A 72,089-nucleotide genomic window follows, 5' to 3' on the forward strand; every position below is an offset into this window, starting at 1 on the left:
ATCAGCTGTCCGGTACTGCCGCCACCATTGCGGGTAAGGGAACCCAGCAGTGTAGCCTTACAGCTTCATGCGAGGAACCCTACTTCGCATGCGCGATGCCCTGCTCCTCTCTCCTACTGGCCAGGTAGAGGAGGAGGGAAGAGGAGGGAGCCCCGCGGTGACATCATGGGCCACGGCACGGACTCCCGGAAGTGGGAACAGGATACCTGTCAAAGACAGGTATCCTGTCCCCCCTCCCCCCTGAAAGGTGCCAAATGGGGCACTAGAGGGGGAGAGGAGACAAATGAGTGGAAGTTCCACTTTTGGGTGGAACTCCCTTTTAAGTGGTTTAAGCTTCAGTTTACTATGGGTGCAAAGTTCAGCCTTGTCTCTGTTAATGAACAGGAAGTGGGCATCGGAGGCGCTGGCATCTCAGTTTATAAAAGCTGTCAGAAAAATGAGGCCCTGTCAAAGGCCTTGTTTCCAAAATAAGATTTGACCTTGGTTCTTCATGCATTTCTGCCATTGATTGATCAGCCATTGATTCTGCCAAATCCCAAGTTTCTGCTGAAGGTGCTTTCTTCCTTTGATCTTCCAGCCTATTCTTTGGAGGTAGCTCAACTGGAAGACGAAGAGCTTTCCAATCTAATTCTAAGGCCTCTTTTAAACTGGCGTAGTCCGCCACTGGATCCACCAGCTCAGCGGAAGATTTCTCGGCTGATCGCCACTGAGCAGGCGGATTACAGGTCCGAGTCCTCTTTGCTGATGCAGAGCAGAGATGAACACAGCCTGCTGTCCAATATGGGCTGTTGGATGGAAACAGACCACCTGTTCCTTTCCATCTAACTGTCATCCAATCTGATCCGCTGGACGAATGGGGAATGGATCCCCATCCGTCTGTTTTTAGTGGACAGGATCGGATGTTGGCAGGTGTCAACGGACATATGTCCGCTGACATCCGCCGTTTCATAGAGAGCAATGGATGGTCTGATCAGGTCTGCATGTAAGTTTTTTGGCAAGTGGTTAAACAAGTTCACCTACTACAAGTTCCTCTCCTCTTTAGCACCTTCTTCACCTCCTCCCATTCTCTGCTACAGGACTACAGGACTACAGGACTACATTCTCTGCCACAGGACTTCTCCACAGCCTTTCCCAGTCTTTGGAAGTCCTTACCTAATGTGTGTGGCTTTCTCCTACTCTGTCTACCTTAAGAGTTGGTTCACACTGAGGCAGCACGACTTGCAGCGCGACTGCCTCAGACGACTTGAACACGACTGCAATGGCGTCTTGCAAAACGACTTCTATATAGAAGTCAATGCAAGTCGCCTCAAGTCGCCCCCAAAGTAGTACAGGAACCTTTTTCTAAGTCGGAGCGACTTGCGTCGATCCGATTAGAACGGTTCCATTGTACAGAATGGACGCTACTTGTCAGGCAGCTAAGTCGCCTGACAAGTCGTCCTAGTGTGAATCGGCTCTTAGGTGATTCCAAAAAAATGAATCTCTTCAGGAAAGCCTATCCACCTAAAAACTGAACTTTTTACTTTCCTCATCAATTTATCCCCACACAGTTATTACCTTTTTGTGTCACTTGCCCCTCCCTTTTGGATTGTAAGCCAAGAGCAGAGCCCTCCTAACCCTTCTGTATGAATTTTATTGTAACTGTACTGTTTCTCTTTATATTGTAAAGTGCTGTGCAAACTGTTCAAACTATATAAATAACTTTAACCACTTCCGGACCGCCCACCATCGTTATACGTCAGTACTTTGAAGGAGGATATCGTTGTTATGGCAGCAGCTAGCTGCCATAACTCTGGTATCCTCTTCTTCAGTGGGCGGCCCACTACAAGATAAAAGTGGTCCCTGCAGTGGATTCGCTGTTAGATTACTTTTATCGGCAGCAGTAGAGGGCCCCTCCCCTGCCGCCGCGATCCGGTGCCCTCCGCCGCTTACCGGAGCCGTTGGCAGCGGCGGAGATAAGTGAGGGGAAGATGGCCCCTACCTGTCTCCATATCTGTCAGGGTGATAACCGTAGGACGGGTAATTCTGCCAGTATTCCTCATGGTGGCGCCCTTCTGCCTATTTAAGCCTGCTGCTGGTTCATGCTGGTTGCTGGATTATCATCAGCTTCCTGTTTTCCTTGTTCCTGTGTTCCTTGTTCCTGTTGTGATATCTGCTTCCTGTTACTACTCGGCTTGCCTGACTGCTCCAGACTATTCTTCGGGCGGAACTATTCTTCGGCTCCGCATTTGTACCTTGATCGTCCTCCTGTGTTTGACCCCTGGCTCGGCTACCTTCTCTGTTCCTGATTATCCTGCTGTACCTCACCTTGGACTGATTCCTGTGCTGAATGACCATTGGCCTGGCTCTGACTCCGCTCCTGGTTGCTCCACGGCTCCATACCTGGAATCCCTCCTTGCACGGTTGCCCTTCAACCTTACCAGCGCACCCCAGCAGCTCCCTGCTATCTGCTACTCAGCAACAGCGATCTGGCAACCTGTGCACCATTGGGCACCGTACTCCTTGTCTCACTCCCAGGGTTACGCTGCACTTAGCCGCAAGGGGCGCCCCCTCTGCAATTCGGCCTCACATCCAGGACTCTGACAGTATAATCCAGCCATGACTGAGGCCGGCAGAGGTGCGTCCCCAATAGAGACTTTATGCCAACAGGCCGCTACCCTTACACGAGTGGTCCAAGTTCTTCAGGAAAGATACCTTCAATTAGAAGGAAAACTCCAACATTTTATGCTACCATCTGCCTTTTTGGATCCTGGTTCCTCCTCCACCAATCTCCCCGCTACGGCCTCTTCGGTACTGACTTTGCCCCCAGAACCGCGGGTACCTACCCCTGAACGTTTCTCTGGAGACCGGCAGAAATTCAGATCCTTCAAGAATGCCTGCCTGTTATATCTGGCTCTGCAACCCCGTACCTTTTCCACTGAGACTGTCAAAGTTGGCTTTCTTATCTCCCTGCTGACCAATGAACCCCAGGCATGGGCCCACAGGTTATGGGAACAGAAGGACCCAGCTACTAGTTTAGTGGAAACGTTCTTTACGGCCCTGTCGCAATTGCATGATGACCCCCAGCGTACAGCCACCGCTGAGGCCGCTCTGCATTCTCTTCAACAGAAACGGCGCCCGGTGGAAGACTATGCTGTGGACTTCCGCCGGTGGTCTGCCAATACAGACTGGAATGAGGCTGCGTTGAAATACCAGTTTCGCCTGGGGCTTTCTGAATCCCTTAAGGACGAGTTGGCCAGGGTCGGCATCCCTGCTACCCTCGAGGGGCTCATTCAACTATCCATCCAGTTGGATAGACGCCTTCGGGAGCACCAGGCTGAACGTTCTCAGACTCCCAAGGTGCAGGTACCAGAGATCGGCGCTATGCCTGTTGGTTTGGTGCGATCCGCACTGACTCCTGAGGAAAAGCAGCGTCGGCGTCAAGCCAATCTCTGTCTCTATTGTGGCCGAAACGGACATTTCCTGAGCAACTGCCCCATAAGGCCCAGCAAGGTACCCAAGAACTCTCCAGTGTACTTCCAGATGTCCGGAACTTCCACTTCTCACCTTATCCTTTCCATCACGCTACAGTTGGCCGACAAGGGGGTTCAGCTTCAGGCCATAGTCGACTCCGGGGCATGCAGTTGTTTCTTGGACTTGGACTTAGCACTAAAGCTCGGTCTGGCCCTACTTCCCAAGAACCGTAGATTGGAAGTTCTCCTGGCTGATGGCACCCTGCCTAGTTCCGGTCCTGTGACACAAGAGACCACTCCTCTTTTGGTTACTACTCCTGATGGTCATCAGGAATTCATACGTTTAGACATTCTAAGCTCACCTATGTTCCCCGTCATCTTGGGTACCCCATGGCTCCAAGCCCACAACCCCCAGATCAACTGGATCAGGAAAGAAATTTCATTCACTTCACCTTATTGCCTACAGCACTGTCTTGCCCCTGAAACCAGTAATGTAGCCAGTTGCCTGTCAGTTCAACCTGTACCTGTCAACAACCAGAGTATTCCACCGGCCTACCAGGAGTTTGCAGATGTCTTTGGCAAGAAAAAGGCTGATGTCCTGCCACCACACCGGTCATACGATTGTCCAATTGAATTACTCCCAGGAGCCGAAATCCCATTCGGTCGCATATTCCCCCTCTCGGAGGTGGAACTAGGAACATTGCGACAATACATTGATGAAAACCTGGAGAAAGGCTTCATCCGTTCCTCCTCTTCTCCTGCTGGAGCCGGAATCTTTTTTGTCGAAAAAAGGGACAAATCCCTAAGACCATGTGTGGATTACAGGGAGCTCAATAAAATCACTATAAAAAACCGTTACCCTCTTCCTCTAGTTCCGGAACTTTTCCAGAGACTCCGTACTGCCCGAATATTTACTAAGCTTGACCTTTGAGGAGCCTACAATCTCGTTCGCATTCGAGAGGGTGACGAATGGAAGACAGCATTTAGAACTCGCTTTGGACATTTCGAGTACTTAGTGATGCCATTTGGATTGTGCAACGCCCCGGCCACATTCCAACATTTTGTAAACGATATCTTTCGAGAATTTCTGGATTACTTCGTCATCATCTACCTGGATGATATCCTGATATTTTCAACCACCCTGGAGCTCCATCGTACACATGTAAGGACAGTTCTGCACACTCTACGTAAGCACAAACTCTATGTAAAAGCAGAGAAGTGTGATTTCGAAAAAGAGTCAATACAATTCCTGGGGCTAATTATCTCAACTGGTGGTGTTGCCATGGACCCGCAAAAGGTACAGGCAATCTTGGACTGGCCAACTCCATCGGATAAAAAGGGAGTACAAAGATTTGTGGGGTTTGCAAACTTTTATAGGAGGTTTATAAAGAACTTTTCCTCCATCATCTCACCAATCACCCAAGTTACCCGTTTACATACTCGGTTCCTGTGGTCTTCAGAAGCCCAATCAGCTTTTGATAAGCTCAAATCCCTCTTTACCTCCGCACCTATCCTGCAACATCCTGATCCGGCCCTCCCTTACATCTTAGAGGTTGACGCCTCTGAAGTTGCCACAGGAGCAGTCTTATCCCAACGTCAGGGTTCTAAGTCGTTACTCCATCCTGTGGCCTTCTCCTCGCGGAAGATGAGTCCGTCTGAAAGGAATTATGATGTGGGAGATCGAGAGCTCTTGGCTATTAAAACTGCCCTGGAGGAATGGCGGTACCTCCTTGAAGGTGCTCAGCATCCCATCATGATATTCACGGATCACAGAAACCTGGAGTTTCTTCGCACGGCTAAACGATTGAGACCCCGACAAGCTCGATGGGCCTTGTTTTTTGCCAGATTCAATTTTCATATATCCTTCCGCCCGGGGTCTAAGAACGGGAAGGCCGATGCCTTGTCCCGGATGTTTCCTGACACCCCCGAAGAAATTACTCCTAGCACTATATTGTCTCCACAGAATTTTCTCATGATTCAGACCGACCTGAGTTCCTCACTGAAACAAGCTTCCTCCCAATGCTCTGAACCAGAAGCACTGTCTTTAAGAAACCAGGAAGGTTTTCTTTGGTATCAGAACAACATTTTTGTTCCGCAGCAAGCCAGAGCCCAGGTCCTAAAGACTTTACATGACCACCAACTTGCTGGTCACTTCGGGGTACGAAGGACTTTGGAGCTTGTTCAACGATCTTTTTGGTGGCCCACTCTAAAGCCTGACTGCAGGGAATATGTCAGTTCCTGCACCATTTGCCAACGTAACAAGGGGTCTAACGTCAGATCTTGGGGTCTACTATGCCCATTGCCTGTGCCGGAGCAACCATGGAAAGAAATATCTATGGATTTCATAGTAGAGTTACCACCCTCGGAGAAATTTACAACCATCTTGGTAGTCGTTGACCGCCTGTCCAAGATGGCGCATTTCTTGCCCATGATGGGTACACCATCTGCTGCTGACATGGCGAAGATCTTCATAAAGGAGATAGTCAGACTTCACGGCCTACCGAGCAACATTGTGTCCGACAGAGGGGTGCAATTCACCTCTAAGTTCTGGAAGGAGCTCTGCAAAACGCTTTCCATTAGAGTGTGCCTATCTTCAGCTTACCATCCTCAGAGCAACGGCCAAACCGAAAGAACTAATCAAACTTTAGAACAGTACTTACGTTCCTTCTGCTCCTTCTCCCAGGACGACTGGTCCTTGCTACTCCCGTGTGCGGAGTTTGCATACAACAACTCAATCCATGCTTCCACCAATCAGTCACCTTTCTGGGCCAACTACGGTTTCCATCCCTCATTCTTGCCTAATGTTATACCAGAGACCTCAGTCCCCGCAGTCCAGGACAGGATAAACGCCATTCAGGCTAATTACCTAACTCTCCAGGCAACTATGCAGAAGGCCCAAGAGAATTATAAGAAACATTATGACAAGGGGAGGAGAGATCCCGTCTTTAAGGTTGGAGATAGAGTGTGGCTTTCCTCAACAAATCTTAAGCTTCCTTGCCCCTCCCGGAAGTTAGGACCAAGGTTTATCGGTCCATTCACAATTAAGAAGGAAATTAACCCAGTGGCATTTGAATTGTCTTTACCAAGTTCCTATAAAATCCACCCAGTATTCCATGTTTCTTTATTAAAATCTGTTGTCTCCAGTTCTTTTCCAGGGAGAGAAGAAGCTCCGCCCCCTCCAATCTTGGTGGACAATGAAACAGAATACGAAGTAGAAGCCATTCTGGACTGCCGTCGGAGAGGTAGGACTGTTCAATTTCTTGTTAAATGGAAAGGTTACTCTGTAGAAGATAATTCTTGGGAACCAGCAGATAACATTCATGCCCCTAGACTGTTGCAGAGGTTTCAAGCCCGATACCCTGAAAAATGGGCCAGATTGGGCATCCGGAGGCTGCCCCTAGGGGGGGGCACTGTCAGGGTGATAACCGTAGGACGGGTAATTCTGCCAGTATTCCTCATGGTGGCGCCCTTCTGCCTATTTAAGCCTGCTGCTGGTTCATGCTGGTTGCTGGATTATCATCAGTTTCCTGTTTTCCTTGTTCCTGTGTTCCTTGTTCCTGTTGTGATATCTGCTTCCTGTTACTACTCGGCTTGCCTGACTGCTCCAGTATTCCGCCTGCATTGACCCCGGCTTGTACCTGACTATTCTTCGGCTCCGCATTTGTACCTTGATCGTCCTCCTGTGTTTGACCCCCGGCTCGGCTACCTTCTCTGTTCCTGATTATCCTGCTGTACCTCACCTTGGACTGATTCCTGTGCTGAATGACCATTGGCCTGGCTCTGACTCCGCTCCTGGTTGCTCCACGGCTCCATACCTGGATTCCCTCCTTGCACGGTTGCCCTTCAACCTTACCAGCGCACCCCAGCAGCTCCCTGCTATCTGCTACTCAGCAACAGCGATCTGGCAACCCGTGCACCTTTGGGCACCGTACTCCCTGTCTCACTCCCAGGGTTACGCTGCACTTAGCCGCAAGGGGCGCCCCCTCTGCAATTCGGCCTCACATCCAGGACTCTGACAATATCACTGCAGGACAGAAGCGACGTCAAAACACCCCTAAGTGAAATGATCCAAATTTGGTCCAATTAGCCATTTTCCCTCCCCGGTGTCATGTAACTTGTTAGTGTTACAAGGTCTCAGCTGTGAATGGGGAGCAGGTGTGTCAAATTTGGTGTTATCGCTCTCAATCCCTCATACTGGTCACTGGAATTTCAACATGGCACCTCATGGCAAAGAACTCTCTGAGAATTAATTTTTTAATTAATTGTTGTTCTACATAAAGATGGCCTAGGCTATAAGAAGATTGCCACCCTGAAACTGAGCTGCAACACAGTGGCCAAGACCATACAGCTTTTTAACGGGACAGGTTTCACTCAGAACAGGCCTCACCATGGTCGACTAAAGAAGTTGAGTGCACATGTTCAGCTTCATTTCCAGAGGTTGTTTTGGGAAATAGACGTATGAGTGCTGCTAGCATTGCTTCAGAGGTTGAAGGGTGGGGGGGCAGCCTGTCAGTGCTCAGACCATACGCCGCACACTGCATCAAATTGGTCTGCATGGCTGTTGTCCCAGATGAAAGCCTCTTCTAAAGATGATGCACGAGAAAGACAGCAAACAGTTTGCTGAAGACAAGCAGACTAAGGATATAGATTACTGGAACCATGTCCTGTGGTCTGATGGGACCAAGATAAACTTATTTGGTTCAGATGGTGTCAAGTGTGTGTGGCGGCAACCAGGTGAGGAGTACAAGGATAAGTGTGTCTTGCATGGTGGTGGGAGTGTCATGGTCTGGGGCTGCATGAGTGCTGCCAGCACTGGGGAGCTACAGTTCATTGAGGGAAACATGAATCCCAACATGTACTGTGACATACTGAAACAGAGCATGAGCCCCTCCCTTCGGAGACTGGGCCGCAGGGCAGTATTCCAACATGATAACGACCCCAAACACACCTCCAAGACCACCACTCCCTTGCTAAAGAAGCTGAGGGTAAAGATGATGAACTGGCCAAGCATGTCTCCAGACCTAAACCATATTGAGCATCTGTGGGGCATCCTCAAATGGAAGGTGGAGGGAGTGCAAGGTCTCTAACATCCACCAGTTCCGTGATGTTGTCATGGAGGAGTGGAAGAGGACTCCAGTGGCAACCTGTGAAGCTCTGGTGAACTCCATACCCAAGAGGTTTAAGGCAGTGCTGGAAAATAATGGTGGCCACACAAAATATTGACACTTTGGGCCCAATTTGGACATTTTCACTTAGGGGTGTACTCACTTTTGTTGCCAGCGGTTTAGACATTAATGGCTGTGTGTTGAGTTATTTTGAGGGGACAGCAAATTTACACTGTTATACAAGCTGTACACTCACTACTTTACGTTATAGCAAAGTGTCATTTCTTCAGTGTTGTCACATGAAAAGATATAGTAAAATATTTACAAAAATGTGAGGGGTGTAATATATATACAGTGGCTTGCGAAAGTATTCGGCCCCCTTGAACTTTTCAACCTTTTGCCACATTTCAGGCTTCAAACATAAAGATATAAAATTTTAATTTTTTGTGAAGAATCACCAACAAGTGGGACACAATTGTGAAGTGGAACGAAATCTATTGGATAATTTAAACTTTTTTAGCAATTAAAAAACTGAAAAGTGGTGCGTGCAAAATTATTCGGCCCCTTTACTTTCAGTGCAGCAAACTCACTCCAGAAGTTCAGTGAGGATCTCTGAATGATCCAATGTTGTCCTAAATGACTGATGGTGATAAATAGAATCCACCTGTGTGTAATCAAGTCTCTGTATAAATGCACCTGCTCTGTGATAGTCTCAGGGTTCTGTTGAAAGCGCAGAGAGCATCATGAAGACCAAGGAACACACCAGGCAGGTCCGTAATACTGTTGTGGAGAAGTTTAAAGCCGGATTTGGATACAAAAAGATTTCCCAAGCTTTAAACATCCCAAGGAGCACTGTGCAAGTGATCATTTTGAAATGGAAGGAGTATCAGACCACTGCAAATCTACCAAGACCTGGCTGTCCCTCTAAACTTTCAGCTCAGACAAGGAGAAGACTGATCAGAGATACAGCCAAGAGGCCCATGATCACTCTGGATGAACTGCAGAGAACTACAGCTGAGGTGGGAGAGTCTGTCCATAGGACAACAATCAGTCGTACACTGCACAAATCTGGCCTTTATGGAAGAGTGGCAAGAAGAAAGCCATTTCTCAAAGATATCCATAAAAAGTCTCGTCTAAAGTTTGCCACAAGCCACCTGGGAGACACACAAACATGTGGAAGAAGGTGCTCTGGTCCGATGAAACCAAAATCGAACTTTTTGGCCACAATGCAAAACGATATGTTTGGCGTAAAAGCAACACAGCTCATCACACTCAACACACCATCCCCACTGTCAAACATGGTGGTGGCAGCATCATGGTTTGGGCCTGCTTTTCTTCAGCAGGGACAGGGAAGATGGTTAAAATTGAGGGGAAGATGGATGCAGCCAAATACAGGACCATTCTGGATAAAAACCTGTTGGAGTCTGCAAAAGACCTGAAACTGGGACGGAGATTTATCTTCCAACAAGACAATGATCCCAAACATACAGCAAAATCTACAAAGGAATGGTTCACAAATAAACGTATCCAGGTGTTAGAATGGCCAAGTCAAAGTCCAGACCTGAATCCAATCGAGAATCTGTGGAAAGAGCTGAAAACTGCTGTTCACAAACGCTCTCCATCCAACCTCACTGAGCTCGAGCTGTTTTGCAAGGAAGAATGGGCAAGAATTTCAGTCTCTCGATGTGCAAAACTGATAGAGACATACCCCAAGCGACTTGCAGCTGTAATCGCAGCAAAAGGTGGCTCTACAAAGTATTAACGCAAGGGGGCCGAATAATTTTGCACGCCCCACTTTTCATTTTTTTATTAGTTAAAAAAGTTTCAAAAATCCAAAAGTTTTCGTTCCACTTCACAATTGTGTCCCACTTGTTGGTGATTCTTCACAAAAAATAAAAATTTTATATCTTTATGTTTGAAGCCTGAAATGTGGCAAAAGGTTGAGAAGTTCAAGGGGGCCGAATACCTTCGCAAGCCACTGTATATATGTATGTATATGTATATATATATATATATATATATATATGTATGTATATATATATATATATATATATATATATATATATATATATATATATATATATATATAAATATATATATCCATATCCATATATATCCATCCAGAAGCTATGGCCAGCAATTGGAGTACTTGCCTACTTATCCCAGCTTCTGGTCTTTGTCCAGAAGCTGTTCCTCCATGTGGTTACAAATCCTCTCTCTAGTTACTTTCTCCCTGGGGTTTCTAACACAGCCACACACAGACAGGAAGTGATGTACATATAAAACCCAGTGACATTAATGCCATATTAAATCCAAAAGCAAATATTTATTATATTGCAGCTGAATAGTTCTTAGATGTAATTGCTACATTTGTTTTCCTTTTTCAGGCTTTCTTTCATTTATTTTCATCTGGTAATCCAGCCAGTAAGTAGTTGTCATGTTTTCAGCAGAATACGCTCTTCTACAAATGTAGCAGTTAGAGTGTTGAGACAAACCATTTACCACTGACAAGGGTGCTTACAATGATCAGTTTTTATTTATTTGGCTCCATGCACACTGAAGTTCATAAACGGCCGTTTTTGGGAGTCTTGGGCGTTTTTTTAAACAGCCCATAAACTCCCCTCTATGTTATCCTATGTGTCCATGCACACATGGACGTTTTTGGATGTTTATTTATTTATTTTTTTTTTAGTTTGCAGTGGAGTTTATGGGCTGTCTTCTGAATGCCATAAAATCGCTTTCAGGAGTCGTTTTTCTGACCACAAAAAAAGCCAAACGCTCATAAACGCTGATAAATGTCACCAGCATTTTTTAACGTTTTTGATCCATTGAAAAAAAAAAACGCTAATAAACGCTAATGCAAAAACGTTAAAAAACATTGAAAGACTCACTGCAAAGCTACTGCCATTTTTATAAAGTTATTTTAACGTCCAGTGTGCATGGAGCCTTCATGTAAAGTCTCACAATCTCAAAAGAAAAAAAACTGTTGCTGTAACTGCAGTGTGAGCTAGAATTTTGCTTCAATTTGTTAGTGTATCTAAATCTACTAGTAAATCTAACACTTCCCTCTCCCCAGACTACACTGCTGCTGTCCAAAGGTGCCCCTGTGCTCCTTCATTCAGAGTGGATGCACTCTAATGCCCTGTACACACGATCGGACATTGATCGGACATTCCGACAATAAAATCAATGGATTTTTTCCGACGGATGTTGGCTCAAACTTGTCTTGCATACACACGGTCACACAAAGTTGTCGGAAAATCCGATCGTTCTGAGCGCGGTGAAGTAAAACACGTACGTCGGGACTATAAACGGGGCAATAGCCAATAGCTTTCATCTCTTAATTTATTCTGAGCATGCGTGGCACTTTATGCGTCGGATTTGTGTACACACGATTGGAATTTAACTGATCGGATTTTGTTGTCGGAAAATTTTATAGCCTGCTCTCAAACTTTGTGTGTCGGAAATTCCGATGGAAAAAGTCCGATAGAGCCCACACACGATCGGAATTTCCGACAACACAATCCGATCGCACTTTTTCCGTCGGAAAATCCGACCATGTGTACAGGGCATAATACAGGTGGTGTGTTATTGGCCAGATCACCAGGTGAAAACAGAGCAAAAAAAAAAGTCTAAAAAAAGAAAACCAATGCAACCTCCACATCTAAGATTTGTTGAGCTGCAACATATTTTAATTTTGGTTTTGAGTTTAGTAATGCTTTAAGTAGCACAGCCATTTATAAATACATATAGTAGAGGGCAGCAGATCCCTACTAAAACCATAGTTCTTGCTTTGGATGGGGTATCACAGTCCACATGCATGAAACACAGTGCACACGCACACACACACACACATCCTGTTTGGCTGTAGCAAACATGCTTGCGCAATTTCATATGTTTTTGTTTGCAAATGCATGTTGTAATAATAAATAATGATATGTACACTGCCATATTAGAAACACAACATATGGGATTTTTAGAGCTAGTCTTTTGTTTGGTGCAGTGAGCAATCGTTGTGGTTATCCTATTGTTCTTTTTATTAGTTTCCCCTTATCAGCATAAAATGCACAAAAACAGGACTACTTTATGGTAAATACAGAAGGAAAAATGTGAAATGCAAAGAGCTATGGTGCTTTGTTATATAAAACATATTGGAAGGAAGCAGAGTATGTAGTTGATACTTTCTATTATGGTATTTTACATTTTGGACTAAATAAAGCACGTGTTGAGTGTTAGGTAAAGAATGTTTACAAGCAAGCACTTAACAAATGACTAAAATAAATATATCCATCAAGCTTCAAGATATCTGTCATTCATTTAATCCAAGTCAATGTAATTACATTTGTTTATGAAGCTGTTAAACCAATGCTTTAAAAGAGTACGCAGCAAAAATCTTTCTACCTAGATGTAATGTGTGATGGAAAATAAATTTAGTTCGTGAGAACATTTCAGGTTATTTAATGCATTTGCATCTGATGTTGTAAAAAGCTGTTGCAGATATTTTTACTGTTGCATCACCATTGACACTGTTATTTTACCTTGCAAGCTACCAATAGACAAAAACAGTGTATACAATAATACATGGATCAAAATTCAGCCAGTTCAGCAGGGACGGCCGCATTTCAATCCATGTATGGACAGGGTAGTTGTACACAAGTCAATCTACCAATCGACATCAGTACAACCACCCTGTCAGACTTTTGCTGCTCGATCAGCGCTGCCGGCTATAGCCTGCCATGCTGATCAGTGTATTCTGACAGCAGGGTAGTCTCCCCGCTGTCAGAATACAATAGCGTAGTGAGGAGGATTTCCCCATCTACATGAAATGTGTGGATGAGGGAATGAAGTCTTTTTTTTTTTATTCAACCCGTTGGTTGAGCAAAAAAAAATGACTTACAATGAGAATATCGGACAAATGATCGTCCGATTTTTTTTTTTGCATGCTAGTCTCATATTGAAAATTAAGAAGTTACTAAAAGTGGTTGTAAAGGCACAAGGTTTGTTTACCTTCATGCATTTTATGCACCTTTTGTGTGCAGCAGCCCCCCCAGCCCCCCAATAGTTACCTGAGCCCCTTCTCGGTCCAGCGATGTCCACGAGAGTCTTGCCTCTCCGGGGTCTCGTACTCCTGATTGGCTTTTGGCAGTAGCGGGAGCCATTGGTTCCCGCTGCTGTCACTTACAGCCAGTGAGCTAATCAGGAGACGGAGGGGGCAGGGCCAAGCCGCAGCTCTGTGTGTGAATGGACACACAGAGCCATGGCTCAGGAGCACGCCTACTTGGGTGCCCCCACAGCAAGCTGCTTGCTGTGGGGGGCACCCAGCAGGAGGGAGGAGCCAGGAGCAGTGGCATACAACCATTGCACTGAGCAGGTAAGCATAACATGTTTGTTATAAAAAAAAAAACAAAAAAAAAAACAAAGCTTTAATATCACTTAAAGTTATGAAAATTCTCATATGACAGAATACAACTTCGTAAGTAATGTTTTGTATTGTAATGAATTCTTTAGTTTCCAAGCATGCATAGTCTTGCATAGTCCGGTATCATAAGAGAAAAAAATTTGTGTTTGTCCATTTGGATAATTTCGGACTGTTGTGATCGGCTCTTGAAAGCTGTATACCAACAATCAAATTATCGTACGATCGCTTCGAAAGTGGTATTGTTCATCCGATTTTCTGATTGTGTGTAGGCTTAAGAAAATTTCACATCCATTTAAATACCTAAGATATACATTTTTTCCACCCTGAATCCTTGTATCTTATCCTGGATCGTTATCTAACTTTCTTATCAAGCTAATGCATACTAAAGACACTAGAACCTCTCCACTTAAAAAAAAAACAAAAAAACAATGGTTTTAACTAAACCAATGCAATGCAATTCATGCTGAATTTCACTGTAAAGTCAACAGTAAATACAATTGAATAAATGTTAATAAACTTACTATATGATCTTCATGCCATCATAAGCTAATCAAAAGCCTTATACCGTATGTGACTGAAATACAATAAATGTATTGAATTGTATTGTAACTGTACTGTCTGCCCTCATGTTGTAAAGCACTGCACAAACTGTTGGTGCTATATAAATCCTGAATAATGATAATGATAATAATAAAAATAATAATAAATAAGAACCTTTTAATTATCTACTGAAAATCTACTTTAATTCAGGAATGTTGTTGAAAATAAGTTGATATATTTTCTATGTGTTTTTTTTTTTTTTAGGAATGCCTAAACAATAAATTGTATTTAACTTACTTTATCACGCCAGTAATTTAATAGTAAAAGAGCACATTAATGTGTAACACATGGCTGTTAACAGCTGTAAGAGGTAAGAATTCCAAGAATCAATGACCCCTTTGGCTATGGCCATGTTGAAGTCATTAGTGGTAACACTAATGGGAACTGAAGAATTTGCCCGTGTATTGCAACATGTACTGCCAACTATAGCAACAACAAAAAATACAGTGGATTCTTAGAAAGAAAAATATACAACTTCACACTACTCCTAATATAATGCATACAATAGACAGACAGACACTGGCAGTGTAAAATTGTTATCAAAGAATATTTTAAAAATGCAACTGCATGCAACATAAAACTTTGAATATAAAGAAATTTTTTTTTAGTAAGTCGGTCCTACCTATTGCCTACAAAATAGCATTTTAAAACTTAGCAATTCGTTAATTAGACAAAGCAACAACCCTACACTTCAACAGTGTAAAGTTATGGGCTCAATTCATAAAGCTACTATAACAGGTTAAGTATCCGTAATCATTTAAAATGACAGTTAGTTTCAGCTAGGTCCAATAAGGTTTCAAAATTAATGACTAAACTAGAGAGCATTATCCTTGTGTTAAATCTTTGTGAATTAAGCCTTATGGGTAATAAGATTGCAAAAGATTAATATCTCACAAACTCTAATATCTCACAAACTTACCTTTAGTGGAGGATGAAGGAAGAGTTGGCAGGGATTGTGTTCTCTGAGCCTACAGTGCTCAACTCCTTGTCATAAGGGGAGTGCTTTAATGAAATCCAACTGTACAAAAAAAAAGCCCACTTGTGGAGATCACATTTCAAAGTGGCCTTCTGTGACTAATAGAAGTTTGTTGCACCATTTCTCTTTTGCTAAACACTTGGACTTTACCCATTAATGACAATTATTCTTACTAACCCTATGTACATTGTTCTGTGTATCTCAGCTTTGTTCACAGTTTAAGTGACCACAATTTTTATTACAGCTATGAAAAAATAGACTTTTTGTAGAAAACTGTAGGAGGAAGATCCTATTTGGAAAGTGATACCATCTTGTCCTAGTATGTAAAATAATCATATCCACATTTCAGAAATGTAAGCAGCTTTTGTCGTTTGTGGTGGTAATAAACCATGTTTTATTTGTTTTCCACAAATACCTAGGAACGTTATATACTAAGGGGGGGTGTCTTCAGTATATTACAAAAATGCATGGAAAATTTGTTCTTGTTTCTTGTTGGTCTTTTCCCTTATTTCCTCTTTAACCACTTCCCCTGTAGAACATTTTTTTCTCTTCATTTTTTGCACGCATGTTAAAATCAGCATTATTGGCAATTAAATTACTAACCCCCCACCAAACATTATATATTTTCTGAATGCAGAGGTTTTGTAAAATAAAAATATGGTAGTTTTAATTTTTTATGTTGCACAATGTTTGCCCAACTGTTTACAAAATCTATATTTTATCTTTAACTGTTTAAAAAAAATCTATATTTTCAGTCACATGTCATATGTGTGGCACAATTGTTTACATGCATGTGTTCTCTTTGCATGCATTGCGTTAAAATGTGTGTGCGTGGAGCAATGGGGGAGCTTTTAAAGCACATCTCTGGTCAAAAAAAAAAAAAAAGTTTTCCTATGCACTGGGGTTGTGCCTGCACTGTAGGGGTTAACTGCTTGTTTTTGTCAAGGGGAGAGGAGAAAGGAGATTTACTTACCTAATCCTCCGATTGCCCAGCATAAGACCATTTTATCTCCCCCCCCCCCCCCGCCCAGCGGTCTTGAGTTGTGGACTGTTCTGATGTCATGAAGCCCAGAGCAGGCTCCATGGACTAGTAACAGTCTACCGCTGTATAAGCTTTTGCCTCACCCCTAGACAAAACGAGCAGTTGATATGTGCAGTGACTGCACAGCCCCACTTAGAGCCATAGATAACGGGGTACTGCCGCTCCTCCTGTGGGAGGCCTGGGGCAGCAGTCAGAATAAGATATGGGCATGGAGGTGTTCGGCCAGGGGGGCAACTACTACTGGAACCAACTCCTTGTATGGCTTTATCTGCAGCAGCTGAAAGCTGGCTTTTTCTCCTCTTCCGCCCTTGACTTTCAGCTGCTGCAGAGGGAGCCATACATGGCATCGGGTCCAGTAATTGCCCCTCGCCACACCAATCACCCTCCCTGTGCACCATACATTTCCTCCTGCTGCCCAGGCCCCCCTGTTCTCCTCCTTACCCCCACAATGCTGCAGGCTTACCTCTTCTCCTTCCTGCCTGAAGCTGCAAGCACACAATAGGCTCCTTCAAGATGGAGAGTGGGGGAAGGGTCTGGTAAATATGTCCTATTTACCAAGCCCTTCCTTTCCTGAATGAACACAATGAGTGATCAGTACTGATCACTCACTGTGTTCATTCATAACTGAAACATTGGCTGTACAGGCCCCCGTTTCAGGTTGTCTGTATGGGGCCCTGTGGTTTCTAACAGCAACCCTGGCCCCACTGGATGGGAAAAAAATTTCACCAGGAGTTGGGCTTTATTATATTTGTTTTATATTTTATTTATTTTTTATTTTTTTACATTTAGTATTTTTAACCCATTTTTTACATTTAACCTTATTGCTATCACAAGAAGGTTAATAAGCCCACTATGTGATAGCATGGGCAGGTGACAGGTACTCCTTATGGAGACATCAGGGGTCTATTTGACCCCCTATGTCTCACTGTCCCTTACTGATGCTGATCAAGCACAGACTGTACTTGATTGAATGTGCTCCAAACTTTCCAGCCCTGATTCTGACAGCTGTGAAACTGGAAATGCCCAGAGTTGGTTGACACCTCACATAGGGTGTCTGGGAACGAATGTTTTCTTATCTCTTCCCGCGCTTCATTCTGGCGTTATCTGTTGTGGACCAGGGAGCAAGAGAGCCTGGGAACTCTTGACCGGGGGTGCAACACTGGGGAGAGAGAATTGTAGAAGTGATTAAGCAGTTCAATAGCTGTCCAGATCACTTTTACACTAATGCTACTGCAGCTGTGAACTTGTTTCAATCTCTTTACATTTTGGATGGCTTGGATGGCTCCAAAATGCTGAACTAGTTAAGTTGGCCATACATTTTTTTTGAACATTTGTACAAAAATTTTTGTATGAATTTTTGTATGATTTTTGTATGAACATTTGTACAAAAAATCTCATCAGAACAATTGATAATGCCATAAGAGACTTGATGAATGTCGTTCAAAAGTACTTACAAATTTTGTTTGCTTTCGGTTCACACTATGAATTTGGTGTAAAGAAAATGACTGCATTACCAAAGCAACAAAGGAACAGCACAATGTGACCAATTGTGTAAAAGTATATGGAAAAAAGTGCAGCGCTAAGTGCATGTGCATGTGACTGAACACATGTATATTGAATTAATAGGTAAACATCGAATACACACATATACAAATAAATATAGTAGTGATATCCAGGCAAAAATGAAAAAGAATAAATAAAGTGCAAGTGCTATAAACTTATGTAAGTGTGCTTGCAATAAAGTGACATAAATAATGCGTAACAAAAAATTGTGATTAAAGTTCATAAACTACTTTATATATATATGAAGTCCATTCATAAAGAAAACTTGGTGAGAACGGGCAAAACCAGTGGGGAGAGGTCACACATCCGAAGTTTATCAATCTTAGCCCACACAGGGGAAGGGGAAGAGTGAAATGTGAAGGAAATATCCAGGCTGAAGGTGAATCCAGATGACAATAAGATTATGCCCTTACCGGAACAGATGGACCTCTTTTAGGCTGGATTCACACCTATGCATTTTTAGTGCTTTTTGCATTTTGCAGATTTGCACTACAGAACGTATTCCATAGGAAACCATGTTAAATGGACTGTAGGGCAAATCTGCAAAATGCAAAAAGCACTAAAACTGCATAGGTGTGAATCCAGCCTTAGAGCAAGGTCATATGCACAGGCAGATACAGCCCTCTGCGGGGACAGATGGATTCCAATGTCCGGATCCTCAGATGTCTGTGACGTTCAGCGGCGAGCAAATCCGAAGTGTCAACCTGGGGAGAGGCACTCACTGGTCCGAAGGGCCGTGAGTGCAAAAATCACAAAAGACTCCAATAGTGTAGTATGAATAAGATAAGCCTTTAAAAGTAGTTTATGAACTTTAATCACAATTTTTTGTTACGCATTATTTATGTCACTTTATTGCAAGCGCACATACATATTCTTTTCTATCTTCACTACATTGATATTTGTGTTTTTTTGTTACAGCTGCAGCTTCTTGTTTTTACAATTTTTTGCTTTTTAGCGCAGTTTTCTTTTTTCTACATTTATTAAGTGCTGTAAACTGGCTGGTCATCCCATCAGGGAGCCTGACATAAACAAAATACAACAAAGCAACAAGTCCATCAGCATCAGTGTGGAACTGTACTCGCAACAACACTTGACAAGTGTAACGAATAAAGAGCAAAGTCTTGTGTGAATAATAAAAGGTTCTGTGAGGAACAAAACACCGAACTATGCTTCCACCACCCAATGGAGGGGTAGGTACTCTTACCAGTTGGTGTGGACACACACGCCAGCAGCGGTGGGTCAAACGAACATGGATGGATAACGGGATCTTGGGCCATGATCTCCAAAGGTTGAGGGATGGGGACACATACGTCAGTCGGTAGCGGTGAGGCAGACCTTGGTTGAATACAGGAACTCAAGCTTCAATCTTCCAAACTCCAAAAAAAAAAGGGTCCTGCGCGAGTTTGGTCCGAATGCGATGCAAATTCAGCCATACTATCTGTATGGCTGAAATTGCATCACACAGACATTGCATGTGATTTGCACTGCAGTGCGAATCACATCCGATGTCGGACATCGCACCAGTGGGAACTGGCCCTTAGAGGCCCTTCTGGTTTCCGTTTCTGATTGGAGCTTTTTGGCAGAAAAAAACGCTAAACTCTCCTAAACTTGCCTAAACGATTTACTAAAAATGCTCAATATGAACGTTTTTTTCTGCCAAAGGAACTGGCATGGAGCCTAATGCCCCGTACACACAATCCGAAAATCGGATGACAGATCGTCCTTTTTTTTTTGCATGCTAGTCGTATATCAAACTTGAAGAGTTTACTACAATAATGAAAATTCTCGTACAATAGAATAAAAAATCGAAAGTGATGTCATGTGTTGTAATGTATTTGAATTGTATTTTCGGACAACAACTGTACTGATTACATGAAAATCGTACGATCTGGTATTGTACGAGAAAAATTTTCATGTTTGTCTGATCGGATATTATTGGATGAACTGTCATGATCGGCTCTCGAAAGCTCTGTACTATTGATCTGATTATGGTACGATCGCATTGAGGTGTCCTTTTATGAAACTGAGATCAGCAGCGATCCCGAGTCTCATCGTTGATCTCAGCTCATAACCAGTTTATGAAACTGAGATAATCAGTGGAGAACATGTTCTCCGCTGATTATCTCAGCACAGTGAGAATTTGTAACTGACTTCACAGAAACGGCCAGTTTATGAAGGTGTGATCTCAGCACCTCACTGGTGATCTGTGACAGAATTCTCACTTTCTGATTCACCATTTCAGAAGTGGAGAATCAGGTGTCCGTTTATGAAGCCCTCCCTCCTAGATTGTAAGCTCTAACGAGCAGGGCCCTCTGATTCCTCCTGTATTGAATTGTATTGTACTTGTACTGTCTGCCCTAATGTTGTTGTAAAGCGCTACGTAAACTGTCGGCGCTATATAAATCCTGTATAATAATAATAATAATAATGAAGCAGTGATCAGCGGTGATCCCGAGGATCACCGCTGATCACAGTCCATAAACAGTTTATGAAACAGTGATAATCGGGGGAGAACATGTTTGAACTTGTTCTCCCGCCGATTATCTCTACACGCGGAGAATTCTCATGAATGACACAGTAAGGGCCAGTTAATGAAGCGGTGATCTCACCGCTTCACTGGTGATCTGTGTCAGAATTCACACTCCCAGGTTCACCAGCTCAGAGGTGGTGAATCGGGGAGTGAAGAGGAAATCTCGGGGGATCTGAGGGGGAAGGAGGAAGATTTTTAACTTCCTTATGCCTCGTTCAGACCCCCCAACACTGTTAGCATGTCCCCCTGTCATATTTATGTGTATACATATATATACATATATACATATAATGTGTATATGTATATATATATAATGTGTGTGTATATACATGTATATATAATGTGTGTGTGTGTATACATATGTATATAATGTAGGGGGACTCATTATTTTATTAACATTAATCGTCCGTGTATTGAGCGGTGATAATTTATCACTGCTTAATAAACTGACATCTCTGTATTTCTGGTGCTGTAATCTCGTAAAGTCTCACGAGATTCCAGTATCAGGAGCCGTTCTCCACTGTTTGAAGCATTTGTAGATCTCTTCACTCCTCCGAAGGTGAAGCGATCTACAAAGCTTCATAAACTGGCACACAGAGGAGAAAGATCTTCACTGTGAATGCCGGAGAACGAAGCAGTGAATAGATTTCACTGCTTCATAAACGGACACCTCAGAGTGAGAAGCCTGAAACTGGTGAAATTTATAGTGTGTATATATATATAGATATATATATCTATATATATATCTATATATATATAGATATATATATCTATATAGATATATATATAGATATATATATCTATATATATATCTATATATATATCTATATATATATATCTATCTATCTATATATATCTATATCTATATATATAGATATATATGTATATATATATATATATATATATATATATATATATATATCTATATGTATATATAGATATATATATATAGATATATATATACTGTATATCTATATATATGTGTGTGTATATATATATATATATATACGTATATATATAGATATACATATAGATATAGATATATATAGATATAGATATGTATATATCTATATCTATATATATAGATATAGATATGTGTATATCTATATATATATATATATATATATATATATATATATATATATATATATATATATATAGATAGATAAATAGATATTTATTGATATATATAGACTATATCTATCTATAGATATATCTATATATAGATACATCTATTATATATATTTTTATATATATATATATATATATATATATATATATATATAATATATATATAGATAGATATATATATATTATATATCTATCTATATATATATTATATATATAGATATATATGTAGATATATATATAGATATATGTATATATATTTTTTTAGATGTTCACGTCTCTGGCTGGGTTCACACTTGTGCAATGCGTGAACCAGCGTGATTCCTAAGTGGGTTTTCACATCGCACCTACATTGACATCTGCGCACCACTGCGGGTGTCAATGTAAAGTTAATGACACCCCCAGATCATTTCACAGATCGCAGTGCGAACTATGTAATGGTGCAGGAATCGGATCGCATGGGTGTTCACACCCATGCGATCCGATTCCAGTGCGGACCAAATAAAGGGTCCTGTACCATTTTGGTGCAAATGCAATATGATTTAGGGCCAGTTCCCACTGCTGCGGTGTCCGAGATCGGATGTGATTCGCACCGCACTGCAGTGCAAAATCACATCCGATCTCTGTGCAATGCGATTCCAGCCATACAGATAGTATTGCTAAATTTGCATTGCACTCGGACAAAACTCTTACAGGACCCTTTTTTTGGTCCACAGCAGAATCGGATCGCATGGGTGTTCACACCCATGCGATTCGATTACTGTCCGAGTTTGCAGATCACACTGCGATATGCGAACTGATTTGGGGGTGTTAACTTTTAGGCCCAGTTCACACTTGTGCGATGCCGGACATTGCACAGGCATCGCATGTAATTCGCAGCACACTGCCATTCACATTACATGCGATGTCTGTGCGTTGCGATATCAGCATGTCCGGACTGTCAGTTCGCAGTGCGATATGCAAGCTGAACTGGGGGTGTCCTTAACAATGTATTGACACTCCCCAGCGATTCGCATATGGCAGTGTGAACTGACATGCGAGTCGGTGCGATGCGGGAACCCGCAGTGGATTCGCAGTGTTCTCGCATTGCACCAGTTTATCAATTTTTATGTTTATCTATAATGAAATATATTTTATTTTAATTTATTAATAAATATTTATACTTGTATACTTTATTAAAATTATTTTTTTAATGATTATAAATGTATTTTGCATTTATATGAATGGTGTATAGCTGCATTACATATGTGCATTACATTCATTTACTATACACCATTCACATTTAAATAGGGACATGTATGATCTTTAAATATTGATAAAAACAATGTTTTTTTTATAATTAGGTTAATGTATATTGTGTAGGGGGAATTTAACTTTATTATTTTATTAATATGTTGGGGAATAATGTGTGCTGATTTGTGTTACACTTTGTATTTTATGGTTCCTCATACTGTAATCCCGCTATATCACACGAGAATACAATGAGAGGAGCCATTCTCAGGATTTCCCGGCGTTTGTAGATCGCTCCTCAACTCAACATGAGAAGCGATCTACACACTTTCATAAACAGGCACTCAGAGGAGAGCGATCTGCTCTGAGAATGCCTGAGAACTGAAAAGCGGTATTTTACCGCACTTTCATAAAAGGACACCTGAAAGCGTTATTTTTCATCCAATTTTCGGATCGTGTGTATGGGCCATTAGACTGCAACTGATACAGAAAAGCACATGTGTTTTTCAGGCAGCGTTCCACCATGGAACAGAAAATGTTTCTGGCAGAGGCAATAGTGCTCCCTTCTTGCCATAGTGTGAACTTAGAAACATAGCAGAACGACGGCAGGAAAAGACCAAGGTGTCCATTGAGTTTTTTCTTTCTGTCCTAGAACTTTATTTTTGACCTAGAACTTGTCCTAGAAGCCCATCTCTGGCCAAAGCCTTTTTTTACACCATTGATAGATTGGTTAGAACTTCTGTCTATGTTTCGGCAGAGATTTTGCCTTACATTTTCAGTTGTCATTATGACAGGAAGTCAGCAGAATCTTTTCAATGGTTACAGCAATACATTTATTTTTCTATTCCAGCAGTGGAAAGTTGCAGGTATTGGATGTGCCCTCTGTCTAGGTTGGGGTTCATGGGAAACCTCCAACACAATAAGCAAATTTTGCAACTTTTCTCTGAAAGCTACTTAAAATACTTGTTGCTCATGCTTGTTACAGAACAACAAAGCTGAAAAAAGAGAAAGCAATGAGCAGGATGCTTTTTCCAGATTATACAGGTGTACAGTTGAAAACATATCCTCTTTACTGAGGAATTAGGACCTATACACACTGGGTGTTAGCCCAGTTCTTCCAAAAAAAAGCAGCGTGAAAAAAAACGTCTAAAGTCACGTTTTTGTAAATGCGTTTAGGTGTATTTTGATACGTTTAGACTCATCAAGCGCTTGGGCATTTATTAATTTCATTGGCCAGAATAATAATTTATTCTGACTATTGAAATGAATGTATGCTCAAGTGTTTGATGCGCCTAGCGCTTAATCACATTCAGATGCATTTACAAACGTTTAGGCGCATTGGGAAATTTTTATTTTATTTTTTTTGCCAAAACATTGCCACTCCTGAACACATTGGCAGTGGGTTTTTTTTCTGCCTCTAAATGCCCCCGCTTCTAAACGCCTGTAAATGCCTATGTGTGCATGGACACATAGGCTACCATTGAGAGGCATTTAGATGCAGAAAGTAAAAACTCAAAATGCCTCTAAAATTGGTGTTTAAAAAGTCATGTGGGCATGAGACCTTAAAGAGGTTGTAAACCCTCATGTTTTTTCACCTTAATGCATCCTGTTCATTAAGGTGAAAAAACTTCTGTCAATGACCAGTCCGACAGCCAACTCCACCTCCCCCCCCCCCCCCGCCCCCCGCTATCCTCACCTGAGCCCATACATTCCCAAGGCAGAGACATGCTCTACCTCTCTGCCTGTTGTCCCGGCTCTTGATTGGATAGATTGGTAGCAGCGCAGCCATTGGCTCCCGCTGCTGTCAATCAAATCCAATGACGCACGCCGGTGGGCAGAAGCTGAGTCCGGCATTCTGTGTCAATGGACACAGAAGCAGGACTCGGGAGCGCACCCGCACAGGTGTCCACCTTAGGAGAGCCTTCTCCAACCGGGAGATCCCAGAAGAGGCAGATCGGGGCCACTCTGTGCAAAAACAAACTGAACAGTGGAGGTAAGTATGACTTGTTTGTTATTTAAAAAAAAAAAAAAAACAAGGGTTTACAACCCCTTTAATCCTAATTTTTTCAATTTTATAGCATTACATGAGGACTAAAATTCTTCAACTGTATGTATGCTGAGTGAATAATGGTTAAAACAAATGCAAATGAATAATACAAAATAATAAATATGTAATTGTTTAAATAAAAATGAATTTTACAATTTTTGTTGAATATATGTTGACTGTATGCTGGTGTCATAGGCTTTTGCTTCATTTCTATGAGGCACCTAGAATCTGAGTCCACTAGTGACCTCTAGTGGCCAACAATAAGACTGAATTAATGTTTTTTTTTTGCATTGCATGATCTGTAAAATAGAAGAATGATATTGCAAAATGAAAAGTCATAAACACTAAGCACAAATGTATTCATTTATTTATTAAAGTCGCTGCTTATTTATCACAAATCTGCATTTTTTTTGTTATGAAATGTTCTTGGTTTATTTATCACAGAATATATCATATAACCAAAGCCCACAATGCAGACATCTTCCAGCTATGTACTTGTCTTTACTCCCTATGGTGATCCGAACCACAAAGAGGAAATGTAAATCCTTATTAGGACAAAAATGGAACAAGTACTCACAATATCATTATTATTTAAAACATTTATTCCAAAGATACAGATTGTTTGTGAACAATATGCACTAATATTATATAATAAACCACTTTGCACTTAAATTCTAAGGCCCGTTCACACTGTTCCACTACGATAACATGCGTGTTAGTAGGTACGTCTACACAAAGTACGCACACCCGTGTGCTGGGGAACCTTTCATTTAAAAGGCAACCCAACATACTAAGACAAGGCATCTGCTCTGCACAGGGCCGAATTAAGAACATCATGACCCTGGTGGGGCTTTTAATAAAATAAATAAATAAATAAATAAATAAAAAATGCAAACAATTTTTTGTTATAACAAATTAAATTAAATAGAGAGAGGGAGGATGAGAGAGAGAAAGGGGATGAGAGAGGGGTGAGGGGGAAGGAAGGGAGGATGAGAGAGAGGGGGGGGTGAGAGAGAGAGGATACGTATGAGCATGTGTGGGAGTGACAGCAACGCAGCTTGGCTAAGGCAAGTGACTGAAGGCACAGAACCTGGATGGAAGACCAAGTGAAGATGGAAGCGCCCGGGACCCACCGGATTGATTACAGTGCAGCGCTGAAGGGCTCAGTCTGACAGGTAAATGTACCCTAATGTGCTAATATGCTGTGCATACTTGTACATTATGGCATAACCTACCTCAGGGCCTCTAAAAAGTAGTAATGTTAGCGAAGCTTATACCACTTTAATATCACAGGATCCCAGGAGCCTCTCATGGGGGCCCCCTACTGACCGAGTGCATAGTTGCCAACATTTCAAAAATATTTTCAGGGAATCTTTTTTTTACCAGTGGTATATTTAGAATAGCTGGCATCCCCTATGCTCCTCTATACATCACAGTAGTAATCACAAAATTAAATGAGTACAAATAATGGACAGAACAAATATAAGGACTGAGAAGATTTCCTTTAGTTGAACCAACAAAATTGTGCCCATTCTAGAGCTGGTAACATTGAGGATATTCAATATAATTTTAAAGAACTATTTTTGTGGGTAAGAGGCACAGGGGAGGATGGTATAAAAGTGGGAAGTATGTGCAGGTGAGGGAGAGGAGTGTGGAGGGTATAACAGTGGGCACTATGTACGGGAGAGGAGTGTGGAGGGTGTAACAGTGGGCACTATGTACGGGAGAGGAGTGCGGAGGGTATGATGGCGCAGTATGTACAGGAGAGGAGTGTGGAGGGTATTACAGTTGGCAGTATGTACAGGAGAGGAGTGTGGAGGGTATGGCAGTTGGCAGTATATACAGGAGAGGAGTGTGGAGGGTATGATGGGGCAGTATGTACAGGAGAGGAGTGTGGAGTGTATGACAGCCGGCACTATGTACAGTAGAGGAGTTTATGAAAGTGGGCAGTATGTACAGGAGAGGAGTGTGAAGGGTATGACAGTGGGCAGTATGTACAGGAGAGGAGTGTAGACAGTATGATACTGAGCAGTATGTAAAGGAGACGAGTGTGGAGGGTAAGACAGTGAGCAGTATGTACAGGAGATGAGTGTGGAGGGTAAGACAGTGGGCAGTATGTACAGGAGAAGAGTGTGGAGGATATGACAGTGGGCAGTATGTACAGCAGAGGAGTGTGGAGGGTATGACAGGGAGCAGTATGTACAGGAGACGAGTGTGGAGGGTAAGACAGTGGGCAGTATGTACAGGAGAAAAGTGTGGAGGATATGACAGTAGGCAGTATGTACAAGAGAGGAGTGTGGGGGGTATGACAGAGGGTAGTATGTACAGGAGACGATTGTGGAGGGTAAGACAGTGGGCAGTATGTACAGGAGAAAAGTGTGGAGGATATGACAGTAGGCAGTATGTACAGGAGAGGAGTGTGGAGGGTATGACAATGGGCAGTGTGCATAGGAGAGGAATGTGGAAGGTATGACAGTGAGCCGTATGTACAGGAGACGAGTGTGGAGGGTAAGACAGTGGGCAGTATGTACAGGAGAAAAGTGTGGAGGATATGACAGTAGGCAGTATGTACAAGAGAGGAGTGTGGGGGGTATGACAGAGGGTAGTATGTACAGGAGAGGAGTGTGAAGGGTAGGACAGTGAGCAGTATGTACAGGAGAGGAGTGTGGAGGGTATGACAGTGAGCAGTATGTAGAGGAGGGGAGAGTGAAGGGTATGACAGTGAGCAGTATGTACAAGAGAGAAATGAGGAGGGTATGACAGCAGGCACTATGTACAGGAGAGAAGTGTATGACAGTGGGCAGTATGTACAGGAGAGGATTGTGGGGGGTATGACAAGGGGGCATTATGTATAGGAGAGGAGTGTGGAGGGTATGACAGTGGGCAGTATGTACAGGAGAGGAATGTGGAGGGTATGACAGTGGGCAGTATGTACAGGAGAGGAATGTGGAGGGTATGACAGTGGGCAGTATGTACAGGAGAGGAATGTGAAGGGTATGACAGGGAGCAGTATGTACAGAAGAAAAGTGTGGAGGTTATGACAGTGGGCAGTATGTACAAGAGAGGAGTGTGGAGGGTATGAAAATGGGCAGTATGTGCAGGAGAGGAGTGTGGAGGGTATGACAATGGGCAGTATGCATAGGAGAGGAATGTGGAGGGTATGACAGTGAGCAGTATGTACAGGAGACAAGTGTGAAGGATAAGACAGTGGGCAGTATGTACAGGAGAAGAGTGTGGAGGATATGACAGTGGGCAGTATGTACAGGAGAGGAGTGTGGGGGGTATGACAGAGGGTAGTATGTAGAGGAGAGGAGTGTGGAGGGTATGATAGTAAGCAGTATGTACAGGAGAGGAATGAGGAGGGTATGACAGCAGGCACTATGTACAGGAGAGAAGTGTATGACAGTGGGCAGAATGTACAGGAGAGTATTGTGGGGGTATGACAAGGGGGCACTATGTATAGGAGAGAAGTGTGGAGGGTATGACAGTGGGCACTATGAATAGGAGAGAGGTGTGGAGGGTATGACAGTGGACACTATGTATAGGAGAGAAGTGTGGAGGGTATGACAGAAGGCAGTATGTACAGGAGAGAAGTGTATGACAGCGGGCACTATGTATAGGAGAGGAGTGTGGAGGGTATGACAGTGAGCAGTATGTACAGGAGAGGAGTGTGGAGGGTATGACAGTAGGCACTATGTACAGGAGAGAAGTGTGTGACAGTGGGTAGTATGCACAGGAGAAGAGTGTGGAGGGTATGACAGTGGGCACTATGTACAGGAGAGAAGTGTATGACAGTGGGCAGTATGTACAGGAGAGGATTGTGGGGGTATGACAAGGGGGCACTATGTATAGGAGAGAAGTGTGGAGGGTATGACAGTGGGCACTATGAATAGGAGAGAGGAGTGGAGGGTATGACAGTGAGCAGTATGTACAGGAGAGGAATGAGGAGGGTATGACAGCAGGCACTATGTACAGGAGAGAAGTGTATGACAGTGGGCAGTATGTACAGAAGAGGATTGTGGGGGTATGACAAGGGGGCACTATGTATAGGAGAGAAGTGTGGAGGGTATGACAGCGGGCACTATGAATAGGAGAGAGGTGTAGAGGGTATGACAGTGGACACTATGTATAGGAGAGAAGTGTGGAGGGTATGACAGAAGGCAGTATGTACAGGAGAGAAGTGTATGACAGCGGGCACTATGTATAGGAGAGGAGTGTGGAGGGTATGACAGTGAGCAGTATGTACAGGAGAGGAGTGTGGAGGGTATGACAGTAGGCACTATGTACAGGAGAGAAGTGTGTGACAGTGGGTAGTATGCACAGGAGAGGAGTGTGGAGGGTATGACAGTGGGCACTATGTACAGGAGAGAAGTGTATGATAGTGGGCAGTATGTACAGGAGAGGATTGTGGGGGTATGACAAGGGGGCACTATGTATAGGAGAGAAGTGTGGAGGGTATGACAGTGGGCACTATGAATAGGAGAGAGGTGTGGAGGGTATGACAGTGGGCACTATGTATAGGAGAGAAGTGTGGAGGGTATGACAGAAGGCAGTATGTACAGGAGAGAAGTGTATGACAGCGGGCACTATGTATAGAAGAGGAGTGTAGAGGGTATGACAGTGAGCAGTATGTACAGGAGAGGAGTGTGGAAGGTATGACAGTGGGCACTATGTACAGGAGAGAAGTGTGTGACAGTGGGTAGTATGCACAGGAGAGGAGTGTGGAGGGTATGACAGTGGGCACTATGTACAGGAGAGAAGTGTATGACAGTGGGCAGTATGTACAGGAGAGGATTGTGGGGGGTATGACAAGGGGGCATTATGTATAGGAGAGGAGTGTGGAGGGTATGACAGTGGGCAGTATGTACAGGAGAGGAATGTGGAGAGTATGACAGTGAGCAGTATGTACAGGAGAGGAATGTGGAGGGTATGACAGTGGGCAGTATGTACAGGAGAGGAATGTGAAGGGTATGACAGGGAGCAGTATGTACAGGAGAAAAGTGTGGAGGTTATGACAGTGGGCAGTATGTACAAGAGAGGAGTGTGGAGGGTATGAAAATGGGCAGTATGTACAGGAGAGGAGTGTGGAGGGTATGACAATGGGCAGTATGCATAGGAGAGGAATGTGGAGGGTATGACAGTGAGCAGTATGTACAGGAGACAAGTGTGAAGGATAAGACAGTGGGCAGTATGTACAGGAGAAGAGTGTGGAGGATATGACAGTGGGCAGTATGTACAGGAGAGGAGTGTGGGGGGTATGACAGAGGGTAGTATGTAGAGGAGAGGAGTGTGGAGGGTATGATAGTAAGCAGTATGTACAGGAGAGGAATGAGGAGGGTATGACAGCAGGCACTATGTACAGGAGAGAAGTGTATGACAGTGGGCAGTATGTACAGGAGAGGATTGTGGGGGTATGACAAGGGGGCACTATGTATAGGAGAGAAGTGTGGAGGGTATGACAGTGGGCACTATGAATAGGAGAGAGGTGTGGAGGGTATGACAGTGAGCAGTATGTACAGGAGAGGAATGAGGAGGGTATGACAGCAGGCACTATGTACAGGAGAGAAGTGTATGACAGTGGGCAGTATGTACAGAAGAGGATTGTGGGGGTATGACAAGGGGGCACTATGTATAGGAGAGAAGTGTGGAGGGTATGACAGCGGGCACTATGAATAGGAGAGAGGTGTGGAGGGTATGACAGTGGACACTATGTATAGGAGAGAAGTGTGGAGGGTATGACAGAAGGCAGTATGTACAGGAGAGAAGTGTATGACAGCGGGCACTATGTATAGGAGAGGAGTGTGGAGGGTATGACAGTGAGCAGTATGTACAGGAGAGGAGTGTGGAGGGTATGACAGTAGGCACTATGTACAGGAGAGAAGTGTGTGACAGTGGGTAGTATGCACAGGAGAGGAGTGTGGAGGGTATGACAGTGGGCACTATGTACAGGAGAGAAGTGTATGATAGTGGGCAGTATGTACAGGAGAGGATTGTGGGGGTATGACAAGGGGGCACTATGTATAGGAGAGAAGTGTGGAGGGTATGACAGTGGGCACTATGAATAGGAGAGAGGTGTGGAGGGTATGACAGTGGGCACTATGTATAGGAGAGAAGTGTGGAGGGTATGACAGAAGGCAGTATGTACAGGAGAGAAGTGTATGACAGCGGGCACTATGTATAGAAGAGGAGTGTAGAGGGTATGACAGTGAGCAGTATGTACAGGAGAGGAGTGTGGAAGGTATGACAGTGGGCACTATGTACAGGAGAGAAGTGTGTGACAGTGGGTAGTATGCACAGGAGAGGAGTGTGGAGGGTATGACAGTGGGCACTATGTACAGGAGAGAAGTGTATGACAGTGGGCAGTATGTACAGGAGAGGATTGTGGGGGGTATGACAAGGGGGCATTATGTATAGGAGAGGAGTGTGGAGGGTATGACAGTGGGCAGTATGTACAGGAGAGGAATGTGGAGAGTATGACAGTGAGCAGTATGTACAGGAGAGGAATGTGGAGGGTATGACAGTGGGCAGTATGTACAGGAGAGGAATGTGAAGGGTATGACAGGGAGCAGTATGTACAGGAGAAAAGTGTGGAGGTTATGACAGTGGGCAGTATGTACAAGAGAGGAGTGTGGAGGGTATGAAAATGGGCAGTATGTACAGGAGAGGAGTGTGGAGGGTATGACAATGGGCAGTATGCATAGGAGAGGAATGTGGAGGGTATGACAGTGAGCAGTATGTACAGGAGACAAGTGTGAAGGATAAGACAGTGGGCAGTATGTACAGGAGAAGAGTGTGGAGGATATGACAGTGGGCAGTATGTACAGGAGAGGAGTGTGGGGGGTATGACAGAGGGTAGTATGTAGAGGAGAGGAGTGTGGAGGGTATGATAGTAAGCAGTATGTACAGGAGAGGAATGAGGAGGGTATGACAGCAGGCACTATGTACAGGAGAGAAGTGTATGACAGTGGGCAGTATGTACAGGAGAGGATTGTGGGGGTATGACAAGGGGGCACTATGTATAGGAGAGAAGTGTGGAGGGTATGACAGTGGGCACTATGAATAGGAGAGAGGTGTGGAGGGTATGACAGTGAGCAGTATGTACAGGAGAGGAATGAGGAGGGTATGACAGCAGGCACTACGTACAGGAGAGAAGTGTATGACAGTGGGCAGTATGTACAGAAGAGGATTGTGGGGGTATGACAAGGGGGCACTATGTATAGGAGAGAAGTGTGGAGGGTATGACAGTGGGCACTATGAATAGGAGAGAGGTGTGGAGGGTATGACAGTGGACACTATGTATAGGAGAGAAGTGTGGAGGGTATAACAGAAGGCAGTATGTACAGGAGAGAAGTGTATGACAGCGGGCACTATGTATAGGAGAGGTGTGTGGAGGGTATGACAGTGAGCAGTATGTACAGGAGAGGAGTGTGGAGGGTATGACAGTAGGCACTATGTACAGGAGAGAAGTGTGTGACAGTGGGTAGTATGCTCAGGAGAGGAGTGTGGAGGGTATGACAGTGGGCACTATGTACAGGAGAGAAGTGTATGATAGTGGACAGTATGTACAGGAGAGGATTGTGGGGGTATGACAAGGGGGCACTATGTATAGGAGAGAAGTGTGGAGGGTATGACAGTGGGTACTATGAATAGGAGAGAGGTGTGGAGGGTATGACAGTGGGCACTATGTATAGGAGAGAAGTGTGGAGGGTATGACAGAAGGCAGTATGTACAGGAGAGAAGTGTATGACAGCGGGCACTATGTATAGGAGAGGAGTGTAGAGGGTATGACAGTGAGCAGTATGTACAGGAGAGGAGTGTGGAGGGTATGACAGTGGGCACTATGTACAGGAGAGAAGTGTGTGACAGTGGGTAGTATGCACAGGAGAGGAGTGTGGAGGGTATGAAAGTGGGCACTATGTACAGGAGAGAAGTGTATGACAGCGGGCACTATGTACAGGAGAGAAGTGTGTGACAGTGCGTAGTATGCACAGTAGAGGAGTGTGGAGGGTATGACAGTGAGCAATATGTACAGGAGAGGAGTGTGGAGGGTATAACAGTGGGCAGTATGTACAGGAGAGGAGTGTGGAGGGTATGACAGTGAGCAGTATGTACAGGAGAGGAGTGTTGCGGGTATGACAGCCGGCACTATGTACAGGTGAGGAGGATGAAGGAATCTGGGAAGGAAAAATGTAAAGGTTTGTGGAAAGATGTTTAGGGACTGCGTAGTGGTTAAGCGGGCCATACATGGATTGAGATTAAGCCAATTAAACAGAGACCAGCCATAGTCGATCTATGTATGGGCTATCTGGTTGTACACAAGTCAATCTATTAATCGACTTGAGTACAACCAGCCTGTCAGGTTTTTCTTAAAACAATCAGTGCTGCCAGCTATAGTTAGCAACACCGATCATTGTATTGTGTGGGTAGGGAAGGCTCCCACTGGTAGAACACAATAACACTGCAGGAGTGATTCCCCCATGTACAGGTCAGCAGGTGAGAAAGTGTGTGGGGACAGGCTGGGGAGAGATGTCTGTCAGCAGGGGGGTGTGAGGTGGTCATGGAGGGATATCAATCAGCGGGTGGGGGGAGTAACTGGGAGTGAGATCTTTTGGAGTAGGGTCTGCCATATGAGGGTTGGGAAATGGTCACCTGTGATAGAAGGAAGGTGGCTAACATGGGAAGTGGCTGGGGAGTGACCTGGTTGATGGAGAGTGTGAAATGGATGATGTGTTTCAAGTTTCTTTCACATTTGCGGTAATGCTTACTGCCCTCTGAAAAGTGATCTGCGGTGAATTGCTTTTCAACGAGTGGTATAGCAGCAGCTGACAGGTGTTCATGAGGTGCTACTGCCGCTTCCTTGTTTTATCTTTTACATTGCTGAATGGTAGTTTTACATTGTTGGATTATGCTGCTACTGCGAGCGAGTTTGGCTTGCAGTTGCAGAGTGGCCTCATTAAAATCAATAGGCGAGTTTGACAGGCGGTGCTGCCTGTCAAACTCTGCAGGCTCCAAGCTGTCCATTGAGCTCAGTGCCTCTGACAAGAAGTGAGGACAGGCACTGTGAGCTCATCCTCTCATTCTGCTGCAAACAGAGTTTGCCAGCTTGTATTTAACTGGCCGCTCTGTATGTAGCTTCTGACAGGCCTCAAGGAGCCCTGTATCTCTGAAACCATAGATGATAGGAGCCCCTATTCAGCTACCTACCCCCCAAATTTGGGGTCTCTGTGACCCCTGGTTGCTGGGCCACGACTCTCAAAGTTGATCCTTTTTTTTTTTTTGGGCAAATGGGCCTATCTTAAGTTAAGGGGCCTGCAGCTCCAATAGCTCCTATGTTAATCTGGCCCTGGTACAGTGTGTCCCAACTCACAGCAATGCACTACCATTCACCAGGCTGTGTTAACTTATTGGAACAGTGTGAATCTGGCCTTTTAGGAATAGGCAATTACTTGTCAGTCACTCATACAACCAATTGTTCTATGTAACTGTGTATGTTTAGATTAACATAGTCATGGAATGATGGGTTGATTTAGGCTGTGCAATTTGCAAGGGAGTTTTCCCTTAGCTTAGTAAATAGGATGAAGCTTGTTTTTTTTTTTCGTGAATGTAATTTGGTATTCCTTGCAGAGTGAATTTTCACCATATTCACTAGGGGGACATTCCTTTGCAGCGAACAGTCTATTTGCCCTTCGTAAATCCACCCGCTATGTGATTGGTATGTGGCCTTAGAGAATTAATATATATTTATAATTTGAGCAGCTTTATTAGAATCTTAAACAATTGTGGTCTGTAATGAATTGCAAACTGTTCAGTGTATTACAAAAATTCAGTGTATTGGGATCTCTTTGTTGCTTGCAGGGTGAATCACATGCTGGCTTATTGGGAACTGCAATTGGAAGATATCCCCCTAGACTTCACAGTTCTCTCAGCTGCTTAGTATAGTTACAAACAACAGCATCAGGCTTCTTCTGATGGATTCTCCATTGTGCAGATTAAATGAATGACTAAGATATCCGGCTTCAAAAGATAAACACCTGTTATAATGACCTGTAAAATTGTATATATAAGAAGACAGATCTTAGTTCATTCAACTCATCATTGTCCACACTAAACCAAAATGTTACATGCACTTTTCAAAAAATGTGTGCACTATTTTTTGGGGTTTTTTGTCTGCACGATAAACGTATTCTCCCGGGAAAAGAGGAATTTAGGAGGGGATATAATCACAATTTACAAATCTTTGAATGGTGAATTTAGCATTGGGAAGAAACTATTTAACCTAAGCTCTCTAGACAAGTGGCCACACAATGAAGTTGTTCAACTTATCATTGCCCACGCTAAACCAAAATGTTACATGCAACTTTCAAAAATGTGTGCACTGTTTTTTTTTGTTTGTTTTTTTGTTTAGTGGCAGCATGGTGGCTTTGTGGCTTCCACCCCGTCTTGCAGCACTAGGGTCCTTGGTTTATATCCCAACCAGGATGCTACTTGAATGGTTTGCATGTTCTTGCATGGGTTTCTCTCACTCTCCAAGGGCTCTATCCTGGGACCAGTTTTGTTTAACCACTTCAGCTCCAAGAGGTTTTACCTCCTTCATGACCGGGCCATTTTTTGGTATTTAGCACTGTGCTACTTTAACTAGTAATTGCTTGGTCATGCAATGCTGTACCCAAATAAAATGTATATCATTAAAAAAAAAAACTGAAGAGCTTGACAAGATCTGCTGTACTAAATATTCAGTGTTAGTACAGTGACCTCCCCCCGTTGCGCTATTGAGTTCTGACAGGAGGACCCCCCCCGGCCAGAACACACTAGCCAGCACTCTCAGCTGTGAGCTGAGAGCACTGATATCGGATGTTGATCGGCAGACCTTTTTTGGTCATGCCCCTTTGACAGAATGGCCGCCTTCTGTCGGACCAGCTGCTGTACACACATGGGCCGAATGTGCCGTTTCTATTGGATCGGCTGATGCCGGCCAATATTTGGCCCGTAACCACATGCCGACCAGTGCACGACAATGTACATGGGCACAATGGCATGACTGGGCAAATGGACATACACCCCCTTTAAATCGCGGCATTGTGGGCACGCGCCGCAAACTTCTTGACCGTGCCCGCGGATCCCACGGACTTGTTGTCCGCCGGGGGCCCGCGTTCGTGTAATGGAGTGACAGAGCGGGGAGATGCCTATGTAAACAAGGCATTTCCCTGTTCTGCCTAGTGACATGACAGAGATCTACTGCTCCCTGTCATCGGGAGCAGTGATCGCTGTCATGTCAGTGGTAGCCCATCCCCCCCACAGTTAGAATCACTCCCTAGGACACACTTAACCACTTGATCGCCCCCTAGTGTTTAACCCCTTCCTTGCCAGTGTCATTCACACAGTATTTTTCTAGCACTGATCACTGTATAAATGAAAATGGTCCCAAAATAGTGTCAAAAGTGTTCGATATGTCCGCCATAATGTCACAGTCATGCTAAAAATACGCTTATTGCGATTTTTTTTTTACCAAAAATATGTAGAAGAATACATATCGGCCTAAACTGAGAAAGAAATTTGTTTTTTTATATATATTTTTCTGGGATATTTGTTATAGCAAAAAGTAAAAAATATTGTTTTTTTTTTTTTAATTGACGCTTTTTTGTTTATAGCGCAAACAATAAAAACCGCAGAGGTGATCAAATACCACCAAAGGAAAGCTCTATTTGTGGTAAAAAAAAGGACGTCAATTTTGTTTGGGTGCAACATTGCACGACCACGCAATTCTCAGTTAAAGTGACGCAGTGCCATATCGCAAAAAGTGTTTTGTCAGGAAGGGGGTAAATCCTTCCGGGGCTGAAGTGGTTAAAGAAGAGAGGATTAGCAAGTGTACTTGTACAAACAATGTGGCAACAACATTACTCTGAGAGACATGGTCAAACACTAGCAGTATTCTGACTAACTTAGGGTGACCCCCGATTTCTGGGGACAGTCCCCAGATTGAGGACACTGTCCCTGGACCAAGTCTGTCCCCAGTTTTGTCCCCGGATTGGATTTGAACAGGGGCTGGGGCAATTTCAAAGACAGCCCGTGCAGAATAAGAAGAAAAAATCTGAATTGCACCCCCCCCACTCCTCTGCCGCTCCTACTATCTTATGGGGGTTTATTTTTTTCCATTATCTGTGCCCCTTTCTGATGATCATGTGCTGGTCGGAGCGGAGGGACTATTTCTTCAGTTTCGAGCACATGCCCATTCAGCTCCACTCGGATGTTCTTCTGCCTTGGCTCAAGTCCCGGCCAGCCGCCTGCCTGCTTATCTCCTTGCCTTCCCTGGTGGAGTGATCTTCCTCTGCTCCCCACCCAGTAGTAGCGGGGGCCCGAAGAGTAAAGCCCCATACACACTATCAGATTTTCTGCTGATTTTTGTCTTCAGATTTACCAAAACCATGGAGTGCAAGGGCCTGCCTGATTGCATACAAATTGAAACTCCTAAGGTTTGACCTTATATTATATGGTTTTGGTAAATCTGAAGGAAAAAATCAGCAGAAAATCCGATAGTGTGTATGGGGCTTTAGACTTGACAGGTTGTGAGGCGGGCGGCAGCGGCGGAGACGGGCAAAGAGTCGTCGTTTGCTGCCATTACTAGTAAAAAAAAAAATTATGTCCCCGGATTTCATTTTAACCACTTCCCACCCGGCCACTGCACATATACGGCTGGGTGGGAGCTCCCTCCTTCTGACTGGACGTTCCCGAACGTCCTTCAGAAGGAGCGGGATCACGCGGGCGCGCTCCCGCGCAGCCGCGCAATCCCGATGCGCGCGTGTCACTCGGACACGCCGCATCTCAGAGCGGCAGGAGGGCAATGTGATTTGCCCTCCTGATCCGCACGATGGCTGTGTGTAATCACAGCCATCGTATAGTAAACAAGGGGGAGGGGGTGGCAGATGACAGGAGATCGCGCCGCCACGTGCCCGCGCAGCGGCGCGATCCCGATCTGCCTGTGTCCCCCAGAGACAGCACAACACAGGAGGGCCCTGTGATTGGCCCTCCTGATCACATGACGACTGTGTCCAATCACAGTCGTCATGTAATGTAAATAGAGAGCGTAGTAACTGCTCTCATCTCTTCCTCTCCTCACACAGAGCCTGTCAGTGAGGAGAGGAAGAGAGATCTGTGCTGCAGCCAGGAGATCAGTGAGTAATAAAGCTGTTTGTCTGCTGTTTACCCACTGATCACCCAGCTAGTGTCCCCAAAACACAGTGTCCCCAAAACACAGTGTCCCCAAACAGTGAAAACACCTGTCAGTGAACATCTGCCCGTCAACAACTGGCACATCTGTCCGCCAACAGCGGGCACATCTGTCCGCCAACAGCCGGCACATCAGCCCGTCGTCATCAGGCACATCTGCCCGCCTGCCATCAGGCACATCTGCCCGCCATCAGGCACATCTGCCCGCCTGCCATCAGGCACATCTGCCCGCCTGCCATCAGGCACATCTACCCGCCTGCCATCAGGCACATCTGCCCGCCAGTCATCAGGCACATCTGCCCGCCAGTCATCAGGCACATCTGCCCGCCAGTCATCAGGCACATCTGCCGCCCGCCATCAGGCACATCTGACACCATCAACAGCTAACACATCAGCCCGTCATCAGCTGACACATCAGCCCGTCAACAGCTGACACATCAGCTGCCCACCATCATCAGGCACATCTGCCTGCCTGCCATCAGGCACATCTGCCCGCCAGTCATCAGGCACATCTGCCCGCCTGCCATCAGGCACATCTGCCCGCCTGCCATCAGGCACATCTGCCCGCCAGTCATCAGGCACATCTACCCGCCAGTCATCAGGCACATCTGCCCGCCAGTCATCAGGCACATCTGCCCGCCAGTCATCAGGCACATCTGCCGCCCGCCATCAGGCACATCTGTCGCCCGCCATCTGACACCGTCATCAGCTGACACATCAGCCCGTCATCAGCTGACACATCAGCCCGTCAACAGCTGACACATCAGCCGCCCACCATCATCAGGCACATTTGCCCGCCCGCCATTAGGCACATCTGCCAGCCGCCATCTGCCCACGATCAGGCACATCTGCCACCCACCATCTGGCACAGCCGCCCACCATCTGGCACATCTGCCGCCTGCCATCTGACACATCTGCCCGCCAACATGACAAAAAGGTCTTACAGCGCAGAGGAGGCTCTCCAAATACTCCAGAGTATGTCGGACGAGAGTAGCGGGGAATTCTCTCCGTCAGACTCGGATAGTGACTATGAGCCAGTGGAAAGCAGTGGCTCCGAGTTGGAAACAGAGGAAGATACAATCCTAACAAGGAGAATCAGGAGAAATGAGCAGGAGGAGGCATTCACCAGCAGCGCAGCATTCCAGGGCATCCACCAGCAGGCATCCACCAGCAGCGCAGCACTCCAGGATGATATGCAGGCATCCACCAGCAGCCCAGCACTCCAGGATGACATGCAGGCATCCACCAGTAGCGCAGCACTCCAGGGCATCCACCAGCAGGCATCCACCAGCAGCGCAGCACTTCGGGATAGGCGGGCATCCACCAGCACTTCTGCAACCTTCCTAGAAGATAGGCCAGATGCTAGCAACGGATCCCATCAACGAGGCAGTGCCCATACTAGCCTCCCAGATGTTCTACTGTATCCAACATGGCTGCCCGATACATCAGTAGAACCTGTAATACCCCTTTTCACAGCCCAGCCAGGCCCTCAGATGCAGACGGAAAATGTAACCCCACTTTATTATTTTCATTTATTTTTTACCAATGAACTCCTAACCTACATTGTGGAGCAATGTAATCTATATGCCAGCCAACACATAGCCAACAATCCCAGTTCCTCATATGCCCGTCCTTTTGTTTGGAAACCCCTCACCGTAGAAGAATTTAAAATTTTCCTTGGCCTAACCCTCAACATGGGGCTGACAAAAAAAAATGAACTCCATTCCTACTGGTCTACCCAACCTATCCACCACATGCCGATCTATTCGTCATTTATGCCCAGAACCCGTTATGAGATGATCATGAGATTTTTACACTTCAATAACAATGCCCAATGCCTCCCTCGAAATCATCCCAGTTATGATAAGTTATTAAAAATTCGGCCCCTAATCAATTTTTTTTGCGCCAGCTTCAAGGAGATGTTTACCCCTGATAGAAACATATGTGTGGATGAATCCCTGGTGCACTTCACCGGAAGACTGGGAATAAAACAATACCTCCCCAGTAAAAGAGCCAGACGTGGGGTAAAATTTTATAAGGTGTGTGACAGGGCCACGGGTTACACATATGATTTTATGATTTATGAGGGAAAAGACAGACAGCTAAACCCCCCTGGATGCCCTACCTACATGGGAACAAGTGGCAAAATTGTCTGGCAGCTGATCCAACCATTACTTGGGAAAGGTTACCACCTTTACGTAGACAATTTCTACACTAGTCTCCCACTTTTCCGCCATTTGTACCTGAAGAACACTGTGGCCTGTGGGACAGCACGGACCAACCGCAAAGGCTTCCCACAAAGATTGGTCACCAAGAAATTAAGGAAGGGTGAAATGGCCAGTATGCGAACTGAAGAAGTACTAGCGGTGAAGTGGAGAGATAAAAAAAGAGATGTCTACATCCTTTCAACAATACATGACGACACCTTGGTGGAACTTCAGAGAAGAGGAGGCCCCATACAGAAGCCAAAATGTGTGCATGAGTACAACCTATACATGGGGGGGGTGGATATGAACGACCAGATGATGCAGCCCTACTTGGCCACCAGGAGATCACTATTTTGGTACAAGAAAGTCGCCATTTATTTGATGCAACTTGCCCTATTTAATTCCTATATCATTTTTTCTAAGTGCACCCAAAGTTCCCTACCCTATCTAAAATTCCAAGAAGAAGTTTTCACAGCCCTTCTCTATCCCCAAGGCCAAGCCCCTCAACTAATTCGCTCCGATGCGTTAGCCAGACTCCATGAAAGGCACTTTCCCGAAATCCTCCCTCTTACCCAAACAGGTCGCAAACCCCCAAAAAAATGTCGTGTATGTGCAAGTAGAGGAATTCGCCGTGACACCCGATACTACTGTCCCGAATGTCCCTCCGAGCCAGGGCTCTGTATTGGAACATGCTATCGGAGCTATCATACTTCACTACACTATTAGTACAGTGAAGGTGATTTTTTTCCACTATCTGCCATTTCTGTGAATGACCCGGACTGTTAACGACTATGCCTCTGCCAAACATGTTTCTGCCTTCAACGTAAATTGACCCGGACTGTTAACGACTATGCCTCTGCCAAACATCTTTCTGCCTTCAACGTGAATTGACCCGGACTGTTAAATGACCATGATTTTTGCCTGCCTCCTGAACTGATCATTTGCCCTGCCACTGTACAGCACAGGGGTCTCACATATGTGAGGGGCTCCAGAAAAGGTTTTCCGAGTGGAGAAAACATTTTTCTCCGGGTTTTTAGTTTTCTCGGATTAGGGTCTGGAGACTCGGAGGCTTCGTAGAGATTTGGGTGGGAAGAAGCCTCTACCCCTGTCCTCAGGTCTTACCTGACCAAGGCCCAATGTACAAAGTGCTGCCTGCTGCCACCTGAACTGGCCATGCCTTTTGCCTGCCACATGACCTTGCCATGCATTTGCCTGCCACATGACCTTGCCATGCCTTTGCCTACCACCTGGACTGGCCATGCCTATGCCTGTTACCTGAACTGCCTGCTAAACCTTGGACTGTACTGAACCATGTTCATACTTTTCCATATCTGTCTGCTGCCTGGACAATTCCTGGACATTTCCTTTGGCTGTCTGGACAAATGCTTTGGCTGCTCTGGAACGGTATTCCTGCCTGCTAAAACCACAGGTGAGCTTTTTTTTTTTACCTTTTGCTCAGCAGAATGTATTTTGGGGTGTAATTCTTGGTGTGTACATGCTATGTGTTAGAAGCCTGGAGGTGCTACTTGCATGTTGGGCCTCTGTATGTGGCCAGGTAGTGGAAAAGTCTCACACATGGGGTATCGCCATACTCAGGACGAGTGGCAGAATGTATTTTGGGATGTCATTTTGGCTATGTACATGCTATGTGTAAGAAAGATCTTCTAAATTGACAACTTTGTGAGAAAAAAAATAGGTTTTCATTTTCTTTCCACATTTTCCAAAAACTTGTGGAAAGAAATTACATGTTAAAAAGACTCATTATGCCTCATAGAATATACATTGGGTTGTTTTCTTTCCAAAATGGGGTCATTTTGTGGGTAATTCCATTGTCCTGGTGCTCCAGGGCCTTCAAAAATGTGATAGGTACTCAGGAAATGAAATGTGTAATTTATGCCTTTAGAACGCCTGATGGTGCTATATGGATGTTGGGCCTCTGTATGTGGCCAGGCTGTGGAAAAGTCTCACACATGGGGTATCGTCACACTCAGGACGAGTAGCAGAATGTATTTTGGGGTGTCATTTTGGCTATGTACATGCTATGTGTTAGAAAGATCTTCTAAATTGACAATTTTGTGAGAAAAAAATAGGTTTTCATTTTCTTTCCACATTTTCCAAAAACTTGTGGAAAGAAATGACATGTTCAAAAGACTCATTATGCCTCATAGAATATACATTGGGTTGTTTTCTTTCCAAAATGGGGTCATTTTGAGGGTAATTCCATTGTCCTGGTGCTCCAGGGCCTTCAAAAATGTGATAGGTACTCAGGAAATGAAATGTGTAATTTATGCCTTTAGAACGCCTGATGGTGCTATATGGATGTTGGGCCTCTGTATGTGGCCAGGCTGTGGAAAAGTCTCACACATGGGGTATCACCATACTCAGGACGAATAGCAGAATGTATTTTGGGGTGTCATTTTGGCTATGTACATGCTATGTGTTAGAAAGATCTTCTAAATTGACAACTTTGTGAGAAAAAAATAGGTTTTCATTTTCTTTCCACTATTTCCAAAAACTTGTGGAAAGAAATGACATGTTCAAAAGACTCAGTATGCCTCATAGAATATACATTGGGTTGTTTTCTTTCCAAAATGGGGTCATTTTGTGGGTAATTCCATTGTCCTGATGCTCCAGGGCCTTCAAAAATGTGATAGGTACTCAGGAAATGAAATGTGTAATTTATGCCTTTAGAACGCCTGATGGTGCTATATGGATGTTGGGTCTCTGTATGTGGCCAGGCTGTGGAAAAGTCTCACACATGGGGTATCGCCATTCTCAGGATGAATAGCAGAATGTATTTTGGGGTGTCATTTTGGCTATGTACATGCTATGTGTTAGAAAGATCTTCTAAATTGACAACTTTGTGAGAAAAAAATAGGTTTTCATTTTCTTTCCACATTTTCCAAAAACTTGTGGGAAGAAATGACATGTTCAAAAGACTCAGTATGCCTCATAGAATATACATTGTGTTGTTTTCTTTCCAAAATGGGGTCATTTTGTGGGTAATTCCATTGTCCTGGTGCTCCAGGGCCTTCAAAAATGTGATAGGTACTCAGAAAATGAAATGTGTAATTTATGCCTTTAGAACGCCTGATGGTGCTATATGGATGTTGGGCCTCTGTATGTGGCCAGGCTGTGGAAAAGTCTCACACATGGGGTATCGCCATCCTCAGGACGAATAGCAGAATGTATTTTGGGGTGTCATTTTGGCTATGTACATGCTATGTGTTAGAAAGATCTTCTAAATTGACAACTTTGTGAGAAAAAAATAGGTTTTCATTTTCTTTCCACATTTTCCAAAAACTTGTGGGAAGAAATGACATGTTCAAAAGACTCAGTATGCCTCATAGAATATACATTGTGTTGTTTTCTTTCCAAAATGGGGTCATTTTGTGGGTAATTCCATTGTCCTGGTGCTCCAGGGCCTTCAAAAATGTGATAGGTACTCAGAAAATGAAATGTGTAATTTATGCCTTTAGAATGCCTGATGGTGCTATATGGATGTTGGGCCTCTGTATGTGGCCAGGCTGTGGAAAAGTCTCACACATGGGGTATCGCCATACTCAGGACGAATAGCAGAATGTATTTTGGGGTGTAATTGCAATTATGCCTGCACCGTGTGTGAGAAATAACTTGTAAATATGACAATTTAGTGAAGAAAAAAAAAAAAATCTATATTTCTTAATTTTCCAAAGCATTGTGGGGAAAAAATTTCAACTTCAAAAAATTCACTATGCCTCTTACTAAATACCTCAGACTGTCTTCTTTCCAAAAAGGGGTCTTTTGGGGGGTTATTGTACTGTCCTGACATTTTAGGGCCTCAAGAAATGAGATCAGTGCATTAGGCCATCAGTGCATTAGGATTGATACATTTTCAATAATGCGTAGCATGGCTTGTAGACTCTATAACTTTCACACAAACCAATGATCATACAGTTATCAGGATTTTTTTTACCAAAGACATGTGGTAGAATACATTTTTGCCTAAATTTTCGACAAAATTAAATTTTTTTGGTTTCTTTTAAAAGAGAAAGTAGAAAATTTTGTTTTTTTTTCAAAATATTCGCTCTTTTTTCGCTTATATCACAAAAAATAAAAAATGAAGTGGTGAATAAATACCACCAAAAGAAAGCTCTATTTGTGTGAACAAAATGATAAAAATTTCATTTGGGTACAGTGTAGCATGACTGAGTAATTGTCATTAAAAGTGAGAGAGCACTGAAAGCTGAAAATTGGTCTGGGAAGGAAGGGGGTGAAAGTGCCCAGTATTGAGGTGGTTAAAAATCTGGTCACCTTAGACTAACTAATTAACAGAACTGAATTGCATTTACCTAACAACAGTTTATAAAGACAGTCCTAACTTGCTATAATCATTGTCACCATTTTATCACACTGGTCAGTGAATCATGAAAGAAAAATAACAGCTGACAAAGTAGGGGCCCTTGAGGAAAGCACAAGACTTTGCAGCAGACAACAGAATAACTTGTGCAGGAATAATCTCTTACCAGACCCAGGGCACACTCTTCTGGGTCTTTTGGATACATGGTTTAGTTCAAACCCTAAAACAGGGATAGGAGTTGCTGTGATGTCTCTCTTTCACTCCTGCTTAGACAGTCCTTCTTTTCCTTCCTTACAAGCAGTGGGGGTGCTCTCTAGTACAGTCTGATTTCATCCAAATCACACCTCCCACTCTTCCAGGGGGAAAGTTCCTGGTCTGCCAGGCAAGGTCCTACAGTCCTTGAGCCTTCTCTAAGATCTCTCTACCAATTGTAGTCTGCTATAGCATGGTTCCATGCAGCCAACAGCAGCAGCTCTGTCTTTTCCCTACACACCTGCTTGCTTCCAGCCAGCCCTCTCCTCTTCCCTTCGCAGCCTGCAGACAACCCTCCCCTTTCTCTTTGCTTTTCCTGTACCTAGTGATCAGGCCTTAGATCTCCATAACGCTAGTCTGCTCCCAGTGACTGGAGCAGAGCACCGACCCCCTCACTACCAGAGGACTCATCACCCAACCAGGTACAACACCAAGGACTGGTTGCTGTAGCTGTTCTTCCATGTGGTTACCCATGCCAACTACCTCCTCTTCTCAGCCTTGTTGGTTAACCGTGTAGTGTTGTTACACATAACCCATAGTGCTTTTTACATACCCAGGTTCTTTAGGTATACCCCAAGACCCAACATGCACTCCTTTGAGTAAATTCAGACCAGGCTTTTTGCAGTAGAAACAACTTCACTGAGAATTCAGCAGATCATGTTTAACATGCGTAAACATTCTCAACCTAGCTGCACCTAACTGAGACTGCCCCAGGTTACCTGAACAGGTGATGTAATAATGGGAATAGTCCATTCTTGGAAAGGCTCATAAAGAGAAGTCTATGTCATTAGGATGTCCTAATGAGTCAACATCTAATGCTGGACCACAGGTCCCAGTGGACTCTCGCAAATGTCCCATCTTCTCTTTGGCTCCCTTGGGATCCGGACCTCTTCCCTTTTAAACAAACCGGGAGGGAGGCTGGTCCCCAGCAAAAAGCTTGCAATAACACACACAGGGAAGGTGGTAAAACACTAATGCCTTCCCCCGACCTAGGAAGCCAAGCCAAGATACAAATCCATTCATCCACTTTTTTGTATTAAAGTCAGGTGTTATTTTTAAGTTAAGCTTTGTTCATACTAACAGATGTCAAGCAGGCAGTAAGTTGAGGGGGGGGGGGCTTTGATATGAAAGTAGGTACTGAAATGCCACTGGGTCATGTTCACTCCTATACCTCACCATTGGACAAAGAGGCTGTCCATCATAGTGATGGACCAATAGTAAGCCATTAAAGGTAAGAGATGAAGGGCGTTAAAGCCACTACTTGTATGTTAGAGGAATTTAATGCTCCAGTAGTTTTCTATGTGAATTTGCGATACATGCAGGCATAAGTGGCAACTTTAAAGGATAACTATACTTTAAATAAACTTGAGGTCATTGCCCCCCTCCTCGTTCTACCTATGTCAGCTAGCAATCTAGTCCACCAGATATGGCCTATGCTGCTTCAGCAGGCTCTTCACTCTTCTTCACCAAGGCACACTGCACATGCAAAGCCTTTTCTCCATAAACGTTACAGTAATGAAAAAGATGTTTACCTTGAACCAGTATCGGTCATGGCCAGTGGAGTAGTGGAGTAGAAATTAGGTCAGTAGTAGGGGATATAAAAGATGGCGAGAGCTGGGGGTCAGTAGGCCCCAAGTTTATTTAAATTATAAAGAGCAGGCTGGTTCATTGTTCAAAGTTTTTTACACAGAAAAAGATGCATGTTTTGAACTCCTGTTAGGAATTTCCTTATTATTTAATGTTTTTTTTATAATGTTCGAGCAATTTTGAACCTTTTTCTCTTTCTTCCAGAACCACTCAATGCATAAAAGAAATATTCTGCCTATCAGATCATAACCTGTTCTGAGCAGGCAGCCTTTAACTAAGCTTTAACTTATGCAATTGAATCTTTAGTGATTGTTTCCTGTTTTCTGATTTATCAGTTTTCAGAGTGTTCTTCAATGTTGTTTAGCTTGTCATTGATGTCTAAATCAGCCTGACCATCAATATCTGTTCACATTTATCTGTTTTTATGTGTTGTATCTGTTTGGGTCAATGCCAAACAAGTTGTCCATCAATACAAATCTGTCTACTGTCAGTGGCAAATTAGTTTGCCATCAATGTCTGTCTACCTTACTCTTCTGTCTGGATGCAAGTCAATCTGCACATGTATGTTTGTTTTATCAGGTCCCCTCAGTACATTAAAACTAGCTTGTCCACCAGTGTCAGTTAAGCCTGGTACACACGATCAGATTGTTGGCCAACAAAGCTTCAGACTTTTGTCCGAAGGGCATGTGCCAGGAACTTGTCTTGCATACAAACGGTACACAATTGTCAGCCAACAAACACGACCGTAGTGACGTACTACGAGGAATTTCAGCTCTTGAGCGCCACCCTTTGGGCACCTTCTGCTAATGTCGTGTTTGGTGAGCATTGATTCTGAGCATGCGTGTTTGTATTTTCAACTCTTGTGTGATGGACTTGTGTACAGATGATAGGAAAATCTGACCGTTGTCCGCCGAAAATTTACTAGCCTGCCATCCAACATTTGTTGGCTGAAAGTTGGACAACAATTGTCTGATGGAGCGTACTAACGGTCGGATTTTAGGCCAACAGTCTGTCATCACACAATTCCCTGCCGAAAATTTGATCGTGTGTATAAAGCTTTAAGGTCTTTCTATATGTCCGCCTAGGTCAATGCCTGGCATCTTCCCTATTATTACCAATCACTTTATCGCCTTATACTGTATACGTCCACCCCTGAGCGTCCATCTCTCTGTTAGAATACAATTGTACAGACAAATTATAATATATGTACCGGTTTCAGTCTGTTTGCCAATGCAAAATATTCTGCAAATGTCTGTTTTTCTTTGTCCATATCCAGTGTGTACATCAGTGCTAATCTATCAGTGCCATTGAGGAGTGTATCTATTAAAACCAATCAGTCTGTGGGGGTTATTTACTAAAGGAAAATCCACTTTGCACTGAAAGTGCACTTGGAAGTAAAGTTGCTGTAGATCCGAGGGGGACATGCAAGGAAAATAAAAAACAGCATTTTAGCTTGTACATGATTGGATGATAAAATCAGCAGAGCTTCCACTGATTTCAGATCTACCCCTTAGATTTAGAGCGACTGCACTTCCAAGTGCAATTGCAGTGCAAAGTGGATTTGCCTTTCGTAAATAACCCCCTGTGCCTATATTTATCCTTTTATGTCTGTCCATCTGCTTGAATTTGTCAATTGCATTCAATCTGTCTTTTAATATTTATCTTTATCTCTCTGTCTACTTGTATATCTGTTTATCTGTTCGAGACCAACTATCTAACAATGGAAATCAGTTTGTGATTCATTATAGTATTTGTAAACGATCACCTTGTAAAACAACCCATTTATTTTAAAATAGAAATGAAAAGCAAAACATTTGTGTATAGGTATAAAAAAAAAAAAACAACTATACGATAAATGATTGGCCAATTCGCTGATTGTTAATATAGTGCTTTCGACAGCCAATTCTGCTTTTTTGGATGACAAAACCTGAAGGTGTATCCTAAAAAATATTTAACGTTCATGAACAAAATGTCAGATTTTCAGTTAATTAGTACAATTTTCGTCTGAAAAAAAATCATAAGAGCAAGACTACACATGCTTGGAAATTAAAAATACATTACAAAATAATTCAACACATTACATCACTTCTGAAGTTGTATTCTGTCATGCAAGACTTTTTCGTCATTTGAGTAACCTCTTCACTTTCGATATGAGACTAGCATGCAACAAAAACGGATGATTATTCGTCTGATAATCTGATTGTGTGTACCAGGCTTAACATTATGGGCTAAGAACATCCAACAAGCAGAGGAAATAATATAAGGGATGCCTCTGCACTGTGCACAGTCTATGGAGATTCCTCTGCGAGTGGCTGAACGAATGTGTATTAACCCAGAGAACCTCCAGCTTCAGTGTGAAGTAAGGCTGGCTTCACACTATTGCAAATTGGATGTGGCTTCGCCGTATCCAATTCGCAATAGCAGGAGATTTTGACCGACTCTGTATGGAGCCGGTTCACATATCTCCACTGCAGCTCCGGTGCGAATTTGCACAGGAGCCCCGTGTGTCTTGGTCTGTTTCAGGAAATGGTGAGCAGGGAAGCACCGGACCCCTGCTGTGAGCCGCATGCGAAGATAGTATGAACCCAGCCTGAAACATTTAGTGCATTTTTTTGCCTAATGGCATGTAGTACAATAATCCAAAACAAAAACATGCATATGCATGATGCCTGATGTCATAAGTCAAAGTGTGAATGGGGTCTTCTTGTTTCACTCTGAACCGGCTCTCACCTTCAGAGATGGATTTCATAAAAATGTAAAAAAAAAAAAAAAAAAAAAAGAGGTCAGTCAAAACTTTGACCCACTAGGGGTTAACCAGTAGTCAGGATCCAGTTCAAAGCAACTATATTCCCCTTTTGGAGTTTCAGCCCCCGTTCACACCAGGGCTTTGAAATCGTGCTTCTTCAGTGTGATTTCAAAGCCACACATCAGTGCGATTTGCACTGCCGATTTCAATGCGGCTTGTGACTTCATTTATCAGAAGTCTATGTAAGTCGCAATGAAATTGGCAAAAATGTAGTGCAGAAGCCTTTTTCATAATCACTTCGACATGAGTCGTGGCGATATGAACAGTTCCATTGCCGGCAATGGGGTGCGACTTGTCATGCATTTTAAAACTGTCAAATCGCATGACAAATTGCATGGGTGTGAACGAGGGCTCAAGCTTTACATGTTTTTTTAATGCTTATCTGCTTGCTGTGTTTGGGTTGCTGTTAACAATGAATGGCACTCCGAGCGTAACATGTTTTTTTTTTTGCGTTCATGTGCTGCTATAGTGTGAATACAGCCTAAGGCCATGTTTAGATATGAAGCCGCTTTACTGCCCCCTTTGAAAAGCGATGCGTGGTGGATCACTTTTCAGAGGTATTTGACAGGAGGCTCGTAGGCATTCTGTCACTTGCTTAACCATTCAAAGCCCACAGCATGGCATGCATTACTTTCTGTTGCTGGGTGGTTGTGTCGCAATCCTTTGCATTTGAATGGGTATGTGTTTGGCAGCAGTTCCACCTGCCAAAAGTGGCTGGTGATATATTTTTCACTGTGCTGCAACTGAATTAATGTGTATTAACGTGGGTGCTGGTCATGTTACCTTGGGGCTCAATGATCAGGGAGCTGTAAAAGTTCAACTCAACTTGGCTGCCCATATAAACAAGGCCTAAGGAAGTTTGTATCACTGGAAGACGCTTTATTATCTGTAAAAAATGCTTTTTATTCATAAGGAAAGTGGATACTGATTGTGAACTGTTATATTCTCTCCTTATTGACTGGATTTATAAAGAATTCCAGCTATGGATATAATAAAGTAAGGATGCATATACGTACCATACCTGTGGGATCCCTCTAGAACCCTGGTGCCCAACCTGCAGACCTTGGGGCCCCTGCAGAGGCTGCAGACACTAGTTTTTGTTTCCCTGTTATGCCCCGTACACACGATCGGACATTGATCGGACATTCCGACAACAAAATCCATGGATTTTTTCCGACGGATGTTGGCTCAAACTTGTTTTGCATACACACGGTCGCACAAAGTTGTCGGAACTTCCGATCGCCAAGAACGAGGTCACGTACACCACGTACGACGAGACTAGAAAAGGGCAGTTCTTAACCGAGCGCGGCACCCTTTGGGCTCCTTTTGCTAATCTTGTGTTAGTAAAAGTTTGGTGAGAGACGATTCGCACTTTTTCAGACTTGTGGTTTTCAGATCGTTTTCTTCTGTTCAGTTTGTGCTTGTGGGTTTGTATCTGGTCTTCAGTGCATGCAGCTAGTACAATTGACATGTCATTGTGTTCATGTTCGTTCGTTACTGATTTTCAGGTCGCTCTTCACAGGCCTTGCTGTTCTTCAGTGCGTTCTGTTACTTCGTTCTGAGCAGCCGACCGTTTTCTAGCCATGTTGCGTATACGTACTCCTCGTAGAGTTCATACTGTGTGGGGGCTTGGTGTTGGGGTCCTTACCTTGACACAAGTCCAGTCCACGAACAGGGTGGGGAGGAGTTCATGGACCAAGAATTGGTTGCTCCAGAGTGACTAGTTCTGTCATATGTCTTTGCTCCGTGAGATCCGTGAGAATAATCCTGATGATTTCAGGAACTTTCTCCGGATGACGGACCCCGTATTTCACCGTTTGTTGGCTTTGCTGACCCCTTATATTAGCAGGCAGGATACCAGCATGAGGCACGCCATCACTCTGGAGCAGAGGCTTGTCGCCACCCTGGAAACTTGGCGAAGGGAAGAAGCCTGCAGGATCTCAAGTTCTCGACAGGCATCTCCCCCCAGGCTCTGGGGATCATTATCCCAGAGACCTGTTCTGCCATCATCCAGGTCCTGCAGAAGGACTATATTAAGGAAAGATTTTTATCCTTTAACATCACATTTTATTGTATATAATGTTTGTTAATATATTGTATTTCTTTCCTCATTCCCTAATTACCATGATTGTAATATGCTGTGAATGTCCCCTTTGTCCTCATGCATCCTGGATTTTTTTTTTCATTTTTTTTGTCCTTCATACATATTTGCATGCTCTCCTGGGTCTATATCCACCACGTGTAGTCACTTAACAATGTATTTTGTCAGCTCCATAGTAGTGCTTTACCCCAAACACCCCCTAAAATGTGTAAAAATGTGATTTGTGCTTTAAATTCAGGCAGAGTGGCAGAGGCTTTTTTTTGGTGTCCAAAAATAATTTGGAATCCTCCCTCCCCCCAACTGCTAACTCAGTTGATAACAATCCTGTATCTGCTGACTTTGCCAAACCCATACACACTATACCCACCTCTTTAGTGGTCAGATTTATGGATGAATTCCCCAAAGCATGTAGTGCAAGGGCCTGCCTGAATACTTTTAAATGGTACTGTTTGAAGTTTTTGTATCGTATTATTATCTTGATAGGTAATATCAGAATGTAAAAATGTGCTAAAATGTGTACAGTGTGTATTTATATCTTTGTATTATAACACTTTTTACCTGTCCAGTGGGCTGCCAATAGTGTAAGTAAGGAGGGGCTGGCCAAAGTAATACACATTTTTTAGGCATTCCTCTCTCAATCAATCGGAGAGGGTTACCTGTCCAAAACATCCCCCCCCCATAAAATTTTACAAATGTCCCATGAGAGGGGGGAGGAGGAATCTGATAGGTGGACCTTGGTCTTTAAATACTCCCTAAAATAAATGTTATACTGATGTTGGCCAAGAATGTTTGTGTCTAATCTGCTTTCCCTGTTTATGTGCAAAATGATTAATTTATTTTTCTTGTTTGACTCCACAGTTTCCTTCCAACCCACAGGAATGGCAGACTGTGGCCTCCCACTTTTCCCAGCAGTGGGACTTTCCTAACTGCGGAGGGGCAATTGATGGGAAACACATCCACATCGTCCCACCACCCAACTCGGGGTCATACTATTATAATTATAAGGGGTTCAATAGTATTTTGATGTTGGCGGTGGTGTCGGCTACTTATGAGTTCCTGTATGTGGACGTGGGGAAGAATGGCCGGATGTCCGATGGTGGAGTCATCGCCCAGACAGAGTTCTACAGGCGTCTCCAGAATGGCAGTTTGGACTTGCCACCTCCAGAAGACAATGTGGAAGGACTCCCATTCGTCTTCGTTGCTGATGAAGCATTTGCACTAGGGGACCATCTTATGCGGCCATTCCCTATGAGGACCCTCACCCCGGACCAGAGGGTTTTTAATTACTGGCTTTTTTGGAATCATGGCCAGCCGATTCCGCCTATTTCTTACACCCATACACATGGCGGAGTATAAACTGAATCATATCTTCCTGGCGTGTTGTGTTCTCCACAACTTTTTAAGGCGAAATTCTGCCAACTATGCTGCCTCAGTTGGGCCTGAGGCTGGAATTCAAGTAAATGAACCAACCCTGACAGCGCTTGAAAGTGGCCGTCCTGGCTTGCCCCCCCTGAGTGCCCGCGAGGTCCGTCTTAGATACCTTGATTACTTAGCGGATAGGGGGGCCATCAATATGTCTGATACATTTTTAAAATAAAAAAATCATTTTAAATACTAAAATCTCTGGTGACATTTACTGCTTGTGTTTCTTTTAGCTGACCCTGACAGAAATGTGGGGAGTCCTGAAAATGTCGTGATTGTGTAACCTTAAAAAGCACTGTGAACTTGTAGAGCAAAGTGGATTTGCCTATAGTAAATAACCCCCATTGTCACTGAAAACACCAATTTTACCACAACAAAATTTTAGGAGCATTGAAACAATAATCCACACATTGTTGAGTATCAATCTTTTTAATACCAGCACAATCACATGTGCATTTCTAAAAGGTTTTTAAAACAAACCAACATGTTTGTTGTATAACAATTTTTTCGGTCACATTAAGAAATATTGAAATGTCCATTTAAGGTAAAACAGGCATGTTTCAAACAAACAAGAAATACACAAATCTGGAACTTACAAAGTTCAACTTTTGTAGAAATTGAAGGCAAAATCAGACATGAGTATTTATAAACTGTGTTTGGTATTGCATTCAGATGGGGTGAAGTCACCCCTGGAAAAGCCAAATTTTGAAGATGCACACAAATTGCCGAATGTCAACATGTGCTAGCTGCGATCATGGGAATCATTGGGCTTGTCTTGTCAGTTGAGTTATGGGAGAAATTATTGCAGAAAATCCTTTGATGAACTCCCTATAGAAGTTTGCGAATCTTATGAACCGTTGCACCCCTTTCTTGTCCGTAGGAGCCGGCCAATCCAGGATGGCAGAGACCTTCTGGGGATCTATCTTAATGCTGTCTGCGGAGGGGACAAGGCCCAGGAACTGGATACTTTGGCATTCAAACTTGCATTTTTCTACTTTTGCATACAAGCCGTGCTGTCTGAGTCGGGCCAGGACTTTTCTGACGTGTTCTTGATGAGCTTCTAGAGAAGAGGAGAAAATCAAGATATCGTCTAAATACACAATAACAAATAGGTCTAAATAGTCCCGGAAGACATCATTAATAGAGTGCTGGAATTTGCTGGGGCATTACAAAGCCAAAAGGGCATCACCAAATATTCAAAGTGTCCAAACCGGGTATGAAAAGCTGTCTTCCATTCGTCACCTTCACGAACACGTATCAAGTTATATGCCCCTCGTAAGTCTAGTTTCGTGAAGATGACAGCAGAACGGAGTCTCTGAAACAGCTCTGGTACTAGAGGCAAGTGGTATCGATTTTTAATCGTGATTTTACTTAGGTCTCGGTAATCCACACATGGGCGAAGGGAAAGGTCTTTTTTTCTCAACAAAGAAAATTCCAGCTCCGGCTGGGGATGTGGAGGGACGGATAAACCACTTTCTAAAGCTATCATCAATATAATCTTTCAAGGCGGCAAGTTCAGGTTCAGTTAAGGGAAAGATTCGCCCGAAAGGTATCTCGGTCCCAGGGAGGAGCTTGATGGGGCAGTTGTATGGTCTATGTGGAGGGAGAGTCTCAGCTCCCTTCTTACTGAAAAAATCGGCAAAGTCTCGGTAGGTTGCAGGAATGGAAGAACGAATTTCAACATCTGAGTCCATACACAGCAGAGGAGATGGATGACAAGACGGCTTGGAGAAGCAATATTTCTGCCAGTAGAGAGAGGAAAACTGGATCTTTCCGGTATCCCAACGGATGCAGGGATTATGAGCTTGGAGCCATGGCATACCCAAAATGATAGGAAACAGAGGTGAAGCTATGGCATCCAGGTGTAACAGTTCTCTGTGGTTACTGGAAATGGTAGCAGGTAACGGAACAGTCTCTTGGGTAACAGGACCGGATTTAATATGTGACCCATCTGCCAGGTGGATAGAGAGTCCATGAGCTTTGGGCTGCAGGGGAATCTTATGTTGAAGAGCAAAAGTCAAATCAATGAAGCAACTGCAAGTCCCTGAATCCACAATAGCAGGTACTTGGATAACTCTCTCTGGAAGTTGTAGTGAAATCTGTACGGCCAGGTGAGAAGACTTGGGAGGCAAAGATGATTGGCTGGCAGGGAAGAAAGTCAGGCATCTTCGAATCTTGGCAGGACAGGATCTCACATAATGGCCATCCTTCCCACAGTACAGACACAAGTGATTCTGTTGGCGGTACAGGCGTTCCTTAGGAGAGAGGGATGAATGGGATCTGCCAGGTTGAGTTGGGCTAGGTGGACCAGGTTCTTGTGGTATCAACCCTAAACGCTGGAATCGTCCAGCTGACCTCTCGGCACTGCGTTCTCTCAAGCGTCTGTCAATTTGAATTGTCAGGTCAATGAGTGCTTCTAAGGACTCAGGTACTCCCACACGAGCCAGTTCATCCTTTAGGGATTCAGATAATCCTAGTCGAAATTGGTAACGGAGATCAGCACTATTCCATTCGACATCCGCGCTCCAGCGTCTAAAGTCTGTTACATAGTCCTCAGCGGCTCGGTGGCCTTGCTGGAGCGCATGCAGAGCAGAGTTGGCCGTGGCAGTTCTCAGAGGGTCCTCATAGAGTCGAGCCATGGTTGCAAAGAAAGAGGTCAGGCTTGTCAGACAGGGGTTACCCTGTTCCAGTAGACGGTGAGCCCAGGACTGAGCCTCACCCTGCAGGAGGGAGATCACAAACCCCACTTTAGTGGCTTCCTGAGAGAAGGTCTGGGGTTGTAGCGAAAAGTAAAGGACACAGGCATTATGAAAAGTCCTGAACTTGCCACGATCGCCTGAGAACTTTTCTGGAATAGGAACCCGGGGTTCAGGTGACTGCATTATTAACCACTTCAGCCCCGGAAGGATTTACCCCCTTCCTGACCAGAGCACTTTTTACAATTTGGCACTGCGTCGCTTTAACTGCTAATTGCGCGGTCATGCAATGCTGTAACCAAACGAAATTTGCGTCCTTTTCTTCCCACAAATAGAGCTTTCTTTTGATGGTATTTGATCACCTCTGCTGTTTTTATTTTTTGCGCTATAAACGGAAAAAGACCGAAAATTTTGAAAAAAAATGATATTTTCTACTTTTTGTTATAAAAAAAATCCAATAAACTCAATTTTAGTCATACATTTAGGCCAAAATGTATTCGGCCACATGTCTTTGGTAAAAAAAATGTCAATAAGCGTATATTTATTGGTTTGCGCAAAAGTTATAGCGTCTACAGACTAGGGTACATTTTCTGGAATTTACACAGCTTTTAGTTTATGACTGCCTATGTCATTTCATGAGGTGCTAAAATGGCAGGGCAGTACAAACCCCCCCCAAATGACCCCATTTTGGAAAGTAGACACCCCAAGGAAATTGCTGAGAGGCATGTTGAACTCATTGAATATTTATTTTTTTTGTCCCAAGTGATTGAATAATGACAAAAAAATAAAAAATAAATAAAAAAAAAAAAAAATTACAAAAAGTTGTCACTAAATGATATATTGCTCACACAAGCCATGGGCATATGTGGAATTGCACCCCAAAATACATTCAGCTGCTTCTCCTGAGTATGGGGATACCACATGTGTGGGACTTTTTGGGAGCCTAGCCGCGTACGGGGCCCTGAAAACCAATCACCGCCTTCAGGATTTCAAAGGGCATACATTTTTGATTTCACTCCTCACTACCTATCACAGTTTTGAAGGCCATAAAATGCCAAGATGGCACAAAACCCCCCCAAATGACCCCATTTTGGAAAGTAGACACCCCAAGCTATTTGCTGAGAGGCATGTTGAGTCCATGGAATAGTTTATTTTTTGACACAAGTTGCGGGAATGTGACAAATTTTTTTTTTTTTGCACAAAGTTGTCACTAAATGATATATTGCTCACACAGGCCATGGGCATATATGGAATTGCACCCCAAAATACATTTAGCTGCTTCTCCTGAGTATGGGGATACCACATGTGTGGGACTTTTTGGGAGCCTAGCCGCGTACGGGGCCCCGAAAACCAAGCACCGCCTTCAGGATTTCTAAGGGCATAAATTTTTGATTTCACTCCTCACTACCTATCACAGTTTTGAAGGCCATAAAATGCCAAGATGGCACAAAACCCCCCCAAATGACCCCATTTTGGAAAGTAGACACCCCAAGCTATTTGCTGAGAGGCATGTTGAGTCCATGGAATATTTTATTTTTTGACACAAGTTGCGGGAAAGTGACAATTTTTTTTTTTTTTTGCACAAAGTTGTCACTAAATGATATATTGCTCAAACATGCCATGGGCATATGTGGAATTACACCCCAAAATACATTCTGCTGCTTCTCCTGAGTACGGGGATACCACATGAGTGGCACTTTTTGGGAGCCTAGCTTCATACGGGGCCCCGAAATCCAATCACCGCCTTCAGGATTTCTAAGGGCGTTAATTTTTGATTTCACTCCTCACTACCCATCACAGTTTCGAAGGCCATAAAATGCCAAGATAGCACAAAACCCCCCAAAATTACCCCATTTTGGAAAGTAGACACCCCAAGCTATTTGCTGAGAGGCATGGCGAGTATTTTGCAGCTCTCATTTGTTTTTGAAAATGAAGAAAGACAAGAAAAACGTATTTTTTTTTTCTTTTTTCAATTTTCAAAAGTTTGTGACAAAAAGTGAGGTCTGCAAAATACTCACTATACCTCTCAGCAAATAGCTTTGGGTGTCTATTTTCCAAAATGGGGTCATTTGGGGGGGGTTTATGCCATCTGGGCATTCCATGGCCTCCGAAACTGTGATAGGCAGTGAAGAGTGAAATCAAAAATTTACGCCCTTAGAAAGCCTGAAGGCGGTGCTTGGTTTTCGGGGTCCCGTACGCGGCTAGGCTCCCAAAAAGTCCCACACATGGGGTATCCCCGTATTCAGGAGAAGCAACAGAATGTATTTTGGGGTGTAATTTCACATATTCCCATGGCATGTTTGAGCAATATACCATTTAGTGACAACTTTGTGCAAAAAAAAAAAAAAAAAAAAAAAAAATTTGTCTTTTTCCTGCAACTTGTGTCACAATATAAAATATTCCATGGACTCGACATGCCTCTCAGCAAATAGCTTGGGGTGTCTACTTTCCAAAATGGGGTCATTTGGGGGGGTTTTGAACTGTCCTGGCATTTTATGCACAACATTTAGAAGCTTATGTCACACATCACCCACTCTTCTAACCACTTGAAGACAAAGCCCTTTCTGACACTTTTTGTTTACATGAAAAAATTATTTTTTTTTGCAAGAAAATTACTTTGAACCCCCAAACATTATATATTTTTTTAAAGCAAATGCCCTACAGATTAAAATGGTGGGTGTTTCATTTTTTATTTTCACACAGTATTTGCGCAGCGATTTTTCAAACGCATTTTTTTGGGAAAAAACACACTTTTTAACATTTTAATGCACTAAAACACACTATATTGCCCAAATGTTTGATGAAATAAAAAAGATGATCTTAGGCCGAGTACATGGATACCAAACATGACATGCTTTAAAATTGCGCACAAACGTGCAGTGGCGACAAACTAAATACATTTTTAAAAGTCTTTAAAAGCCTTTACAGGTTACCACTTTAGATTTACAGAGGAGGTCTACTGCTAAAATTACTGCCCTCGATCTGACCTTCGCGGTGATACCTCACATGCATGGTGCAATTGCTGTTTACATTTGACGCCAGACCGACGCTTGCGTTTGCCTTTGTGCGAGAGCAGGGGGGGACAGGGGTGCTTTTTTTTTTTTTTTTTCCTTATTATTTTTTTGCTTTTTTATCTTATTTTTAAACTGTTCCTTTCACTTTTTTTTTTTTTTAATCATTTTTATTGCTATCTCAGGGAATGTAAATATCCCCTATGACAGCAATAGGTAGTGACAGGTACTCTTTTTTGAAAAAATTGGGGTCTATTAGACCCTAGATCTCTCCTCTGCCCTCAAAGCATCTGACCACACCAAGATCGGTGTGATAAAATGCTTTCCCAATTTCCCAATGGCGCTGTTTACATCCGGCGAAATCTAAGTCATGAAATGCTCGTAGCTTCCGGTTTCTTAGGCCATAGAGATGTTTGGAGCCATTCTGGTCTCTGATCAGCTCTATGGTCAGCTGGCTGAATCACCGGCTGCATTCTCAGGTTCCCTGTTGGGACAGGAGAGCCAGAGAAAAACATGGAAGACGGTGGGGGGGGGGGCATTCCCTCCCACTGCTTGTAAAAGCAGTCTAGAGGCTAATTAGCCACTAGGATTGCTTTTACATGAAAGCCGACCGCTGGCTGAAAAGAATGATACCAAGATGATACCTAAACCTGCAGGCATCATTCTGGTATAACCACTCAAAGTCCAGCAACATACCAGTACATTGCTGGTCCTTGTTGGGCATACATTGTAAACTTTTTTTTCATGCAGCCTGTGGGCTGAACGAAAAAAAGATCTTGATCGGTGGGTATGCCCACCATTAGAATACCTCCCTTCATCCACCCACTTCTAATGATGGGCATACATGCACCGTTTTATATATGCCGAAGCATGGGGGCATCCTCCCGCAAAAGGCAGGAGCAAATCGCTCCTCCACCCACTGCTGCCCCCACGCTTCGGCATATATGCTGAAGTATGTAACTGTGGTGGTGAAATCACCTCAGACAGCGCTGGAGTCACGGCTTTATGTATCGTGGGAGCAAACGCTGTTGCTGTCAAGATAAATAAATCCGCGCTGCAACTGAATGGCGTACCTGCTAAGCAAATGATGGTTAACAAAAAACAAAGTAACATTACAGTATAACAGTAATACTTACCATACCTGCAAAGCAAATACAAAAAAAAAAAACATAGTAAAAAATAAAACATTTAACGCAACCTGTGCCTACCTAAAATATATATATGCCGAAGCATGGGGGCATCCTCCCACAAAAGGCAGGAGCAAATCGCTCCTCCACCCACTGCTGCCCCCACGCTTCGGCATATATGCTGAAGTATGTAACTGTGGTGGTGAAATCACCTCCGACAGCGCTGGAGTCACGGCTTTATGTATCGTGGGAGCAAACGCTGTTGCTGTCAAGATAAATAAATCCGCGCTGCAACTGAATGGCGTACCTGCTAAGCAAATGATGGTTAACAAAAAACAAAGTAACATTACAGTATAACAGTAATACTTACCATACCTGCAAAGCAAATACAAAAAAAAAAAAAACATAGTAAAAAATAAAACATTTAACGCAACCTGTGCCTACCTAAAATATATATATGCCGAATCATGGGGGCATCCTCCCACAAAAGGCAGGAGCAAATCGCTCCTCCACCCACTGCTGCCCCCACGCTTCGGCATATATGCTGAAGTATGTAACTGTGGTGGTGAAATCACCTCTGACAGCGCTGGAGTCACGGCTTTATGTATCGTGGGAGCAAACGCTGTTGCTGTCAAGATAAATAAATCCGCGCTGCAGCTGAATGGCGTACCTGAAAACAAAAAAATGGTTAAAACACATTAAACTATAAAAAAATTACATACCTGAAAAGCAAACATGATAAAACATAACAATAAAACATTGCAGAATAGAATACAGTAAAAAAGAGAAGAACAATAGAGAGAGAGAGAACAATAAAAACGACAACTATTTTTGGTTTTTTTATTTTATATTTTTTTTGTGTATTTTATTTTTTTTTTACTTTTTTTTTTTTTTTTTTACATTTTATTTTTTATAACTGTAACTTTTAAAACTGTAACGGTTCCAGGTTTGGGTCTCTCAAAATGCAATGGCATCTTGGGAGACCCTGTGAAAGTGTGTCCTAGTCTGTGCAGTGCTGTACCCTACGCTAAAACTCAACTAGTGTATGGTAGCGTTCAAAACATTCACCAATGCAAAGACCAGGATTGCCAGGACAGGAGGGACAATAATACCGGGTGTCACGCCTAAATCCGCGCTTTCTGCAGACACGACATTTTCTTTGGGGGGCTTGTTGGGTAGGGGTACTCGGGATGGCATAAGGAAAATGCCTCTCATGCAGCCGGCCTACTGCATTTGGTTGGGGAAGGTGAGGTGGAGCACCGTCTGGAAACAGAAGGGCTCTGACGATCTCTTCCTGGAATTTAAGGAAGGATCCAGTCCGTCCTGAAGCTCTGTATAGCACATGAGCGTTCAGCAAAGCCAATTGAAATAAGTATACAGACACTTTTTTGTACCAGCGTCTGGCCTTACGGGCAATTAGGTACGGCGCCAACAACTGGTCGTTGAGGTCCACCCCTCCCATATTTTGGTTATATTCGTGGACACAGAGGGGTTTCTCCACAACACCAGTCGCCGTAGTAATTTGGGTCGTCGTGTCTGCATGAAGGGAGGTAAGAACGAAAACATTCTTATTGTCCCTCCACTTCATAGCGAGCAAATTATTACACTGCAAGCAGGCTCTCTCCCCCAGCCTAAGACGGGAATCTACAAGCCGCTGAGGAAAGCCCCGGCGATTAGGTCGCACGGTGCCACATGCTCCAATTTGATGATCAAAAAGGTGACTAAAAAGTGGCACGCTCGTGTAATAATTGTCCACGTACAAGTGGTACCCCTTTCCGAATAAGGGTGACACCAAGTCCCACACTATCTTGCCAGCGCTTCCTATGTAGTCAGGGCAGTTTGTCGGCTCTACGTGACTATCTTTGCCCTCGTAAACCATAAATCTACATGTATAGCCTGTGGCCCTGTCACAGAGCTTATACATCTTGACCCCGTATCTGGCACGCTTGCTGGGAAGGTACTGTTTGAATGACAAGCAGCCAGAAAATTTAATCAGGGACTCATCAACGCAGACAACTTGATGGGGAGTAAACAAGTCTGCAAAACGTTGGTTGAAGTGGTTTACGAGGGGCCGAATTTTGTAGAGCCGATCGTATTCAGGGTCTCCACGAGGACGACAGAGTTCATTGTCGTTGAAGTGCATGAACCGCAAAATCTGCTCGTATCGTGCCCTGGTCATGGAGGCAGAGAACACGGGCATATGGTGAATTGGGTCAGTGGACCAATATGACCGCAACTCACTCTTTTTGGTTATGCCCATGTTGAGGGAAAGGCCCAGAAAGACCTTAAATTCGGAGACCGTAATTGGTCTCCAATCTCTGGCAAGGGAGGACTGGGGAATAGTGGCGATGTGTTGACCAGCGTACAAATTGCTTTGGTCCACAATAGATCTATAGAGATCTTCGGTGAAAAACAGTGAATAAAAATCCAGTGGCGTAAAATCAACTGTTTCCACCTGAATTCCGGGTTGGCCAGTGAATGGGGGCAATACGGGTGCTGCAGAAGTGGTGGGTACCCAATTCGGATTGGCCAATGCAGCAGGAAGGGCACTATGGGCACGACGGGCCTGTCTTTGTCTTCTTGGTGGCAGCGGGACCCTACTAGTGCTTGCCACCTCACCAGCTTGAACTGCACTTATGGGACTCGCCACGTCACCACGTGATACTGCAGTGCTGGATGTACGACCAGGGTGTACTAGGCCGCTGGTGCTTGCCAGTTCACCAGAAGGAGTAGCGGCACTAGTACTGCTCTGCTCCATACGAGGGACCTGCGGTTCTTGCACTTCAAGGACAGAAGAAGTTCGGGGTCTGGTACGCCTGACCCTAGCAGGGACCACAACTCCGTCGTCAGAGCTATCTGTCATGGAGCCGCTGTCCTCTACAGGATCGTATTCTGAGCCTGGACTTGACAGATGAGTGACTTCCTCTTCACTATCTGTCATACTCAGAAACGTGTAGGCCTCTTCACTAGTGTACCTTCGATTTGCCATTTTGGCCTCTAAATTTAGGGGTACACTAGTGAGACTCACAGGCAAAAAAGCTCCTGACTGTCAGCGACTGATTCAAAACGCTACCAAAAAACTGTTAGCGATCGCAGGGATCAGGCCTGACTCTGCGAACGCTGCAGTTATGTGTGCTTAGTGTTTTGTGACAGTTATCGATCGATACTGCACTTTGGTGGGCTGGGCTGGGCTGGGCCGAGGAGCAAAACGCAGGTGCTAGCAGGTATCTGGGCACTTGGGTGGGCTGGGCTGGGCTGGGCCGAGGAGAAAAACGCAGGTGCTAGCAGGTATCTGGGCTGATCCCGCTAACACTGCGTTTTTTTGGGGGACCCTATACTGCTGGGGAGTATAGATCTGATCAGATCAGATATCGATCCGCTCAGATACTATAGCACTAAGGGAGGTGTATGCTGCGTGCGTGGGTGTTAGCGGTACTGGCGCTAACCTGACGCTGCCTGGGGCGACGCAGACCTTATCTGACCCTAAAAACTTAACTTATATCACCGCCGGGCAATTAGGGGGTTAAACCTTTATAAGGTAATAAACGGCGGGTGCCCTAAAACTATAATAAACTGTAATAAACTATAATAAACTACAAAAAACAAACCAACTAACCAGCGTCACCCGTAACAATTATATGGTGATCACTGGTGAAAGGGTTAACTAGGGGGCAATCAAGGGGTTAAAACCTTTAGAAGGTAGTATATGGGGGTCCCTGTCGCTATAAAACACTGACAGCGAACCTATATACTTACCTCCCTAACTAGCGTCACCTGTGTCACTAATACAGCGATCAGAAAAACGATCGCTTAGTGACACTGGCGACGGGGGGTGATCACGGGGTTAAAACTTTATTAGGGGGGGTTAGGGGGGTACCCTGGACCTAAGGGGGGTACCCTAGACCTAAAGGGGGCTAACCTAACTGCCCTAACACTTATAACTGACACAAACTGACACCAATGCAATAATCAGAAAAAAAAAAAAACCTGCTATTGGTGTCAGTATGTGTGGGGGTACAGGGGGGTGATCGGGGGGTGACTGGGGGGTGACAGGGGGGTGACAAGTGTGCCTGCGTGTTCTACTGTATGTGTAGTGTTGGTGCACTTACTTGGATGTCTTCTCTCCTCGGCGCCGGACGAAAAGACCGTCTCGAGGAGAGATGACATCACTTCCTCCGCTTCTGTTTACATTCACAGAAGCCGAGGAAGCACATCATTGGCCAGGAGCGATCGCGAGGGGGGAGCCACGAATGAGTGGCCTCCCCCTCACTTTCGATCGACCCTGACCTCGATCCGACCGCTGCTGGCACCGCGGGGGGGTCCGATCGGACCCCCCACCCGCGGGCAGGCAAGGACGTACCTGTACGTCCTTTTGCCTGCCCGTGCCATTCTGCCGACGTATATAGTCGTGCGGCGGTCGGCAAGTGGTTAAAGCAGGTTACATAGTAGTTACATAGTTACATAGTAGGCGAGGTTGAAAAAAGACACAAGTCCATCAAGTCCAACCTATGTGTGATTATGTGTTAGTATTACATTGTATATCCCTGTATTTTGCGGTAATTCAGGTGCTTATCTAATAGTTTCTTGAAGCTATCGATGCTCCCCGCTGAGACAACCTCCTGTGGAAGGGAATTGAACATCCTTGCCGCTCTTACAGTAAAGAACCCTCTACGTAGTTTAAGGTTAAACCTCTTTTCTTCTAATTTTAATGAGTGGCCACAAGTCTTGTTAAACTCTCTTCTGCGAAAAAGTTTTATTTCTATTGTAGGGTCACCAGTACGGTATTTGTATATTGAAATCATATCCCCTCTCAAGCGTCTCTTCTCCAGAGCGAATAAGTTCAGTGCTCGCAACCTTTCTTCATAACTAAGATCCTCCAGACCCTTGATTAGCTTTGTTGCCCTTTTTTGTACTCGCTCCATTTCCAGTACATCCTTCCTGAGGACTGGTGCCCAGAACTGGACAGCATACTCTGGGTGCAGGCGGACCAGAGTCTTGTAGAGTAGGAGAATTATTGTTTTATCTCTGGAGTTGATCCCTTTTTTAATGCATGCCAATATTCTGTTTGCTTTGTTAGCAGCAGCTTGGCATTGCATGCCATTGCTGAGCCTATCATCTACTAGGACCCCCAGGTCCTTTTCCATCCTAGATTCCCCCAGAGGTTCTTCCCCCAGTGTATAGATTGCATTCATATTTTTGCCACCCAAATGCATTATTTTACATTTTTCTACATTGAACCTCATCTGCCATGTAGTTGCCCACCCCATTTATTTGTTTAGATCTTTTTGCAAGGTTTCCACATCCTGCGGAGAAGTTATTGCCCTGCTTAGCTTAGTGTCATCTGCAAATACAGAGATTGAACTGTTTATCCCATCCTCCAGGTCGTTTATGAACAAATTAAATAGGATTGGTCCCAGCACAGAACCCTGGGGAACCCCACTACCTACACCTGACCATTCCGAGTACTCCCCATTTATCACCACCCTCTGAACTCACCCTTGTAGCCAGTTTTCAATCCATGTACTCACCCTATGGTCCATGCCAACGGACCTTATTTTGTACAGTAAACGTTTATGGGGATGTGTCAAATGCTTTTGTAAAATCCAGATACACCACGTCTACGTGCCTTCCTTTATCTAGATGGCAACTCACCTCCTCATAGAAGGTTAGTAGATTGGTTTGGCAAGAACGATTCTTCATGAATCCATGCTGATTACTACTAATGATCCGTTCTCTTTACTAAAAACTTGTATATAGTCCCTTATCATCCCCTCCAAGAGTTTACATACTATTGATGTTAGGCTAACTGGTCTGTAATTCCCAGGGATGTATTTTAGCCCTTTTTAAATATTGGTGCTACATTGGCTTTTTTCCAATCAGCTGGTACCATTACAGTCAGTAGACTGTAGGTGTCAGAGAGAGTTCATGGATCCGTTCTTCGAGCTAACTGTAGTCTTCTTGCAGGCTCTTGACTGTTTGGGTAAATGGAGTGAGGTGATGACACAGCTGTTCCAACGGAGAGGTTGCTCGTTCAGGCTGCTTTGTACTATCACGTACCTGGTAGAAGAGCCTGAAAGTACGAGCAAGGCCTCCCTTACCACTCTGACTTTGGGCCCCTGATAGCGCAAACAGAAGGCACCAAAGTACAGAGTCGCACGAGTGCCAGAAAGTTCTTGGTGGAAGCAGGACGGCTGGTCCCAATTGTGCTGGAGAGGACACCGGGAAGCTTCAGCAGAAGACCAGCAGGTGGCAGCAGGTGCAGATGACAGCAGCAAGTAGCAAAGTCAGGCAAGCAGGGTCATACACGGCAGGTCAAATCGGATACAGGGTGCAGGCAGGATCGAAGTCAGAAACAAGCCGGGTCAAGCCAGATCAGCAGTGCAGGTGCCAGGGAGAAAGCTGAAGGTTGGTCACTGGATAAGTCGAGGTCGGTACAGGCAGAGTTCAAGGAGAGGTATAAAGACAAGCCAGGTAGACAACAGGAATCAGGATACAGGTTCACAGGATACTGGATACTCAGGAGCTGAAGACAAAGCAGCACCGGACCAAGGCACTGGCTGGACTTAAATAGACTGCTTGGCGCCAATGTGGGTGTGCGCTAGTGCCGATCATGCACGAGGATGCGCGACGGCTGCTGTTTGCGCTCCTGTTCACGCATGCGCACATCTATGCGCCAAAGCCCGGTTTCTGTGTGCAACAGGAATGCGCATTCTTCTGTGCCTTAGAAGTCTTCTGGGGGAACGAGGCTGTCCTCTGATGGGTGCATCCTGACACCTCTGCACAGTGTGCACCTAAAGCTACCTGAAGAAAATTGCTGGTATTCTTCTGATCCTATGAGTACCACAGGCAGCTGCAGTATTTACAGTTAGTGTACTGTGTCCTCTGCACAGTGTGCACCTAAAGCTACCCGAAGACAATTGCTGTTGTTCTGATTCTATTAATACCACAGGGAGGCAGCTGCAGTATTTACAGTTAGTGTACTGTGTCCTCTGCACAGTGTGCACCTAAAGCTACCTGAACACAATTGCTGGTGTCCTGATCCTATTAATACCACAGGCAGGAAGCTGCAGTATTTACAGTTAGTGTACTGTGTCCTCTGCACAGTGCGCACCTAAAGCTACCTGAAGACAATTGCTGGTGTTCTCATACTAATAATACTACAGGCAGGCAGTTGATTCTGCTAGCTTCAGTATAATCAGTATATATATATATATATATATATATATATATATATATATATATATACACATCCATGCTTTGTGCAGCTACATCTCACTGCAGGCCATTAGCATGTCTGGAAGGCCAATAAGGAGAGACAAACAGTCACAAGCCAATAAAAGAGGGCAAGCAGGCTCTGTGTCTAGAGGCAACAGCGCTGGTCGTGGACACGGTGCATCCTCATCAGCACGTGGCCGTGGGACACGCTTGTCCTTTTGTTCGGCAATTGGCCGCATTGAGCCGCAACATGCCGAAGACTTGGTAGAGTGGATGACCAAGCCGTCCTCATCCTCCTCATCCTCTCCCACCCAGGCTCAGGGTACTTTGTCTGGCAAAGCAGCTGCCAATGCGGCCTCTTCCCTCAGCTCAATGGCATCAGTCACTCCTCACCCCATAATCCCACAGGATTATGGGGTGAGTTTCCCATAATCCTGTGTTTTTTTCCCCTGTAATGCACAGCAACAAATCCTCAATCCTGATACTCATAGCTGTGGGGACAGAGGATAAAGCCACAAAAGACTTTATTCTGCCAGGGGTCATCCTCTGTTCCGTGTCACACTCTCCTACTCTATCTTCCTCAGCAGAAGGCCTGCCAGCACAACACCTCAGTTCCTCTGGGCCAACATCAGACTTATCAGCCAGAAAGTACTCAGTGTTGTCAGCTTCAGCTGCTGAGGTGGTAGGCCCTAATGGGGCCAGATTTGCCCTGTCACCCTGTAATATTCCTTCCGTGACACACAGCAAGGAATCCACAGTGGCAGTACTCGCAACTGTGGTGACAGAGGAGAAGGTCACAGAGGACTTAATTCCACTGAGGTTGTCCTCTGACCCACATCACATACTCCTACTCGGTCCTCAGCAGAGCATTGGTTGGCACAACACCTGAGTTCCTCTGGGCTGGGAACAAATGTATCAGCCCCTAAGAACTCAGTGCTGTCAGCCACAACTGCCAAGGGAGTAGAGTCAGAGTGGGTCAGATTTTCCCCCTCACCCTGTGGTCCTTCCTCTGTGATGCCCAGCCCAGAATCCACAATGGAAATACTGGTAGCTGTGATGGCAGAGGAGCAGACCACAGAAGACTTTGCCTCACATAAGGTTACAAGCACACATTGCTTGTCCTTACCAGGATCTACTGAAACACAATTTGCCTTTTCAGCAGGTACTTCAAAACATTCCTTTTCTTTACAAATGGTTACAGGGTCACAGTCCTGTTCCCCATACACCCTCATCCCGCCATCCTCAACTGACTGTCCCTCAGCCAGACCTCTGTATTACTCCAGGCTGATGTCAATTTTAACAGCCTCAGGGGACTCAGAGCGATCTGCCACAGATGCCAGGGAGACAACAGTGTGAGGGGACCTCAGGCCTGCTTGGCCAAGTTCACAAGGGTCCGACCCAGTTGGATTGGGCCCTTTCAGAGACAGTCCCTCTGTAGCAGTGGGCAATGACCAGTTCGGGGGAAAATTGGTGGGCCCGGGGAGTCACCACTGCAGCAGAGGGAATGTCTGCACAGCACAGATCATGACTTTTTACATCACACAAAACATTATCAATTACAGAGTTCATTATGACTTTAGTTTCCTCTCTGGGCCTTGGCTCCAGAAACCCATTAGGGCCTGGACCTGGCACACAGTCACTAGTCCCCTGACCCTCCCCAGAGTTCCCAACGTGCACTGAGTCACCCAACAGTACTTTACGTGAATCCGGGGCTTCAGGTGGAGATGCACGTTTCAGGGGGGGGCTGAATTTGGCTCATAGCGGGCTACCAACTGCACCCGGTCAGTACCCGATAGTACATTACTGGCATCTGCTATGCCTACTTCTCTCACTTTGCTTTTTCATCTTCTGAGCAAAGCAACACAAGCTGTTGGTAACACAGGGATGACTCCTCCAACCCCTGTGATAACTGTGGCTTTCTTTGGGACCACATCCTCATGGCTCCTCGATCCTGAAAGAGCTAGGACATCTGTGGATCCCGTATCTTGGAGTCCGACTGAAACATTATTACCTGAGGTAACCAGCTGCAGGATATCTGCGCGGCCTCCTACATTTGAGGGATCTGCTCTGCCCACTTCTTTCACTTGGCTTTCAGATTCCTGGTTCAACGAAACACAAGCCATAGGCACGGCAAGGATGGCTCCTCCACCTCCTGTGACAACCATGGCTTCTCCTGGGATCACATCCTCACAGCTCCTCAATCCTGGAAGAGCTAGGACATCCTCTGATCCCATAGCTTGGAGTCCAGCTGTAACACTGTTACCTGCGGTAACCAGCTGCAGGCTATCCGCATGGCCTCCTACATACGTGGGATCTGCTCTGCCCACTTCTTTCATTTGGCTTTCAGAGTCCAGGTTCAATGAAACACAAGCCATAGGCACGGCAGGGATGGCTCCTCCACCTCCTGTGACGACGACGGCTTCCCCTGGGATCACATCCTCACAGCTCCTCGATCCTGGAAGAGATAGGACATCCTCTGATCCCATACCTCGGACCCGACTGTAACGCTGTTACTTGCGGTAACTGGCTGCAGGTTATCCGCTCTGTCTCCTACATTTTCCCCAACAAACAACACAGTAGGGGGTGCACTTTTCATACTTGCTGGTGGGCTAGGCCTCCTTCTCTTTGGACAAAGGCTTGAGTAATGTCCACCTTGGTTACTGACAAAACACTTCAAGGTTTCCACAGATGTAGGTCTGGCTTTTGTAGTTCTTGATGCAGATGGAGGTGATGTTGCATTTCCCTGCTGGATTTGGGTACTGTTCAGTTTGTGCTCTCTCTCTTTGCTCCATCCTCTGATGGTGCTTTATTTCACTCTGGTGGTCATCTCTTTCTATTTGCTTCATCTGCTGTAGTGATTTCTTCCGCTGAGAGGGTTTGAGAACAGAGTCATGCTGTCTCGCACAGTCATCAGCAGTGGCACAGTCTCTGGGTTTAGATGCCATGATGAGCTGTTCTCTGTCATCCTCTATCAACGCACATAAAAGCTGGGTCCTCGTCTTGCCAACTGTATTGATGTCTCACAGAGGTCAATCGCAGTCTCTTCGGATTGCCTCTTGTACCAGCATATCATCTCGTGGGTTACCATCTCCAAGTTTTTTGCCCAAATAAAAGATAGAAAAGAAAAACAAGAGGGGGTGGGGAGCAAATAGCCAAGTATGTTTTCTACAAAACAAAAATTATGCACTGAGTGAGCTTCTGTAGGTCAATTGCTTCTAACAAGCTTCCAACCTTTAGTACACAGGTTAAATGAATAAACCATGTACTAATGTACTAAGCAAATCCCGCTCGCTGCCGCCAATCTGTCACAAATTACCACACCCACCGCGACTAACTAACCATGACGTGCGTTCCATGACCGGGGTATATGAGCAACTAAGGGAATAAGGGGGAACTTATACTGCATGTAAGACTGGCTGTGGTACTTTCACAGCCTGCACTACCTTTGGCCACCATTAGAGGGAGACTCCACTCCAATCCAGCTAGCTGACCACACACAGGCAGATACAAATCTTACATACAATCTGGTTGTTAGGTACCTGGTAGTAGAGCCTGACTTGTAGGAGAAGACCTCTCATACAACGCTGGTTCAGGAGCCACTGGAGTGGGGACAGTGGTCTCCTGAGCACAGTGGGGTAGGAGTGCCTGTTGAGCTGAGTCTCTAATGCTGAAGTGATGAGAGATCCCACAGGGATGGCTGGACTGCAGATCAGGTGAGACTGGAGGCAGCAAACTGGAACACTTGGAGATGCAGAGGTCTCTGGAGCTGAGGCTGAAGGTGCAACAGCAAGGACTAAACAGGAACAAGCAGGGTCAGACGGTTCGGGTCAGCAAGGATATGAGACAGGCAAAAGCAGCAGGCAGAGGCAGAGTCGGTAGGCAGGCAGAGATCGGCAACGGTATCAGGCAGGTAGTAGAAGAATAGTCGGACAGGCCGGGTCGGATTGGAGCAGGACGGATGGTCAGACAAGCCGGGTCAGATAGGTAGCAAGCAATCAGGTTCAAATACAAGAATCACGAAGCTGAGACGAAGCAGCAATGTGCCAGAGGCACAGGGGGACTTTTATGTGCACTTTGGCGCCAAGCCGGCGCTATCGCGAGCGTACCCGCGCGCGCCCTAGCGCCACGCCGACGCCCGGGAACAACAGGGATTTGCTGAACAGCGCGTAATGGAGCGCGCCGGCGCATAGGCGTACGCCGACGCCCCGGTTCGGTGCCAATGGTACCCTGACACTGGTGCACTCTAAGGGTTGGGGAGCCGTCTAGCAATTACTACACACTTCTAGGGTTCCTCCAGCTATCCTGCAAGCTTGAACCCCGGTGTTAATCACTCTTCCCACTGTCCCCACACACCAGACACACAATAAACGATAGCCTGCCACCACTTAACAGTTTGTCCGCAGACTGGTCTGCTGAGCCACTAAACACACAGATCTCCGTCTGGCAGATCTGTTAGCTTACAATCTGCATGCAATCTGCCAACACACAGTGCTTGGCACATAACTTAGACCGAGTACTTAGGCACTAAAATACAACAACCTCTCCAGAGATATGAGTCCTAGCTTAGTAGACTTAGTCACTTATTAATTTTATCATTTAATATCCTGAAAGTGGGCAGTGCATATAAGATATACAAAGAAAAGGGATTTACCAAAAAAGATACAAACATTGCAGAAAGACACACAAATTGGCAGTTTGCTATGAAAATAAAAAGGGATAAAAACAGAAATAAACTTTACCGAAGTATATCTGTTAGTAGAAGCATACTGGAACATGAGGGAACTCCCCAGTTTCTAACTGGCTTTGTGGAAGAACAATATGCATATCTCAGGCTACCCAATTTATTGAACTATGGATGCGGGCTGGACTTTAGCCCTTGGCCCATCAACCCCGGGGGGTGTTCCTGTCTCAGCCCACAGAAGGTTTTGCATTCTGAATTTACCAGAGTGGAACTGGCCTAGAACGGCGCTGATTGCTGAGTCATGGATAGGATTTCTGATACCAGCGCATCAG

The sequence above is a fragment of the Aquarana catesbeiana genome, linkage group LG03, assembly GCF_042186555.1.
Source record: "Aquarana catesbeiana isolate 2022-GZ linkage group LG03, ASM4218655v1, whole genome shotgun sequence".
Classification (NCBI taxonomy): domain Eukaryota; kingdom Metazoa; phylum Chordata; class Amphibia; order Anura; family Ranidae; genus Aquarana; species Aquarana catesbeiana.